The following is a 72,089-nucleotide window of genomic DNA, read 5'->3' as shown; positions in this document are numbered from 1 at the left end:
ATTATGATTTCAAAGTTAAATTCGTTTTTATATCACAGTATATTATTACTCTTGTCCCCAGAGGAGTCTTTAAAATGTACGAGAATATACATATTCTCGTATATTCTGAACGATGTTATGTTATTTTATTATATTTAGAGAGTACGCATAAATCTATATTTATTTACAATATGTTCTACGCAGGCCCGCAACTAGGGTTTCTGTCACCCGGGGCAAACACACAATTCGGCGCCCCCCTCCCCCAGGTATAGTCGAAAAGTATCACTTACTTATGGATTGCAACTGTAAATAACATTCTTAATGAAACCAGTTATATCAATTTTTAAGTACTTTAATCAAACTTATTTTAACCACAAAAATATATTACATTCCTTATGTGCTCACAAGTTTTAAGAATAATTTTGTACATACATTTTGTTTTAATGTTGTATGAAGAAATCAAAACAAAATGAACTAGAAAATATCTGCCACATTATACAGTTATTAATTGAAATAACACATTTAGTTTTAATAATCCGAAGAATAATTATGAACATACGCTTTCATATTAAAATAAGAAACTAATACAAAATAAACTAGAAAATATCTGCCACATTATACAGTACATCATAAAGTTATAGTTGAAATAACATTTAGTTCTAATAAACCCAAAAATAATTTTGTACATAAGCTTTCATTTAAAGATATAAAAACAATACAAAATAAACTTGAAAATATCTGGTATATTATAAATAGAGCAACCCAAATGCATAAAAAACATTATAGCAATTTAGAAATATGGTTGGTACCTTGAACATGGGTGTGGTTGTCTAAGGGTACAGAAGAAACTAATTTTAAAGAATAATAAAGCATAATTTTAAAAAATAAAGCATAATTTAAAATATATAGCATAATTCTTGGAAATTCTATTTAACTGCAAGTTTAACATATACTATATTAATATTTTTTTTTAAAAAATATTTACAATGCAAAATCATTGAGAACATAACAATGCAACAATGAGTAGCTTATTTTTATTTCTGTAAATGTTTCGGTGTAATCCTTTGATGTGGAGAAAAGAAGAAAAGAAAACTTTCCATCAACAATGAAGCACACAAGAACTCCACACTATATTATGTGCACCTCTCGAACTTGAGCACTTTCTGTACTTTTTGTGCACCTTTCTGTATACTTTCTCTTTCTGTATATATGCACCTCTAAGGTACACACAAGTGATAGAAAAAACTGATTCGAACAAAGCATATCTCTTTACAGAGCATTAACTAGAAGGTTCATTAAATATGATAGAAATTGCTTCATAAAATATTAATAAATAGATCAAGATATTTAGATTATTTAATGTATAGTAAATATCATACATTATACACGATTAATGTAAAACAATGATTGAAATTAACAATAAAGCATAAGTTGGACTGATAGATAACAATTCGAAATGCCTCGAAAAGCTCTCAAGCAAAACTAATAGATAAAACTTCATACAGCCTTCACTCGCAAAATCCCTTGGTAGGCGTACAAGAAACAATTAAATACACCGAGGCGTGTAACTTATCTTTTCCGCCACAAAACTGCCCTCTAGTTTAAAAACATTACAGCAATTGCGTAACATTACAGGGGGCGCGTCTGAGCTAAACTCTTTAACCACCAGCAAGCAACAAAAATCGGTAACTTTTCGCCCCCGTCCCTATTGATAACAGCGTTTTAAACTTCAGAGCTGTTCTCAACGGAATTATAGAGCTTCTTCGTGGCTAAGCGGTTAGCGTACGCGCCTTTGGCGTGGGAGACCCGGGTTCGATTCCTGGCGGAAGCTCATTTGGTTCGGATTCCACGTTAATCAGTAGGTCCACGTCTCATATAGCCTTGCTGCTGAAAGGGACGTTAAACTCAAAATCAACTCAACTCAATGGAATTATACAGACAAACAACTCCTTGTGGTAGGAAAAGGAAAGGGGGGCGAATTCTCTGTGGTCGCCCAAGGGAACAAATGCATGCAATATTAGGTTTTTAATGTATGACATTACACCTATTTAGATGAGACTCTCTCTCTCTCTCTCTCTCTCTAAAAGAGGTCCCATGGAAAAGGCCAAGTAAACTTTTGATTTCTTTTAACCTCTAGAATAAGTTCCTCAAGGGAAAGGGTGTGATTTTTAAAACAATTAATATACTATCTTCTTTCTGGCGCCCCCTCCAACCACGCGCCCGGGGCACGTGCCCCCTCTGCCCCCCCTAGTTGCGGCCCAGGTTCTACGAAAGTAAATATGTTTCAAAAATGGTATAGTAAGTCCACATACTTTTAAACCGCTAAAAAGTTTAAATTTACATGTAAGTGGATTATCTGAACTTGACTCTACTACTGATATAAACATATTAAATTTTTAAGTGTTATAAACAAATTAGGTTGGGTAACTGCAAGAAGACACATGTCCCACTATTTTGTCAACATTTGCGCTTGCAAGATACTTTCTTATCTTTATAATTTTGCATATAATATTGCCATACACGACCTTCTTTCCTGCCCATTTCTCGAAATGTCATGCTTTAATTCACATGTAAAAGTCCGAGTACCTCTTCAAGAAATTCGAGTCAGAGACAGGAGACAGACCGACGTCTATTACTAACGGTGGTTCAGGGTTTATTAATAGTACTTCATATCTATTTCTACATAATTCTACATTACTTTACAAAATGGATTCTTTTCATCATTTGTAAATTAGTACTTTGCTACTTTTGGCTATTGTTTAGTTTGGTGGGTCCAGATCTTGCACCTACTTTTTTGCGATATTCTATTCCGATATGGTTGTTTTATGGTTTCATACGTTAAATTGCGTTACCAACATTAAATTCAGACATCATTGCCGAGCGAGAGTTAGCGAGTGAAGGCGGAGTAGAGCCCCGCAGGGCACGTTGTTTTCTATCTTCGTTACCAACAATTCACTTCCTTTTCTCATATAAATCACTTCCAGTTACCTTTACGGTTTCTACAAATCCCCTACTGCCCTAAACAAAATTGTGTTCAATACTTTCTTGACTACTTGAACACGAATATCAACTCATTTGTTCCGTAAATCGTCCTACTTTTTGCTAGTTTTGGGCCCCCAATAATAAACAATTACCCTACCTTTTAGTGCAAATGGAAATGGTACTTAAAATCTCATATTATTATTTATGTCAAGTACAGTCAAAAAAATTAAATTTTTTAACCTCCAAATTCTTTAAAAATCTAGAAGTAAATCATAATACATTAAAATAATATAATTAGTCAAACGGTTCTTATAATTTGGAAGATAAAGTAAAGAAATGGAAATAAATTCCTTCCCGGGAATTTATAGGCCAGGGAAAAACCCGGGAATATTCCCATTTTTAAATCCCTTCCCACCGGGAATATTCCCACTGCCCATCACTAGTAATGTCCAAGAGGTCGGGCGCCCCAAAATATAACCTCAGTGCAGAAAGTGGCCAATCACTTCAGCAAATAACAAAAACATTCATTTTTAACTGTTATAAGTTCATCAAAATTAACACATAATTACAAGCAAATTATTTCTCATTGCCTTAGAGCATGTACGATTTATTGAATTTTTACATCATATGTCTCTCCGGTCTTCACAAAATAACCAACTTTTTAAACATATAGGGGAGACCGGGGCTGGTTGGCGAACTTTTCATTCTTTATTTTTCTATGAGCAGATTGTGCACTATATTGCAATGTAATGGATGTGTACGGACAGACCAATGTTTCCTCTAATAAATTCCATTTTTGTTTTGTTGCTTACAGTTTTCGAGAAATAATTTTTCTTTCTTTTAAAACGGAGTATGCCAACCGACCTCTACTAAGGGTCTGGTTGGCTGATATTGTAGGGCTAGTTGGCATTCTTTTTAAATATAGCAAAACACAAACAAAAATTGGATTTATTAGAAATAAACGTTATTTTTCTAAATTCTATTATATATATTGCAATGAAGTAGGCTATTTGAAGTTTGAAATTACTTTTATTCACAACATTTAAAAGAATCAGCATTATAAAATATGAAAACTTCTTTCTTTCTTTCTTTCTTTCTTTCATTCATTCTTCATTCTTTCATTCTTCTGTCATGACATTGAAAGCTACAAGATTATCAAACCACACCAGTTTCAATAAGATTTGGTGTAGGTTAATTCTTCATATTATTTCAAAATATAATTAAAATAACTCAACTATCAAGAAAAGTAGTTTATTTCCCGCTGTTCACAAAGTAGCTAAGAGAAACTAAGATATATATTTTAGCTGAATTATCGAGAAATACAGTTTATGTCCTATTTTCCACAAAGAAAGAAAAAGCAATAGCTAGGCCTCTTTTTTTTTGTAACAAAAGAGCATATGCAAAATATTCTTGATCCTGAGAATTAGGCCTATTCAGAAAATTCAGAGTCCGGCATACAGTCTTATCTCGATTTCTAAATTTTGACAGCAATCCAATACGTGCATGCTATTCTGTAACATTGAAATAAAAGATTGGTAGAATTGTAAATACATAACAATAAAACAAACAATGTAACAATAGAAATAAAATGAAATAAAATTTCACACGAGGTTGTTTGGCGCACTTGCCAACCAACTCCAAATGCTATACGCCAATTAACCCCAAGCCCATTTTGTGCAACAAAGTCGTAATTACTCAGCAATTGTTTGGCATTTACGTTTCATTGTTTGAATATCCATAAAAACAAAGTTTAGATCTAACTAATGCTATATTACTTACCTCTGTACTCCAAGTAGTGACGATTCTGTGATGTAACAGAGAACTGAAAAAAAATACTTCAGACTGGCAAAAACACTCTTTATCTAATAGACATCATAATCCGCAAGTTACAAATTCCATATAAAGGTGGCAGCTGCATCCATAGGTCGCTCTTTTATGACAGCAGCAACAGCACATTATGTTAATTAATGAAGGAGTTATATGCAGTTCGTCAACCAGCCCCGGTCTCCCCCAATAAGTAAATGTTAATGCTATTGTAAATGGTTACCTCGTTCAAATCCTCAAATATTTGGGCGATGATTTGATTACTTTCTATTAATTACTCTTAGTTTCTTGCTTGTTATTCATAAATACTTTCTTTCTGTATGGTTTTTACTAGATTATCCAGTTATTTGATGATAATAAAAACAGAGTTGGGCGTTTTCCGTTTGGCAGAATTGTCAATTGGAAGATTTGTCCATTTTCACGATTGGCGCATTTGGTCATTTTTGCGTTTGGCGCATTTGGTAACTGGCAGATTTGGTAATTGGCAGGTTTGGTAATTGGCGGATTTGTCAATTGGCAGATTTGTCCATTGGCAGATTTGGTAATTGGCTCATTTGTCCATTCTCACGATTGGCGCATTTGGTCATTTTCGCGTTTGGCAGATTTGGTAGTAGTAGAAAATGGATCGATCTGGGCCAACATCGGACAACATTGGCCAACCTAGGCCAACTCAGGAGCCCCTGGAAAATTGAGCATCGTACACCATGAGCCCACGGTCTTTTACGACCTCCATTTTAGGGGTGAATTTATTCCCTTTTATCACCACTTTTTAGGGGGTGTATTCGTTCTCTTTTATGAGCACTTTTTAAGGGGTGATCTCGTTCCCTTTTATGAGCATATTTTCCAACCCCTACGAACACATAGCAGAACATCGGACTACGTAACATAACGAACATACAGCAGAGCAGATTGAACTCGTTCCCTTTTATGAACACTTTTTCAGGGGTGAACTCGTTCTCTTTTATGAGCACATTTTAAGGGTGAACTCGTTTCCTTTTATGAGCACTTTTTCAACCCCTATTTTAACATAGGAGATAACACATAACACTACGTAACACACAGCAGAACAGATAACACATAAGAGTACATAACATAGCCAGGGTGAACCCGTTTCCTTTTATCAGCATATTTTCCAACCCCTATTCTGAACATAGCAGATAACACATAGAAGAGCAGATAACACATAGCACTATTTTAACATAAAAGAGCAGAAGACTACATAACATAGCAGGGTGAACTCGTTCTCTTTTATGAGCACTTTTTAAAGGGTGTACTAGTTCTCTTTTACGACCTCCATTTTAAGGGGTGAACTCGTTCCCTTTTATGAGCATATTTTTCAACCCCTATTTTAACATAGCAGATAACACATAAGATTACGAACACATATAAGAGCAGAAGACTACATAGCATAGCAGGGGTTAACTCGTTCTCTTTTACGAGCATATTTTTCAACCCCTATTTTAACATAACAGAAATGACATAAGAATACGTAACATAGCAGATAACTCATTCCAACACTTATTTTAACATAACGAGCAAAGATTACAATCGAACACCCACGGTCTACAGATAATCATTTTAGAGGGTGTATTCATTCATTCTCTTTGATGACAATTTTTTTCCACCTCTAATTGAAATTACATAGCAGAGCAGATAATACATAAGATTCGTTCCCTTTTATGAACACTTTTTAGGGGGTGTACTCGTTCCCTTTTATGATTACTTTTTCAACCCCTATTTGAACATTTTGACATAGCAGAAATTTATGAACACATTCTCCACCCTTATTTTAACGTAGCACTGATTTCATTCTCAACCCATAATTTAACATAGCAGAAATGACACAAGCATGTCCCAAAACTACTGACCATCGTGAACAAAGGTCAAACTCAAAAAAACAAAACAATATATCGAGGTGGTGTTTCCACATTTAGCAATTGGTCATCAACTAGTACATGTTAAGAAAGTACTGACCATCAAGGTCAAAGATCAAAACACGAAAACGGAGCCACATTTAGTAATTGGTCATCAGGTACTACATGTCCCAAAATTAGTGGCCATCGAGGTCAAAGGTCAACATACTTAAAACCTAATAACACGAAAACTGAGACATATTGAAGTGCTGTTTCCAAATCTAGTAACTGGTCATCAACTACTATAAGTTCCAAAATAATGATCATCGAGGTCAAAAGTCAACATACTTAAAACCCAATAACTCGAAAACGGAGCCACACATTGAGGTAGTGTTTCAACATTTAGTAATTGGTCATCAACTACTACAAGTTCCAAAAATAATGACCATCGAGGTCAAAGGTCAACATACTTAAAACCTAATAACACGAAAACCGAGCCACATATTGAGGTGCTGTTTCCACATTTAGTAATCGGCCACCAACTGCTACAAGTTCCAAAATACTGATCATCGAGGTCAAAGGTCAACATACTTAAAACCTAATAACTCGAAAACGGAGCCACACATTGAAGTGCTGTTTCCACATTTAGTAATCGGCCACCAACTACTATAAGTTCCAAAATAATGATCATCGAGGTCAAAGGTCAACATACTTAAAACCTAATAACTCGAAAACGGAGCCACATATTGAGATGGTGTTTCCACATTTAGTAATTGGTCATCAACTACTATATGTTCCAAAATTAGTGGTCATCGAGGTCAACGGTCAAAATACTTAAAACCTAATAACACGAAAACTGAGCCACATATTGAGGTGATGTTTCCACATTTAGTAATAGTTCATCAATCACTGCAAGTTCCAAAATAATGACCATTGAGAGCTTGTAAACTGAGCAACGGATAAATTTTGTACAAAGCAGAAAAAGTGAAGGAGGAATAAATTTGAGTGGCCTATTCAATTTTGTACCAACGAGAAATGCCATTTTAACTAGCTGAGAATTATGTCTTCTTGTACTAATTAAATAAACGAAGGAATATTGTACCAATGAGAAATGTCATTTTTTCTAGACCATGTTCTAATATTTAAACAAACGAAGGGGTGAATTTGAGTGACCTATTCAATTTTGCACCAACGAGAAATAATTGCGTATTTTAAATAAACAATCGGATAAATTTAACCGGCTCAGTAGTTCAACACTATTTTGTACTCTTGAGTGAGCTTTCTAATTTTGTAGCAAGAAGGACCATTTTTTTAAAACTAACTCAGAATTTCATTTCATTTTTGTAATACTCAAATTTGAATGAAGTGTTTAGTTTTGTACGAACCAGAAAAATTTGATTGGATTATTTCCTTAGGTGCCAACTGGAAAAGTGAAGGGCTATTATTTAAATAAACGAAGGAATAGAGTATTTAGTTTTTGTACCAACTAGAAAAAAAGAAGTGAAGTATGAATAAAATTTAGGTGGATTATTTTCTTTTGTACCAACTGGAAAAGAGAAGAAGAGCTACTTTAACTAGCTCATTATGTACTTTTTAAACAAACGAAAATTGCCCTTTTTGTAACTTTTGAAATACTGAAATGTTCTATTTTTGTATCAATCTGAAAAATTCGAAGAAGGACCATTTTAAGAAGTTCATAATTTCGATGTTCTACTTTTCTATACCAACGAGAAAAAATGAACTAGCTGAATATACGAAAGAATACATTCAAGTGACCTATTCAATTTTGTACTACTCAAATAAACAATGGAATATTTAGTTTTGCACCATTTTGGAGTATTCAAATAAACAAAGGAATTATAACTTGTGTCAACTCTAAAATTAATTAAACGAAGTAATGCATTTGAAAAACCGAAGTTGAGTATTTTATACCATTTTGTATTATTTCAACAAACAAAGGAATAAGCAAAAACAAAGGATCATTTTATATCATTTTAAACTAGTCTAATAAACGAAGGCATAAATATGAGTGAGCTATTTAATTTTGTAGCTGAGTATTTTAACGAAAGAACAAAATTGTACTAACCAGAAAAAACCGAAGAAGGCCCATTTTAACTAACTGAGAATTTCTGTACCTTTTTGTAAATTTGAGTGGCCTGTTTTTTGTACTAACCAGAAAAATCGAAGGAGGTCCAATTTAGCTAACTCAGAATTTTATACCATTTTGTACTACTCAAATAAACGAAAGAAAAAACGAAAAAAGACCAATTTAACTAGCAGCTCAGAATTTATATACGTTTTGTTTAGGTGTCCTACTTTTTGTACCAGCGTGAAATGCCTTTTTAACCAGCTAAGTAGTATTCAAATAAACAAAAAAACCGAAGAAGGATCATTTTAACTAGCTCAGAATTTCTGTACTTTTGTGCCATTCAAACAAATGAAAAAACTAAATTTGAATGGAGTATTATTTTTTGTGCCAAGCAGAAAAAGGAAAGAATTTGTACTGACCAGAAAAGGCGAAGAAGGATCATTTTATACCTTTATGTGCTATTTAAATAAACGAAGGAATAAATTTGAGTGATCTATTCAATTTGGTATCAATAAGAAATACCATTTTAAATAACTCAGCATCTTATACCATTTTGTACTAATCAAATAAACGAAGGAATAAATTTTTATGACCTATTCAGTTTTGAAAACAAGCAGGAAAAGAAAAGAATTAACATTTTGTACTAATCAAATAACCATGTTAACTAACTCAAAGAAACGAAAGAATAAATTTTGAGTGGCTTAAGCAAAGGTCAATTTGTACCTTTTGTGCTATTAAAACTGAGTGATCTATTCAATTTTATACCAAGTAGAAAAAATTTTGTTTGCAATTAAAAAAACGGAGAAGGTCTATTTTATGTACATTTTGTACTACTTTCTGTACCAACCAGAGAAAAGCAAAGAAATACCATATTCTGCTACTCAAACAAACGACGGAATAAGCTCAGAATTTCTATACCTTTTTGTGTTATTCAAATAAACGAAGGAATAAATTTGTGTGACCTATTCACTTTTATACCAACCATGAAGGTCCATTACAACAAGCTCGGTGTTTATATCATTTTGTATTACTCTATTTCATTTTTGTAACAATCAGAAGAAAACAGCTCAGAATTTTATACCTTTGTGGTGTTACATTTTGTATATTTTTGTGTCATCCAGAGAACAATTTAAATTGACTCTCCCGTCAATAAGAAAGGCTCATAAAATATTGAACGTGAGATTTAACAAACCAGAGTTGAGTCATAATTGTGTAGAACAGACTACATAGCAATTTGCGTACTAAAGAAAAAAAGAAGAAACAGCATACTTGAAAATTTTGAATCACAGCAGAAGAAGAGATTATATCAAAGTAAGAGAAGTTTTCAAAGTTCCATGTTTCATACCATCTATAAAGAGTGCTGCAGATATTTAAACAACGTTACGAATGCGTTACCTAACGTTTGTATTGCCTATTGCTCAACGATTCAATTATTTCTTAAAACTTTTTCCTCGTCTAAGGTAAATTATATGAAACTTCAAATATATATTTTTGCATTTATGTATTTTATTATAATGGAATATAAGTTTATAGAGTATATTTGGAAAATAATAGAACATACATCATGATGTTTTATATTGCTTGAAACATATTATTAAACACGGAGAATGCATAGAATGCTTTTATTGTATGTATATAAAATTATTTACTTGATTTGTTTTTGCTGAAGAGCAGAAAAATGACTAGCACGGAGATTGTTTATGTTTCACCTAGAGAAAAAGAAATTCAGCTTGAAAACGAAAAACCTATACTGTTAATTCACCCGTCTGACCCCGATTTGCCAGATGAATTATGTGATAAAGTGAGAATCATATATCCAACACAAGAAATAGAAGAAGTGTATTATTTTAGACGCTATAATAGATATAATGATGAGATACTCCCGGAAAGTGATGATGACAGTGTTTCAAATATTACCTGTTTTGAACTGGAAGCTAATGAGTGCGAGTGTACTAGTGAAAGTATTAGTCATACATGTGTTATACAATTATTTAATGAGTATACACCAAATTCAGTATTATTATGTGAAGCATGTTTTAAACATAATGAGAATGAAAAAGATCACAACTGTTTGCTGCAGTATGATTACGAATTATTGCAAAAGGTGTGGACGATCTTAATTAAATGTGAAATGAGAGAGAAAGTCTATAAACTTTATATAAAGAAGCATTTTAAAGGTTGTAATATTAAGAACACTTATACTTTGGAGAAAAAATTTAATCTGGTATATGAATACATTATAGAGTGTGATTATTATATTAACAAAATAGTAGAATTGTTTTTAGAGAAAGGTAAACAATTATTTAATTCTGTAAATGAACACTGAGCCCACTGTATCATATGCATTTGATTGTGTAAGAATAGAAGAACTTGAACTGTTAACTGGATCAATTTGTAGTACTGTAATATTAAGAATTTAATAGATAAGTAACATTGGACTCTGGCAACTGAATTGTCAGGGAGAGTCAATTTAAATTGTTCTCTGGATGACACAAAAATATACAAAATGTAACACCACAAAGGTATAAAATTCTGAGCTGTTTTCTTCTGATTGTTACAAAAATGAAATAGAGTAATACAAAATGATATAAACATATCGAGCTTGTTATAATGGACCTTCATGGTTGGTATAAAAGTGAATAGGTCACACAAATTTATTCCTTCGTTTATTTGAATAACACAAAAAGGTATAGAAATTCTGAGCTTATTCCGTCGTTTGTTTGAGTAGCAGAATATGGTATTTCTTTGCTTTTCTCTGGTTGGTACAGAAAGTAGTACAAAATGTACATAAAATAGACCTTCTCCGTTTTTTTAATTGCAAACAAAATTTTTTCTACTTGGTATAAAATTGAATAGATCACTCAGTTTTAATAGCACAAAAGGTACAAATTGACCTTCTTTGCTTAAGCCACTCAAAATTTATTCTTTCGTTTCTTTGAGTTAGTTAACATGGTTATTTGATTAGTACAAAATGTTAATTCTTTTCTTTTCCTGCTTGTTTTCAAAACTGAATAGGTCATAAAAATTTATTCCTTCGTTTATTTGATTAGTACAAAATGGTATAAGATGCTGAGTTATTTAAAATGGTATTTCTTATTGATACCAAATTGAATAGGTCACTCAAATTTATTCATTTGTTGATTTGTGTATCACAAAAATACTCAGCTAGTTAAAATGGCTCTTCTTTGCTTTTCTTCTGATTGGTATAAAATTGAATAGATCACTCAAATTTATTCCTTCGTTTATTTAAATAGCACATAAAGGTATAAAATGATCCTTCTTCGCCTTTTCTGGTCAGTACAAATTCTTTCCTTTTTCTGCTTGGCACAAAAAATAATACTCCATTCAAATTTAGTTTTTTCATTTGTTTGAATGGCACAAAAGTACAGAAATTCTGAGCTAGTTAAAATGATCCTTCTTCGGTTTTTTTGTTTATTTGAATACTACTGAGCTGGTTAAAAAGGCATTTCACGCTGGTACAAAAAGTAGGACACCTAAACAAAACGTATATAAATTCTGAGCTGCTAGTTAAATTGGTCTTTTTTCGTTTTTTCTTTCGTTTATTTGAGTAGTACAAAATGGTATAAAATTCTGAGTTAGCTAAATTGGACCTCCTTCGATTTTTTTGGTTAGTACAAAAAACAGGCCACTCAAATTAACAAAAAGGTACAGAAATTCTCAGTTAGTTAAAATGGGCCTTCTTCGGTTTTTTCTGGTTAGTACAATTTTGTTCTTTCGTTAAAATACTCAGCTACAAAATTAAATAGCTCACTCATATTTATGCCTTCGTTTATTAGACTAGTTTAAAATGATATAAAATGATCCTTTGTTTTTGCTTATTCCTTTGTTTGTTGAAATAATACAAAATGGTATAAAATACTCAACTTCGGTTTTTCAAATGCATTACTTCGTTTAATTAATTTTAGAGTTGACACAAGTTATAATTCCTTTGTTTATTTGAATACTCCAAAATGGTGCAAAACTAAATACTCCATTGTTTATTTGAGTAGTACAAAATTGAATAGGTCACTTAAATTTATTATTTCGTATATTCAGCTAGTTCATTTTTTCTCGTTGGTATAAAAAGTAGAACATCAAAATTATTCTTTCGTCACAGAAATTATGAACTTGTTAAAATGGCTCTTCTTCGTTTTTTTCTGATTGATACAAAAATAGAACATTTCAGGATTTCAAAAGTTACATAATGGTCAATTTTCGTTTGTTTAAAAAGTACATAATGGGCTAGTTAAAGTAGCTCTTCTTCTCTTTTCCAGTTGGTACAAAAGAAAATAATCCACCTGATCTTCACTTTTTTTTCTGATTGGTATTCCTTCGTTTATTGGAGTAGTACAAAATGGTATAAAAGTCTGAGAATGGCATATCTTTGCTTTTCTTCTGATTGGTACAAAAATAAAATAGACCACTGAAATTTGTTGCCTCTATTATTTGAATAGCACAAAAAGGTATAAAATGCTGATCTAGTTAAAATGACCCTTCTTTGATTTTCTTGTGATTATTTGGGTAGTACAAAATTGTACAGAAATATTGAACCTTCTTCATTTTTTTCTGGTTCATACAAATATAAATACTCCATCCAAATTTGAGTAAAATGGTCCATGTTCGCTTTCTTCGTTTTGCTTAAATAATTCTCAATATGGCATATCTTTGCCAGTTAATATGGCATATCTTTGCTTTCTTTTGAATAGCCCAAAAAGGTACAGAAATTCTGCGCTAGTTAAAATTATGTTCTCAAATTTATTCCTTCTTCACTTTTTTTCTGCTTTGTACAAAATTGAATAGATCACACAAATTTACTAAATGAGGGAACGTTATCTCAATATGTGGTTTCATTTACGAGATTGACCTTTGACCTCGATGGTCATTATTTTGGAACTTGTAGTAGTTGATGACCAATTACTAAATGTGGAAACAGCACCTCAATATGTGGATCCATTTTCGAGTTATTAGGTTTTAAGTACTTTGACCTCGATGATCATTATTTTGGAACTTGTAGTAGTTGATGACCAATTACTAAATGTGGAAACAGCACCTCAATATGTGGATCCATTTACGAGATTGACCTTTGACCTCGATGATCATTATTTTGGAACTTGTAGTAGTTGATGACCAATTACTAAATGTGGAAACAACACCTCAATATGTGGATCCATTTTCGAGTTTTGACCTTTTACCTCGATGGTCATTATTTTGGAACTTGTAGTAGTTGATGACCTCTTGCTAAATGTGGAAACAGCACCTCAGTATGTCGATCCATTTTAGAGTTATTTGGTTTTAAGTATTTTGACCTTTGACCTCGATGGTCATTATTTTGGAACTTGTAGTAGTTGATGACCAATTACTAAATGTGGAAACACCATCTCAATATGTGGCTCCGTTTCTGAGTTATTAGGTTTTAAGTATTTTGACCTTTGACCTCGATGATCATTATTTTGGGACTTGTAGTAGTTGACCAATTACTAAATGTGGAAACAGCACCTCAATATGTGGATCCATTTTCGAGTTTTTGACCTTTGACCTCGATGATCATTATTTTGGAACTTGTAGTAGTTGATGACCAATTACTAAATGTGGAAACAGCACCTCAATATGTGGCTCTGGTTTTGAGTTATTAGGTTTTAAGTATGTTGACCTTTGACCTCGATGACCACTATTTTGGAACTTGTGGTATTTGATGACCAATTACTAAATGTGGAAACAGCACCTGAGTATGTGGCTCCGTTTTTGAGTTATTAGGTTTTAAGTATGTTGACCTTTGACCTCGATGGTCATTATTTTTGGAACATGTAGTTGCTGGTGACCAATTACTAAATGTGGAAACACCATCTCAATATGTGGCTCCGTTTTCGAGTTTTGATCTTTGACCTCGATGGTCAGTACTTGATGACCAATTGCTAAATGTGTAAACACCACCTCGATATATTGTTTCGTTTTTTGAGTTTGACCTTTGACCTCGATGGTCAGTAGTTTGGGGACATGCTTGTGTCATTTCTGCTATATTAAAATAAGGGTTGGGAACGAAATCAGTGCTACGTTAAAATAGGGGTGGAGAATGTGTTCATAAATTTCTGCTATGTCAAAATGTTCAAATTGGGGTTGAAAAAGTAATCATAAAAGAGAATGAATACACCCCCTAAAAAGTGTTCATAAAAGGAAACGAATCTTATGTATTATCTGCTCTGCTATGTAATTTCAATTAGGGGTGGAAAAAATGGTCATCAAAGAGAATGAATGAATACACCCTCTAAAGTGACTATCTTTGCTCATTGTCTGCTATTTCTGTTATGTTAAAATAAGGGTTGGAATGAGAACACCCCTGCTATGTTACATAGTCTTATGTCATTTCTGTTATGTTAAAATAGGGGTTGAAAAATATGCTCATAAAAGAGAACGAGTTCACCCTTAAAATGGAGGCCTCCTATGTTATGTAGTCTTCTGCTCTTATATGTGTTCGTAATCTTATGTTACCTACTATGTTAAAATAGTGCTATGTGTTATCTGTCTTTTATGTGTTATCTGTTATGTTCAAATAGGGGTTGGAAAATATGCTCATAAAAGGGAATGAATACACCTTTGTTATGTTATGTACTCTTATGTGTTATCTAATCTTCACTATGTTTCGTAGTCTCTGTCTGATGTTCTATGTTCAAATAGGGGTTGGAAAAGGGAACGAGTTCACCCCTGTTATGTTTCATGTTCGTTATGTTCACCCCTGTTATGTTTCGTAGTCTCTGTCTGATGCGCTATGTTGAAGTAGGGGTTGAAAAAGTGTTCGTAAAACAGAATGAATACACCCTTGTTATGTTATGTACTCTTATGCTCTGTTGTGTGTTCATAGTCTCAGTGTAATTTCTGCTATGTTCAAATAGGGGTTGAAAAATATGCTCATAAAAGGGAACGAGATCACCCCTTAAAATGTGGTCATAAAAGAGAACGAGTACACCCTTGTTATGTTACGTATTCTTATGTATTATCTGTTCTGCTGTATGTTCATAGTCTCAGTGTAATTTCTACTATGTTCAAATAGGGGTTGAAAAATATGCTCATAAAAGGGAACGAGTTCACCCCTTAAAAAGTGGTCATAAAAGAGAACGAATACACCCCCTAAAAAGTGGTCATAAAAGGGAATAAATTCACCCCTAAAATGGAGGTCGTAAAAGACCGTGGGCTCACGGTGTACGGTAGTCAATTTCCCAGGGACTCCTGAGTTGGCCTAGGTTGGCCAATGTTGTCCGATGTTGGCCCAGATCGATCCATTTTCTACTACTTTTGTTAATTGGCAGATTTGGTAATTGGCAGGTTTGGTAATTGGCGGATTTGTCAATTGGCAGATTTGTCCATTCTCGCGATTGGCGCATTTGGTCATTTTCGCGTTTGGCGCATTTGGTAATTGGCAGATTTGGTAATTGGCAGGTTTGGTAATTGGCGGATTTGTCAATTGGCAGATTTGTCAATTGGCAGATTTGTCCATTGGCGGATTTGTCAATTGGCAGATTTGTCAATTGGCAGATTTGTCCATTGGCTGATTTGTCCATTTTCACAATTGGCACATTTGGTCATTTTCGCGTTTTGCGCATTTGGTAATTGGCAGATTTGTCCGGTCCCTTATCTGCTACTGGTACTGGTTCTCCTTCTCGTCTACCTTCTGGTCTTGTCTCTAGTACGTCTAATTTTCTAACTCTCTTGGCCGTGGCAACTAAGTAGAAACTTTCTGCTGCGATGTTAATAAGCGATACTAGCGATCTCCAAGGAGAACGGAGTTAGCGCTTGGTGGACCTATTCTACTAACTAAAGCCTGGGGAAATGAGGCTACCAACTGCAGTGATTCTTTATAAATAAATCTTTCAGGAGTATTTTCTTTTAAACTATTTTAACTGTAGCTTAATCCCAAAACTGCTACTACTAGAGAAATTCCGAAATTTATCACAGAGCCAGTGCTACAATCTCCTGATTACTAACCATCAGGTAAGATACTGAGATGATACAACTTGGTCGCGGCAGTAATGGTGTTTTGTGTAAAAGTGTAGTTACTCCCATGACCAGATTGTATCATCCTGTTATCTGATGTTTGTGGGACTGGTCTACAGATATTCCATTCAGTAAGTTCAGTCAGTGAATACCAATTTTTATCACAGATTTACATTAATTCTGCGTCAAAATATGCATTTCTGAGAAAATTAAGCATTAAACATTTCTGAGAAAATTACATTGTAGGAATTATGCAGAACAGTAAATCATTGGTAACATGGATTTTCAACAGGATATACTAATTAATGCCCCTCCTTCAAATCTAATCTCAAAACTTACAATATTAATTTAGCATCGACTACAGGATAGTAGCGTTATTTCAACTACATTTGAATTTATTTTAAGGCTTTGAAACATCCAAGACTCAGAGGATAGAAATAAGGGAAATTAGTCAATAGGGCCACCAAGGAAGAATCTTGGTAATTTCCTCAGTTGAAATATTTATCCACGAGGGATCAATCACATAATCTTCCGAATTTTAGGCTGATGTTCTACCGCTGAGCTTTGGCCATTCGGTGTGGGTGTGAAGTGTTTGTGTATTTGAATTCACGTCAAATTCTAAAAAGTAGTGAAGGTAAACAAACGAAAGAAAGAAAAGGACCACGTATACTTCTTTTGCTGTAAGGAGTCCCGATTTAAATGTCTGTTCTAACACTGTTTGGTATTAGGGAAAGAAAAACATATTTTTCCTCTTTTTGCTTCAAAGAGTGCTCACTTCATCATTTTAATAACGTAAAGGCACATTTATTACTCAGTTTTAGAGCTCAAGGGTAAAAGTAACAAGAAGTAATTGAACTACGGCCAGATCAAAACAAGATACTGGAACCGGGGCAGTTGCCCGGGCGCCAGCAAACTATTAAGTGTGTTTATTGGTGTTTATGTAGATAAAATGGGTACTAATCGAAAAATTTGCCCTGGGTACCAAATGTCTAGTTTCGTCACTGATTAGACTACCATTTTTTAGGGCGTGAAATTTTGACATTTTTCTTAAATATTAAGACTACATGATAATTATTGTCAGTTTACTTAAGTGAAACTTAAGCTTCAAGAGCAAGGCTTATAATTTAAAGTGGGGTGGAACGGCAAATCACTGTCCTGTTAGAGTTCAGTTCCTGTTTCTGTGTGACGTTTGTCTCGTGAGCACTTTTGTCCTCGCACATCACATTTTACTTTATTATTATTAATAGTACAGTTTATCTACCAAACAACTATTTATATTATTATGCGGTATTAAACCAAATCTGGAACTTGTGATATTTATTTACTTCCATCATTCCACCCGGGAAATAAATGTCATCCATACATTTGTTGGAATGTTTTCGGGTAAAATTTAGTATTACTGCGGCCATGCTGTAACTTTGAGCTTCGCCTTATGTTTCTGTCTTTTGATGAATAAATGTTCACAAAACAACTTAATTGTGATAAATGAATAAATGTTTATTTGCACTAACTACACAACAACTGAAACACTTACAACTTACTGTTATATTGTCTTTTTTTACGAATTCCGGAGGACCGTCTTGTATGGATCTCTTGGTGCTCAACTTGCTGACACTCACACACACACACACAAACTGTCTTTTAAAAACAAAAGAGAAACGTTATGCAAATATAATGACAATGATACAAACTCACAATAAAAGTCTCTACATTCTCCCCTCTCTTGATTGAACCAAGTCAATCAACTTACACACAATCCACATGATCATTTTTCGGTAAAGGTACAATTTTAGTAATCGGTCTTTTAACAGTCCCTGTCTTACACTTTACACTCACTACTCTCACTAGTCCATCTTTTCCCGGAAACACTTGTTGAATAACACCTAATTTCCATGACAATGGAGGAGAATTGTCTTCTTTGATTAGAACCACATCTCCAATAGAAATATTAGTTTGTTTTGTTGTCCATTTTCTTCTCTGCTGTAGTTCATGTAGATAATCCTGAGACCATCTTTTCCAAAAATGCTGCTTCATCTTCTGAAGGTGATTCCATCTTGATAATCGGTTGGTCGGAATGTCCACTAGATCTGGTTCAGGAATGCTCATCAAAGGCTCACCAATAAGGAAATGTCCTGGCGACAAAAATGAAGGATCATCGGGATCATTGGATAGAACGGTGATTGGTCTTGAATTCAAACAGGCTTCTATTTGTGTTATAACTGTGTTGAGTTCTTCAAAAGTCAAAATCGTGCAACCTACTATCCTTCTTAAATGAAACTTAAATGACTTCACTGCACTTTCCCAAATGCCTGCAAAATGACTTGCTCTGGGTGGAATGAAATGCCATGTAAATCCTTCTTGCACTGCAACATCTTGAATTGAGTTTCGAAATTGTTGTGAACTGAGTAGTTGTTGAAGCTCCTTAAGTTCTCGCTGAGCTCCAATGAAATTGGTTCCGTTGTCACTATAGATGTTCGAAAATTTGCCTCTTCTGGATACAAATCTTCGAAGAGCTGCTAAAAATGCTTGGCTACTCAAATCACTCACTAACTCCATATGAATCGCTTTGGTTGCTAAGCACACGAATATTGCAACATACGCCTTTGTCACTTTACGAGATCTAGTTCCTTGCTTAATCATTAGGGGACCGGCGAAATCCACCCCTACGTGAATAAAAGCTCGAGCTGGCTGTACTCGTGCTGATGGTAATTGACCCATGAGTTGTTCTGAGGCTGACGCTTTCAATTTAAAACAAACTAGACACTGATGAATGATAGATCGAACGACTTGTTTAGCTCGTGGGATCCAATATTTTTGCCTCAATGATGAAATTAATAACTGCGGTCCAGCATGTAACAATCTTCTATGTTCCGCTTCAATTATCAATTTGGTGAGATGCTCTTTAGGTGGTAAGATGATCTGATGTCGGCTATCATACGGTAAGTCGGAGTTTTTTAGTCGTCCTCCCACTCGTAGCAACTGTTCATTATCTATAAATGGATACAATGATTTAAGTTCACTTTGGGATGAAACTTGGCCTGATGAAGCTAAGTCCTTGAATTCTTGCGAATAACTAACCTCTTGGGTTAACTTAATGCATTGTTGTAAAGTATCACCAATTTCAGTAGTGGAAATAGTTCCTACTTTCTTCTCGTTGTGATTTTTACAATTGTAAATAAAACGACGACACACACAAATAACTCGCAATAGTTTCCACAATGATGAAAATTTTTCCAGAAAGCTTATGTTACCTTCATAACTGGCTAAAGATATGGTCGTTACTTTCCTTTCTTCTGGAACACCTTCGTCTACCACTTCTGATTGTTCGGGCCATGCAGATGATTCAAGCCATGCGGGTCCATGCCACCAAATATCTGCTTCCTTCAATTGTTTCGGATCCATTCCCCGTGTAATAATGTCGGCTGGATTGTCCATTGACGACACATGATGCCACTGGTTGACTGATGTGATCTCCTGTATCTCTGCAACCCTGTTTGCCACGAACTCCTTCCATCTGGCAGCTGGAGATGATATCCATGCAAGCACTATTTTTGAATCGGTCCAGAAGTAAGTACTATTCACTGAAATGTTTAATATTGAAATAATTTTGTGATACAACCTGCTCAAAAGTACTGCCGCACAAAGTTCAAGTCTTGGTAACGTTACCTTTTTAATAGGAGCTATTCTCGATTTAGAACCCAAAAGTTTAACAGTAGTTTTGCCTGAAATGTCCACAGTTCTAACATAAATGCAACAGCCGTACGCAAGTTGACTGCTGTCAGCAAACCCATGTATCTCGACATGAACATAATTCTTCAATACTACACATCTATCAATTTGTATTTCGTTAACACTTGGAAGATGATGACACAGGTCTAACCATTGCTGATAGAGCTCTGATGGTATTTGATCATCCCAATTGATCTTATGGATCCACATTTGTTGCAAGAAAATCTTGAACGGAGTAACTACAGGGCTGATAAGTCCTAAAGGATCAAATATTTTTGCTATTGTCGAAGTCACTTGACGTTTGGTTGGTATGTTGGTCGTGAGACATTCTTTAACTGACTTGTTGGTGATGAGAAGCTTATCTGATGCAGGATTCCACGATAAACCCAATGTTGAAACACCTGACTCGGACTCAAATTCAAACGGTAAGTTAATTTCCCTATGTTCTTCTGGCACTGCTTCCAACAATGCTGGCTCGTTCGAACACCATTTTCTTAAAGTAAACCCACCGCTTTGCAATAATTGAATAAGTTCTTTCTGAAGCTTTAACGCCTGTTCGACATTATGGCATCCTGAGCTTACATCATCCATATAAAAATCACGTTCCAATACTATTGCTGCTTGAGGATATTTACTTCTTTCTTCTTCCGCTAACCTTCGAAGACACGCTGTCGCCAAATATGGTGATGATGCTTCACCATATGTGACCCGCTGCAACTCATAAATCTTGACTGGTTCCACTGATGAATATCTCCACAGAATTCTTTGAACTCCAATGTCATCTTCATGAACTTTAATCATTCGATACATTGACTGAATATCCGCCGTAAAAGCAATAGGAAAGGTTCGAAATCTCGTGACGATTGAATGTAAATCTTGCTGGATTGTTGGTCCTGTCATAAGTATGTCGTTTAATGAAACCCCCGTTGAAGTCTTTGCAGAAGCGTCGAAAACCACTCTTAGCTTTGTTGTGGTACTGGATGGTTTCAATACTGCATGATGTGGCAGATAACATTTCATACCACTATCTTCATGTTCTTCTTTCACTGGTTTCATATGATCTAATTCTTCATATTCCCTCATAAAGTTACAGTACTGCTCGTTAATTTCTGGACACTGCTGCAACCGTCTTTCTAGCTGGTAAAATCTACGAAGAGCTAAATTATATGATTCTCCTAATGGTTTATGATTTGGCTTAATTGGCAGACGTACAACGAATCGACCACTGCTATCTCTGATAGTGTTTTCCTCAAAGTGTCGTTCACATTGCCTTTCTTCTTGAGTCATGACTGTTGAATGTATAGTTTCGAGCTCCCAAAATGTCTGTAACTGTCTATCAAGGTTACTTTCTTGCACAAAAAATGACACTTGCGGTATACTAGAATCTCTTGTTGTAGGAATTTTACCCGCCAAAATGTACCCAAATTCAGTCTCTTGTACTACTGGATAATTCCCTGGTCTAGTTAGTTTATGCGATCGCAAAATGTCCAAAAACACTTCCGCGCCTAACAAAATGTCAATAGTATCTGGTTGGTGAAAATTAGGATCTGCATACACTATGTCTGTCGGCAAGTTCCAATCAGTATGATCTATTGGCCTACTTGGAATGTTATCTGTTATTTTGAGCAAAACTAAACAGTTTACATCAATTGCAAATTCACGAATTCTTGATTCTATATGTACATCTACACAATCCTTTGTTTCACTAATCACACTATTAATACCTTGAATTGGAACTCGGTGTTTATTTTTAGGTAGACGCAACCTTTGAACTAAATCTTCAGTTACAAAATTACTTTGACTGGCAGAATCTAATAATACTCTACATGGATGTAATTTACCATTTGCATCTCGTACATTTACTATAGCAGTAGATAACATAACAGTAACATTTGGTTTTCCCTTGAAAATGCAATAAGAACCTTGTGTTATATTTTCCCTATTCGTATTAGAATGACTCGAAAAATTTCTTGATTGTGAATTAGCAACACTGGTTTTCTCATCTGATTTTGACATTACGTCATAATGCAGCAAGGTATTATGCTTTTTGCAACAGCGTTTACAGCCACCTGATCTACAAGTCTTAACTTTACATTCTTTTTTGAGACAGTTGAAACACAATAAATTATCTCGAACATAGTCTTGTCTTTCTTTTGCTTCAGCGTTTAAAAATGCAGGACATTTAAACAACTGATGTATTAGGTTTTGTTTACAAAAGTTACAGAAAGACTGAGTTGTTGTCACGTATGATTTGGTTGTTTTTTCTTTTTGTTTTGGTTCAGCACTTTGTCTATTTTTATCGCCCCTTGACCTTGACACTACTTCCTGCGATGGTGTATTTTTTATAGTTTCAAATGCTTGACACCTACGTTCCAAGAAAGCAAAGAACTCTGATAAGGGAGGGAAAGAATGATCTGTGATTTGTAACTCCCACGCACGCCTAGTGTTACTGTCTAATTGTGAAACGAAATGTTGAACTAACAAAACCTCTTCTAGTGGTGTCTGCAAATCTAAAGCTCGTAATGCATTCAAGTTACTAGTAGCTGTATTAATAAATTCTCTTAATTCTGATGTAGTTTCCTTTGTGATACATTTAATATGTAACAAATTACGGACATGAGTAGCTGCAATCAAACGCTTATTTTCATACCTGTCTTTCAATAATTGCCATGCAATTTTATAATTAGCTTCTGTAACTTGCAGATTCGCTATTAAATCATACGCCTCCCCTCTCAATGCACTCCTAAGGTAATGGAACTTTTGCAACACTGACACGTTATCGTTATTATGAATCATAACTTTAAAATTGTCTGAAAATGAAAGCCAATTTTCGTATCGTCCTTCAAATGATGGCAATTCAACACGAGGCAATTTTAATTGATCATTTGACACCTGATTCTCATTTTTTGAGGAATTGTTTGAATGAGATTCCTGGCTACGCTGAATAATACAATCCTCTAGTTGCGCTAATACATCACAGTAACTGGTTTCAAAGTCCTCTCTATATGCATCGTCCTCTACTTGTTCGTAATTTATTTCTAACTGTGATTGTACTTCATCGAACTTTTTATACAACTCAATCATTGCAGTCTTACGTACTTTCACCTGACTAATTGTAGTTGTTGAATTAATATTACTTACGTAGTTTTGAATTCTTGTCAGTTGACTTTTGCACACACCACGTTGTTTCACTAACTTGCTTCTTTCTGAGTCCTCCATCTTGAAAAATGTTGTAAGTCCACACTAACTAATAAACACAAGTCCACACTGATGAACGTGTTCCGTTCTCACTTATGTCTATTCACATAGTTTCCAGAAGAATTAATAAATGTCACTGCACACATGAACAGCACTAAACAAAGAGCAATGTAACAATTGTTCACATACACATTCACAGTTTATATCAAACGCTGGTTCACTGTGATCCGGTCGGAGCTGACCAATGTTTCTGTCTTTTGATGAATAAATGTTCACAAAACAACTTAATTGTGATAAATGAATAAATGTTTATTTGCACTAACTACACAACAACTGAAACACTTACAACTTACTGTTATATTGTCTTTTTTTACGAATTCCGGAGGACCGTCTTGTATGGATCTCTTGGTGCTCAACTTGCTGACACTCACACACACACACACAAACTGTCTTTTAAAAACAAAAGAGAAACGTTATGCAAATATAATGACAATGATACAAACTCACAATAAAAGTCTCTACATTCTCCCCTCTCTTGATTGAACCAAGTCAATCAACTTACACACAATCCACATGATCATTTTTCGGTAAAGGTACAATTTTAGTAATCGGTCTTTTAACAGTCCCTGTCTTACACTTTACACTCACTACTCTCACTAGTCCATCTTTTCCCGGAAACACTTGTTGAATAACACCTAATTTCCATGACAATGGAGGAGAATTGTCTTCTTTGATTAGAACCACATCTCCAATAGAAATATTAGTTTGTTTTGTTGTCCATTTTCTTCTCTGCTGTAGTTCATGTAGATAATCCTGAGACCATCTTTTCCAAAAATGCTGCTTCATCTTCTGAAGGTGATTCCATCTTGATAATCGGTTGGTCGGAATGTCCACTAGATCTGGTTCAGGAATGCTCATCAAAGGCTCACCAATAAGGAAATGTCCTGGCGACAAAAATGAAGGATCATCGGGATCATTGGATAGAACGGTGATTGGTCTTGAATTCAAACAGGCTTCTATTTGTGTTATAACTGTGTTGAGTTCTTCAAAAGTCAAAATCGTGCAACCTACTATCCTTCTTAAATGAAACTTAAATGACTTCACTGCACTTTCCCAAATGCCTGCAAAATGACTTGCTCTGGGTGGAATGAAATGCCATGTAAATCCTTCTTGCACTGCAACATCTTGAATTGAGTTTCGAAATTGTTGTGAACTGAGTAGTTGTTGAAGCTCCTTAAGTTCTCGCTGAGCTCCAATGAAATTGGTTCCGTTGTCACTATAGATGTTCGAAAATTTGCCTCTTCTGGATACAAATCTTCGAAGAGCTGCTAAAAATGCTTGGCTACTCAAATCACTCACTAACTCCATATGAATCGCTTTGGTTGCTAAGCACACGAATATTGCAACATACGCCTTTGTCACTTTACGAGATCTAGTTCCTTGCTTAATCATTAGGGGACCGGCGAAATCCACCCCTACGTGAATAAAAGCTCGAGCTGGCTGTACTCGTGCTGATGGTAATTGACCCATGAGTTGTTCTGAGGCTGACGCTTTCAATTTAAAACAAACTAGACACTGATGAATGATAGATCGAACGACTTGTTTAGCTCGTGGGATCCAATATTTTTGCCTCAATGATGAAATTAATAACTGCGGTCCAGCATGTAACAATCTTCTATGTTCCGCTTCAATTATCAATTTGGTGAGATGCTCTTTAGGTGGTAAGATGATCTGATGTCGGCTATCATACGGTAAGTCGGAGTTTTTTAGTCGTCCTCCCACTCGTAGCAACTGTTCATTATCTATAAATGGATACAATGATTTAAGTTCACTTTGGGATGAAACTTGGCCTGATGAAGCTAAGTCCTTGAATTCTTGCGAATAACTAACCTCTTGGGTTAACTTAATGCATTGTTGTAAAGTATCACCAATTTCAGTAGTGGAAATAGTTCCTACTTTCTTCTCGTTGTGATTTTTACAATTGTAAATAAAACGACGACACACACAAATAACTCGCAATAGTTTCCACAATGATGAAAATTTTTCCAGAAAGCTTATGTTACCTTCATAACTGGCTAAAGATATGGTCGTTACTTTCCTTTCTTCTGGAACACCTTCGTCTACCACTTCTGATTGTTCGGGCCATGCAGATGATTCAAGCCATGCGGGTCCATGCCACCAAATATCTGCTTCCTTCAATTGTTTCGGATCCATTCCCCGTGTAATAATGTCGGCTGGATTGTCCATTGACGACACATGATGCCACTGGTTGACTGATGTGATCTCCTGTATCTCTGCAACCCTGTTTGCCACGAACTCCTTCCATCTGGCAGCTGGAGATGATATCCATGCAAGCACTATTTTTGAATCGGTCCAGAAGTAAGTACTATTCACTGAAATGTTTAATATTGAAATAATTTTGTGATACAACCTGCTCAAAAGTACTGCCGCACAAAGTTCAAGTCTTGGTAACGTTACCTTTTTAATAGGAGCTATTCTCGATTTAGAACCCAAAAGTTTAACAGTAGTTTTGCCTGAAATGTCCACAGTTCTAACATAAATGCAACAGCCGTACGCAAGTTGACTGCTGTCAGCAAACCCATGTATCTCGACATGAACATAATTCTTCAATACTACACATCTATCAATTTGTATTTCGTTAACACTTGGAAGATGATGACACAGGTCTAACCATTGCTGATAGAGCTCTGATGGTATTTGATCATCCCAATTGATCTTATGGATCCACATTTGTTGTAAGAAAATCTTGAACGGAGTAACTACAGGGCTGATAAGTCCTAAAGGATCAAATATTTTTGCTATTGTCGAAGTCACTTGACGTTTGGTTGGTATGTTGGTCGTGAGACATTCTTTAACTGACTTGTTGGTGATGAGAAGCTTATCTGATGCAGGATTCCACGATAAACCCAATGTTGAAACACCTGACTCGGACTCAAATTCAAACGGTAAGTTAATTTCCCTATGTTCTTCTGGCACTGCTTCCAACAATGCTGGCTCGTTCGAACACCATTTTCTTAAAGTAAACCCACCGCTTTGCAATAATTGAATAAGTTCTTTCTGAAGCTTTAACGCCTGTTCGACATTATGGCATCCTGAGCTTACATCATCCATATAAAAATCACGTTCCAATACTATTGCTGCTTGAGGATATTTACTTCTTTCTTCTTCCGCTAACCTTCGAAGACACGCTGTCGCCAAATATGGTGATGATGCTTCACCATATGTGACCCGCTGCAACTCATAAATCTTGACTGGTTCCACTGATGAATATCTCCACAGAATTCTTTGAACTCCAATGTCATCTTCATGAACTTTAATCATTCGATACATTGACTGAATATCCGCCGTAAAAGCAATAGGAAAGGTTCGAAATCTCGTGACGATTGAATGTAAATCTTGCTGGATTGTTGGTCCTGTCATAAGTATGTCGTTTAATGAAACCCCCGTTGAAGTCTTTGCAGAAGCGTCGAAAACCACTCTTAGCTTTGTTGTGGTACTGGATGGTTTCAATACTGCATGATGTGGCAGATAACATTTCATACCACTATCTTCATGTTCTTCTTTCACTGGTTTCATATGATCTAATTCTTCATATTCCCTCATAAAGTTACAGTACTGCTCGTTAATTTCTGGACACTGCTGCAACCGTCTTTCTAGCTGGTAAAATCTACGAAGAGCTAAATTATATGATTCTCCTAATGGTTTATGATTTGGCTTAATTGGCAGACGTACAACGAATCGACCACTGCTATCTCTGATAGTGTTTTCCTCAAAGTGTCGTTCACATTGCCTTTCTTCTTGAGTCATGACTGTTGAATGTATAGTTTCGAGCTCCCAAAATGTCTGTAACTGTCTATCAAGGTTACTTTCTTGCACAAAAAATGACACTTGCGGTATACTAGAATCTCTTGTTGTAGGAATTTTACCCGCCAAAATGTACCCAAATTCAGTCTCTTGTACTACTGGATAATTCCCTGGTCTAGTTAGTTTATGCGATCGCAAAATGTCCAAAAACACTTCCGCGCCTAACAAAATGTCAATAGTATCTGGTTGGTGAAAATTAGGATCTGCATACACTATGTCTGTCGGCAAGTTCCAATCAGTATGATCTATTGGCCTACTTGGAATGTTATCTGTTATTTTGAGCAAAACTAAACAGTTTACATCAATTGCAAATTCACGAATTCTTGATTCTATATGTACATCTACACAATCCTTTGTTTCACTAATCACACTATTAATACCTTGAATTGGAACTCGGTGTTTATTTTTAGGTAGACGCAACCTTTGAACTAAATCTTCAGTTACAAAATTACTTTGACTGGCAGAATCTAATAATACTCTACATGGATGTAATTTACCATTTGCATCTCGTACATTTACTATAGCAGTAGATAACATAACAGTAACATTTGGTTTTCCCTTGAAAATGCAATAAGAACCTTGTGTTATATTTTCCCTATTCGTATTAGAATGACTCGAAAAATTTCTTGATTGTGAATTAGCAACACTGGTTTTCTCATCTGATTTTGACATTACGTCATAATGCAGCAAGGTATTATGCTTTTTGCAACAGCGTTTACAGCCACCTGATCTACAAGTCTTAACTTTACATTCTTTTTTGAGACAGTTGAAACACAATAAATTATCTCGAACATAGTCTTGTCTTTCTTTTGCTTCAGCGTTTAAAAATGCAGGACATTTAAACAACTGATGTATTAGGTTTTGTTTACAAAAGTTACAGAAAGACTGAGTTGTTGTCACGTATGATTTGGTTGTTTTTTCTTTTTGTTTTGGTTCAGCACTTTGTCTATTTTTATCGCCCCTTGACCTTGACACTACTTCCTGCGATGGTGTATTTTTTATAGTTTCAAATGCTTGACACCTACGTTCCAAGAAAGCAAAGAACTCTGATAAGGGAGGGAAAGAATGATCTGTGATTTGTAACTCCCACGCACGCCTAGTGTTACTGTCTAATTGTGAAACGAAATGTTGAACTAACAAAACCTCTTCTAGTGGTGTCTGCAAATCTAAAGCTCGTAATGCATTCAAGTTACTAGTAGCTGTATTAATAAATTCTCTTAATTCTGATGTAGTTTCCTTTGTGATACATTTAATATGTAACAAATTACGGACATGAGTAGCTGCAATCAAACGCTTATTTTCATACCTGTCTTTCAATAATTGCCATGCAATTTTATAATTAGCTTCTGTAACTTGCAGATTCGCTATTAAATCATACGCCTCCCCTCTCAATGCACTCCTAAGGTAATGGAACTTTTGCAACACTGACACGTTATCGTTATTATGAATCATAACTTTAAAATTGTCTGAAAATGAAAGCCAATTTTCGTATCGTCCTTCAAATGATGGCAATTCAACACGAGGCAATTTTAATTGATCATTTGACACCTGATTCTCATTTTTTGAGGAATTGTTTGAATGAGATTCCTGGCTACGCTGAATAATACAATCCTCTAGTTGCGCTAATACATCACAGTAACTGGTTTCAAAGTCCTCTCTATATGCATCGTCCTCTACTTGTTCGTAATTTATTTCTAACTGTGATTGTACTTCATCGAACTTTTTATACAACTCAATCATTGCAGTCTTACGTACTTTCACCTGACTAATTGTAGTTGTTGAATTAATATTACTTACGTAGTTTTGAATTCTTGTCAGTTGACTTTTGCACACACCACGTTGTTTCACTAACTTGCTTCTTTCTGAGTCCTCCATCTTGAAAAATGTTGTAAGTCCACACTAACTAATAAACACAAGTCCACACTGATGAACGTGTTCCGTTCTCACTTATGTCTATTCACATAGTTTCCAGAAGAATTAATAAATGTCACTGCACACATGAACAGCACTAAACAAAGAGCAATGTAACAATTGTTCACATACACATTCACAGTTTATATCAAACGCTGGTTCACTGTGATCCGGTCGGAGCTGACCAATGTTTCTGTCTTTTGATGAATAAATGTTCACAAAACAACTTAATTGTGATAAATGAATAAATGTTTATTTGCACTAACTACACAACAACTGAAACACTTACAACTTACTGTTATATTGTCTTTTTTTACGAATTCCGGAGGACCGTCTTGTATGGATCTCTTGGTGCTCAACTTGCTGACACTCACACACACACACACAAACTGTCTTTTAAAAACAAAAGAGAAACGTTATGCAAATATAATGACAATGATACAAACTCACAATAAAAGTCTCTACACCTTATTTCAAGTAGATGCAGACATGTCGGAAGGTTTGATTCTTGTAGATTCACTAGTTCAAACGCTGTCGAAAATGTGGTCTGGAGAATATGACTCTCAACGAACAACATTCGAACAAATTTATCAAGAATATTTGTCGATATGCATAGAAAATGGTCCTGAAATTCCAGAACCGGAAACAGATAGGCTATAGGGGTTCCTTGTGGAAACGAATTAGGCATTCCCCATCGAAATATCACAAATTCATTTTGGATTAATCTCGTCCTTCATTGGAGGCAGAAAACGAATTTTCTTAAAGATAAGAGACATTTTTCTGCCTACTATTGATAAAGCAATCACTGAGACGGAAAAACGCTTTGGATCATGTAGCAAAATCATTAGATCAATCACCTTGTTACATCGAAAAGGTGAAAACGTTCTAAATTACAACATTGTGGAGCATATGGTCCAGTATTATGGAAGTGATCTGGAAATATTTTAATGTAAACATAAAATCCTCCCAAACACAATTAAGTGGTATGAAGACGAGAGAAAACCAAAGTTGACTCCCTGGTGAATTTCGTTCATCTTTGCGTCTACAAAAACGCATTCCTAGAAACCAACAAGTTACATATAATCTCTATATAAGTTTCTAGTGCTACATGTGAAAGGCCATTCTCATGTTTGAAAAGATTAAAGATATATAGGTAATTCAATGACTGATGATAGGTTGAAAAACTTAGGATTACTTTATATTTAAGAAAATTGCTAAATCGTTAGATCTTGAAGAAGTTTAAGTTTGCTGCTGCCCACAAGAATAGAAAGATCCTCTTTTAAGTCGAGGCATGAACCTCTAAGTTATTTTCTTGATCTGTAAAAGTGTATTTCTCTGCTTCCACTTAAACCTACTAGCCACACATATTTTAAATGCAGCGATTAAATTACTACTTACTTATATTGGAAATCAATTGTATTAATGTATCCTAGTTGTTTGAAGTAGTAAATTCTTACACTTTCGCCGTAAAAGAGTAAAATCATGAACAACAAAGATGAAGACATTCACCTTGAAAACACACACACACACACATATATATATATATATATATATATATATATATATATATATATATATATATATATATATATATATATATATCATTCATTGGAGATGGCCCCCTCAAAATTTTCTTGGGCCCTTCATTGGCCCTCACTGAGAAAAATTCTAGTTACGCTACTGGTATCAGAGCACTTTGTATCTACGTCTTCAAGGATGCTTAAAAATAGATAACTAACAAAATTAGTGTAATAATATTAATTGAGAAACACAAGCATTTGCATTTTATAGATGCATTTATTCATTCTTATAAAAATAAAAATAAAAACCATATTCTTATTGGTGTATTCATAAATTTCTGACAAATAGACTGACTATACACGTTGAGATCAGTACAGTAACCAAACTGTATTGTTGTTACCCATGAAGGGTTCTGGCAGCACAATATCGTGCACCCCCTATTGCATCGGTTCCAAACGGCGATATTATTATTATTATTATTATTATTATTATTATTATTATTTTGTTTTGTTTTTGTCACTCGTTAATAAATAAAATAAATAAAGGATCAAAAGAATCGCATGCAGCCAGTACCCATTTGCATATATTGTATTCTGAATCCTTTCTCCACTTCAGGATTTGTGACGTCATCGCTGTGGAATCTCAAAACGATCGGACCAGAGGCATAACCTGTAATTGGAAATAATAAATAAAAAAAATATCATGCAACAATGAAGAATAATTTAGTTTCTTTGTTATTTGTTGCAGTTAGCGTGTGCTTTCAGCACACCGAGGCTATATGGGACGTGGACCTTCAGATTCAGGCGGAATCCGAACCAATATGTGTTCATTGCGCTCTTCCATCGAGAATCGAACTCGGGATCAACATTACGAAGGGCGCACGCGTTTTGAACTAGACAGTTGAGAGGTAGGAACTTGTTCGAGATTTTTGTACGAACGTGGTGTTACGTTATGTTATTGCACTTAAAAAGTAACGAAAAACGCATTATTGAACTAAGTTCCTATCACATAAGAATAACATACATCAGTACTGCTACTCATGTAAATGTCAGGCAACTCATAGGCTGGGGCCGCGATGGCTCACAAGAGAACATCTTATATTGATAGTAGCATTGCACAATCAAACAATGCGCAATCGATAGAGAAAAGAAAAGTGAGAAATCGAAAGTTTTACGGGCCGTCACCCAGAAACACAGGAGATACAGAGGAAAGAAGGATCTAGAATCATGTAAGATAGCAATGCAAGATACACTGACACAGAAAGAATTTCAAAATGATTAAAGTAATCAAAATGTTATTTACACAACAGTATAGTAAGCAAACATTGTGCCCTTGATGTACAGTGTTGACAACGTTTGAGGATAGGCCTATATGAATCTTAGATATACACATAGAACACGATTCGAACTAGTTAAAACCAAAATATAAGACCACAAACAAGAAGATAATCACTGAAGTACGAAAATAAGTGACGAAACAGAATGTCGAAGCAGTTTTGCCCAAGTGGAAAATCAGAATAGTATTAAACACAACACACAAAATTGAAATGATGCATGCTCTTGGATTGACAATTGATTAGCAGGCCCACTTTTCTAATGCACGTAATATTGTATCACTTCACACATTAATGGTTTTGTTACAATTTGTATTCCATGCCGTTTAACAAAACTTTATTTTTGCTCCGTTGGCAACACTGCATTTTGAGCATGTCTGTGGGCACAATGTTTGCTTACTATACTGTTGTGTAAATATCATTTTGATTACTTTGATCATTTTGAAGTTCTTTCTGTGTCAGTGTATCTTTTGCATTGCTATCTTCACATGATTCTAGATCCTTCTTTCCTCTGTATCTCCTGTGTTTCTCGGTGTCGGCCCATAAAATTTTGGATTTTTCACTTTTCTTCACTCCTATATCGATTGCGCTTTGTTTGATTGGGCAATGCTACTATCAATATAAGATGTTCCCTGGTCAGTGGTAGAGCGTTCGCTTCTGGTGCATGGGGTCCCTGTTCGATCCAAGCTCGCCCTAAGTGAACTTTATGAACAAACATCGTGTGCGTGGATTTCCTCGGGGTTCTCCCGTTTCCTCTTATTTTCTTCATTCCACTATTTCATTCATTTCTCATCATCACCGTCTCCTTTAGCCTAGTCGGCTTAACCGTGGGACGTAAAACTGAAAGAAGTAATAGACTTACATTTTTTTGTAACCGATTACAGAAACATAGTACGTTATTCGTTACTAGGTGCAAATGCCAAATATACACCTGTACTGTGTAACTTTACTCATAGCAAGCAATAAAAAACAATCTAAGTTCTCATTGCGAGTTACTAGTTATTTATGATAAGCTGGGGAGTGAGACAACGTCCTTCCTGTTGAAATAACACAAGTAACACGCTATAGTGGTAGTGATTTTGTGTTGCATTAACACTTCTTCATTTTCTGTGTATCTCCTTTGATGCGGGAGACCCGTGGTGAATTCCTGGTGGAAGCTGATATAGATAGAATGCCACGTTAAGCTGGAGGTCAACGTCTCATATAGCCTTGCTACTGAAAGGCATACTAAATTGAATTCCAACTAACGGTAGGTTAGCCACCTACCAACGTTTTCCTTACCGTTCACCGCTCTCCCGACAATTTGCCAACACAGCCCCCGATGAAGGGAATTAAATTGCAATTAGGAGTGGAGGATCGGAACGGTTGGATAAATGACAGCAAATGGATGTTTGGTGAACATACGCCTTAAACGACGTTGGAACAATTTTCTTTTCTTAATTTTATTTTTGTTCTAACCAATACGCAATCGTGCCCACCATTAGCCTACAGATGATCTATCCAGTGTGCTGCTAGTGTAACTGTATAAAACACTAAACTATTTTAACGATAATCAAGTACAACGAAAAATGTAATTTGATGTATCGTCTTGAAAGTACCTAAGCCAATTTTGTCTGTTAAAAGTTCGAAAGGACTACCAAAATAGCATTTGCTACTATTAGAGAGCAATAGGATTCATCTTACACTGTAGGTCCACACGTTATATAACCTCGGTACTGAAAAGGAACGCTGAATTCCAGGCAATCAACCAACCAAAATAGAAATAATTGTATGAGACAGAATATTGACTTTCTAATACCATATATATGCTTCCTATTATATAGTACTCGTTAAAAGTTTCAGCACAGTACTGATTTTTCAGAATTAAAAGACTTATATCCGTAAGGAAACCTAGTTTGTTGGACTTGTTCTGTAAAACAAACATAATTACTCATATAAGGAAATTAAAACATGCGGCTCTGTTTTCTGAGACAAATTTATTATGTTTACGTTCAATGAAATACCGACCCTTAGCCTCGATGAAAGCATTACAAATTCCAGGAATTTGTTTGAATAATTTATCCAACATTTTTGCGAAGCTATGCGAGTACAGTAGCTCTGAAGAGCCTTCCAAAGACCTTGAGTATTCGTTGCCACCTATTTACGGACTGTCCTGGCAAATTAATCTTACAAGAGCTCGTGGGTAACAAATCTGGTGACTGCGATTGTTGGTCATACAAGCGTCGCCTTTACTGCATAGCTTGGAGAATTGGTAATATTCTACTATGAAGTTACTGTTCTATATCCGCATCCCTGATGAAATTCCACGCCTCACTTAAACATTGTGAAACACAGTTTTGTTCATTATTCTATTACTTTGAACTAAATTATCAACCTGGTAGTCTGTAAAGCATCCCTAACCAATGACTCTAGATCCCCTTCTCCGTGCCTTGCTGTAGGTATTACGCGATCGAGATAAAAGCGCTCTCGGGACAAACAGCATTAGAATGCGAAAAGTTGGAATTTAAATTCGTTGGTCCAGAGCGCTCTCTTCCATTGTTCATTATTCTAGTCCAGTAGCGTAGCCAGAATGTGTGTTTGGGGTGCGGGGCAAGTGCTGTTATAAGTACATATAGAAAAATTACAAACAAAAAATATATAAACACAAAAATATATAAAAAAATTACAAACATCACAGTACCAAAGTACATTGTCGGACCTCTTTGGTGGGGCCCGGCCCCTCTGGACCCCCCTTCCCTACGCCACTGTTCCAGTCGTTGTTTTATTTTACTTTTTGGCCCAGGAGTATCTTCTGGAATGTTTTCTGCTCGAAATGACTGTTCATTAGTTATCTGTTTATTGCCAAGCAACTTTCCTCATTGTAAATTTGTCTCGATGTCGACAAGACCATGAATTTTCGTAACCTTATATGAACAACGTTGTTTAGTTAAAAAAACGTTGCTTAATTTAAAAAACGAGACCAATAAACGTGGTTTTCTATGGACAGTGTCTTTTATTTGGAAAATTCGAAAAAGTCAACCATGTGCTCAGACTTTTGACAATGGCTGTAAATATATCCATGGTTTTAGCCACATTTTCAAATACTTCGTCTGTGACATTAGGATTGGGTACATATATTTAAATAAATAAGACACTGGTACATCTTTACTTCAGTAGACAAACTATTTGAAGACGTGGCTAAAACCGGGAAGACATTTATATAATACGAAGGTTATTCTGATAGTTTCTTAATCTACAGTATGCTAATAGCTAAGACCAGTCACTACTACAGAGTATTCAGCATCTAGAACTTACTTCTTACAGGTGAGGAAGTCGCGTTGTATCCTCTGTCTTCTCGATGTTCAACTGCTGGCCCTCCAAGCATTTTGGCAGCTGCTACAACTGCTTCTCCTGAGAGGCTTTTACCGCAGAATTTCTCTGCAGTGGGAGTTCCGTGAAAACCAATTCCTCCTCCAGGGATATAAAGATAGTCGTGGCTGCTGAGATCACAGAAAGCAGTCCCCGCTCGACCAAATCCATCGGCATCATCTGCACTGGAAGCTACTGAGAATATTGATCCTGGAGACTGCTGGAATTCCATCATACATGTGTTCAGTGAGCGTCGAATACAAATCGCGTAATCCAAATTGGATTGATACTGTCCATCTCCGTTGTTATAATTAAAACTCTCGATAGTTCCACTAAGATCCTTATAATACTGCAAGCAACCAACTGGAGCTAAAATATAGAAAATTTAAAGTAACTGAATATGATTTGAAGGGAACGAAAACAAAATAAATTAAATCTTTGAATTTGAAAATTTTAAAAATTATAATAACAAAAACATAGTGACGAGAAGATTAAAATTACTTAATATATATATATATATATATATATATATATATATATATATATATATATATATATATATATATATATATATATATATATATGTATGAATAGGAATAGGTAACAGGAGCATGAATAATTTTCATTTTGGACGTATAGTTTCCAGTTGGTATTTAACTTTGGAGTTTAACAACAAGACTATATCAGACGTGGACGTACTGATTAACGTAAAAACCGAACCACGTAAACTCCCGCCGGTTGGTGATGGTGATGATTTCGAGTTTAACGTTCCGGTCAGCAGCGAGGCTATATGAGACGAGGACCTACAGATTAACATGGAAACCGAACCATATGAGCTCCCACCGGAAATCGAACCCAGTTCTCCCACGCCAAAGGCGCGTACGATAACTCCCACAGGGAATTGAAATCTGTTCTCATTGTAAGAATGTTTATGTTCCTTATTTTACCGTCTTCGTATAATTTGATGGAGACGGCGAATAAATATAATTGAGCTTTGAATCGTGAAGTTTTTTCAAGCACTTCAAAATAGAACTTTATATTTTAAAAAAACCATCCATATATTGAAAAAAGAAATTTACTGTACTCAGGCTCGAACCACCGCCCTCCGTTTCTAGAACTCCAACAGCATTATTTAACAGGCTTGACCACAGAAGCAACTCATGAAATTGCGTTGTGATATAGCTAATAGAATCGCTCCAAGCGCAGGTTTACACTGGAGTTTAAATAGGTATTTTCTGTCTTTTTCAGTAATTTCAACTACAGGCATTGATTGATTTCCCATATTGGAACTTTGCGTGAAGTGTGAATTGAAAGTTCATCTCAAAAATACATTATTTTCTGTTCTTTCAATTTTACATATTTGTGAGTGTTCCTAATACCTGTGCATTATATGGAGTCATTTTCCCGCAAATTTCCCTCGCAATATTCTTCGCGTAATTATCTGACAGACTAAAGTTTCATAACAATCCAAGTTTTTTGCTTATGATTTTCTTATTTTGCTTTATTTTTTCTCAAAAATCATAAATAATTATTCATTACTACACTGCTTTCTTAAGGAAACCACAAAGAAGCGATAATGTAGTAAGAAAACTGAATTATTAATGAAAATGTGGAAGTTAGAGTATATGCTAACTTTTTATTGCGGATAATAATACAAGTGTGTCTGAACACACAGTGCACCAAACACTCCTAACGATGGGCCTGCGTAGTCGACGACCCATCCATATGCAAATGTTAACAGTACGACATCGGCAACTGAGACTAAAATGAACACGTGACCATCGGCACTGGACCTTGGCGCAGTGGCAGAGCGTTGAATTGTCTAATGAATCCCGATACCTTCTTCATCATAACGATGGGAGGTGCGAATCCGTCGTGTTCAAAGGGAACAGCTCCTTGACACCTGCACTGCAGGACGGAGACAAGCTGGCGGTGGCTTAATTATGCTCTGGGGAACATTCACGAGAACATCCATGTGTATAGTGGAGCTTTAGCACCCTGACGACCGAGGCGTATCGCACACTGCTTGCAGACTACGTACATCCCTGCATGACAATCACGTTTCCCAACGGTAGTGGCATTTTTCAACAAGATAATGCACCATGTCACAAGGGCGGTAGTATGATGAAGTGGTTCGAGCAACACAAGGGCGAGTTCCAAGTGATGTGCTAACCCAGCAACTCCCCGGATCTGAACCCAATCGAACACATCTGAGATGTGGTTGAACGTGACGTCGGAGCGCAACGCCCCCTTCCAGGAATGTACGTGAATTAGGTCACTTGTGTGTGCACATGTGGTGCCAACTCTCTCCTGCGACCTACCAAGGATTATTGCGTCCATGCCAAAACGCATTGCCGTTGTTATCCGTGCCAAAGGTGGACATACTGCCAATTAGGTAGGTAGTCATAATGTTGTGGCTGATGTATGCTTATATTTTCACTCATATTGTGCCTCGACTCGAATTTCGAGACATCTAGTCTCGAATTCGAGTCGAGTCGAGACAAAAATTGTAAAATCGAGACAAACATATTTTCGAGTCCAGACAAAATTTGCTCGAGACAAGTCGAGACAGGCTTAAATCTCGGCTCAACTCGACTAATGCGCATCCCTACCAGAATTAGCACGGGATAGCTGTATATTTAAAAAATAACAATCTCAACAAAATGCAGACGTCTTTTAGTGTGAGAGAAAAAAGGAATTAAATCTCTCATTTCTAGTTCTATTATTCTTGTAGTTTTGAGTCTGTCAAAATTACTGACAGAAATAAGGGCAATGAATTATGATTATTTTGTAAAAATATTCCACTTTATTATCACAAGAATTTTATCTTTCGATTTGCTAAGTTGTGAAAAATTACAGACGTATTCTTATACTATGTAAAGTATGTGTACTGTTGATGAATTTTGATGACAATCAGAAACAGAAGTAAAAGATAAATTACAGTAACACTTTTCTATTATGCTGGAAGTATAACTACTTTTAACATTTTTTTTTTTTGGCTTAAAATGCTTTTTTCGGGCTCACCCCTTCCCCCTCAACCTTAGGTATGGAAATGGAAGAATACATATAGATTTTGATAGTTGATTCATGTACATTCCATTTTTCGATATCCATCTTCCGTGGGGGGAAGCGAGGTATTAGAGGACCCTAAGACTTGCGATAGATGAAGTAATAAAACTTAATTTTTACAATAGTGTTTTCTAGTGACATTTCTTTATTACCATAAATAGCAATGTAAATAACTCCACTTGCAAATTTGCAATATTATATACTGTAATTTCTTAGGTGCCAAAACTCTACTCTTCCCAAAAAAAGAAAAAAAAGAAAAGAAAAGAAAAGAAACAAGAAAGCACATGTCAAAATGAAGTGCTTCGAACTTTGACTTAAATTTATCATAAGAAAGCATTTTGTTCCTCTTTCTTGGAGATTTCCATCCCCTTTGGCCTTTGGGACCGCTCATTGAAAAAATGCGCACACATGACCGCTATATGCAGACATGCTCTTAAGCAGAGTCAGAGATTTGGAAAAGGAAACGAGTTTTCAATAATAATAATAATAATAATAATAATAATAATAATAATAATAATAATAATAATAATAATAACAATTGGGTTTACAAGTAGGGTCCATGTCTTTATCTTGCAAAGGAGGCCCGGAAGTCTGCTACGCCAATGGTGTCTCTCAGTCTGTGCTTGTCTCTCTCTCTCTTTCTTGTGGATGTTTGGTGTTGTGCTATTAGGAGTTTATATTAAACCTTTAGATTATGTAATCTTTTTTTACGAGTTCTTTTGAAGAAGGAAAGAAATGGCTTTTCCCTGATATCTATTCCTTAATATTCATCTTGTTTGAACTGCTTAAATAAGATCATTTTGTAACTTTTTATATCATCCATTTCGCTCACAATAATAAAGCAGTCATTCTTAACAATTTATTTTATTATCTTATTTGCAGTGTCCCAACTGATATATTTGTAACAAAATTGAGGTTTGGTCCAACGTCTTTCTAATTCGCAACCAACTCAACGACTCAGCTATTTCGGTTGCCTACTATTGCAAGGAAAGGAGAACTGCAGGTGGTAATGCACTTTTGGAGTTGTTCATACAAAGAGTATTTTGTTTTATTACGAACCATGGATGTTAAGGACTACTGATAGATGGTTGCGAACCCAATTCGAATTTAAAAATTTTATTCAGGTCTGTCAGACAAAAACTTTATATAATGAATTAATTGGATTTGGAGAAATAGATACTATCACATATAAATTAAACGCTCAATTGAAAGACACAGGAAAACGCATTGCGCTGGGTCTCTCAGAACCAGCAGCCATATATAACTTTCCTCTTATGGAATGCCTAATAGATAGAAATTTTTCTTTAGTAGACACCAAAATTCCTGTGGTTTCACAGATAGTTTCTTATCAAAAAATATTTTTCCCCCATTATTGTTTCTGCGGGAAAATAATGATTGCTATATTTTGAATCGGCCACAATTAATTATCAAACAAACAAACGTAACACGATTATTTACCAGTAACTGAGACATATTAAAGAACTATTTTTATCTAATACAAAGAATTCAACTGGAGGATGTAAATTAGTTACATTGTATCCGTGCACAACTTTCAGAGAACAGTACTGATATTATAACGTCGCATCAGAACCAGAGAAAAGTAACTCCATTTTCATAAGCTTACAGGAGAGAGGAAAATAAGCGATTTCAAAAGAAAAATTTTAAAAAAATAATATAGAAAAATATTATTGAGTAGTAATCAAGGCATTACAAAATGGGTTTCAATACTAGACAAATGACAGGATAGCTAACCAAAATAGTAATTCATTTTCAAGCTACACACTATTGAAATGAGATACGTTCCTCTGACTCTGAGAAGATTGTTTTAAAGGAATTGTTCTTGTGGACATACGCTTAGCAAGTTATAATAGCCTTCAGTTTTCTTATTACGAGCTCTAACTAAGAACACTAAACATTGACATCTAAATATTAAAATAGCACCACTAAATACTAAAATAGCATTTAACCACTACTACCACAGCGATGCACGCGCTGCAGAGATGGCGTGGGTCAAGGAAAACTTGACCCACGACCTACTGACCCACCACTCATCGTCACTCTCGACCCACTTGACCCACTTTGACCCATCACTACCCACTCTGACTTACCACCCACCATGATTCGTACTGACCCACCACCCACCGAATTCCAACGTCATCAACTCTGACCCATGATCCACGCCCTCCTCTCCACTGACTAAAGAGTTTATACCTGTAATATATGAAGGCTGTAAAATTATTACTAATCGCGGTTTGAATTTCTACAGTCAATCGCTCAAGCATCGTTCTGTTACAATACCGGTGGATCTGATCTTTACGATATAAAATGGTAATGTGTTTGTCATGGGCAAATTACGATGAATTTCAATTTAATTATCATATACAATTATTTCCTTGTTGAATTACAGGCACTTTTCAGTGGAAAATAGGATGAAATTTGAAGGTAAAGTAGGCCAACGTAAAGACAAAAAAAAAAAAAAAAAAAAAAAAAAAGTAAAAGTTTCCGTAAAATTAAGCATACCGTACAAACTTAAAATTTCCATGTAAGCTTACAATAAATTGTATGTCTATATTTCTCGCAAATCTATGGCTTGATTACCTTGTGCTCTGAACGCTCCATATAATAAACACAAGCTTCAGCAATTATTATAACAGAAAGTAGTTAAAATGGAAAACACTGTAGTTTTTGTTTCTCAATTCTATTTCAAATCTGGCTGACCCGGACCACTAAACTTAGTTATCCATTTAAAATGAAATGAAATCTTTGAGTTTTACGTCCCACGTTTATGCCGTTTAATAGGTAGATGATATTTCAGATCAGCATACGAAATTGAAGTATTCGTCAATAAATTCTTAGAATTCTGACCAATGTTTTAAAAGTGATACAAATATTTCCTGCGTTCAATTCAAGATGTTTATTGCTAAACATTAAGGATAACTAAGAATTGTGCTAAAACCTTAAAAATAGGTTTGCAATCTACCTTAAACGTGACCGGTTTTGTGACGTAAAAGGCAGTTAGAAACTTCCGGAGGCATGTCGAATGGAGACCTCTTGTCTGGGTCGCGAACCCCAAACAATTCTCATACATGAAAACTACTGAATGGCCTTAACATCCACCCAGTTCCTCCAAGAAGTAATTTAAACTAATGCAAGTCTTGGGGGCGTAGATAGCGTAGCTCAAAATTAATTAAAAACATGGGAGTAGAATTTCAAAGATAAAATTCGATAACACAGAAATAATTTAGAATAAGAATTTAATGAACTGATCTTGAATGACTGAATAACTACAGAGCATGATGTGGACTGGTATGACTTAAAAACTAGAGAAGACAATGCATAATCACTTACTTTTGGTAACGACGATGAGCAGAACCTCTTATGGACAGAATGACGGAGTGACAAAAAACTAATTGTGAATAATTTGACTCGCAGAGTTTCGACGTCAAAAAAGAACTTCTCCTACCTGGAAGAGAATCCGGTAGTATTTATATGATTTTTCCGTCATGTCAACATTCTTGCACATTCTTTCTGAGTCTTCCTAGTTCTAGAAGTCATAGCCGGTCATTTGCATTGTAGAAGTCAAGGCACTCTAAATTTTCCATTGGATTATGAATCCTAAAGAATATTCAAACTGCCTCCACTTCATACATTGCCTGTTTTATACACATTTTAAAATTCAATTAAATATTTTGTTTCTTTACATTGTGGTACACAATAATTGATTTTAAAAAAAAGTTATTAGTTATTAGATAAAAATACTACCTCCGTACTATATAATACTAGATCATTTCGAAAAATATTTCTACATTTCTATAAAATTAAGTTTGGAAAACATTTCAAAGTCATATGTTTCCCCCAAAGGAAATGCATTTCATTTAGAGAAATCTTGTTTTGTGTGAGTTGCGTCTTAAAACTTTGTGAAAATTCAATCACCTGGTAGCACGATGAATCTATTTACTTTATACAGTCTTAATCTAACTACTTGCAATGGGTATTAGGACATGATCCAATCACCCTTCGGTTCTTCAAATATACTTAAGTACCACCACAACTTCCAGACTAGTGGATAAATAATTAAAAGTTTCAAGAAAATAGGCAAATGGATTCATAAGACTCAGAAGATAGGATTATCAGTAGTTTCCATATACCTCACCCTTAATAGAAAACAACTTAGGTATTCAACTGATTACAATTTTTAATCTATTCCATTCCTTATTCATAGTATGAAGAAAGCGTGCGTGAGAGGTGATTCTACGTATAAGAAAAAAACAGAAAACGGTTTCAATTTAGAGATTTTCGCTTTTGCGGACACCCAAATTCAGAATGAGTGTAAATTTTACACGTGGAGACAATTTTGCGTAAAATTGTAGTACCGGTAAGCCTATATTTAAAAAAAATACCGGAATTTCAAAGAAGGGGGGCTTGAGAGCAGTATCAAGGAAATGAACTTATGGTCAACCTAGTTTCGTAATCTCTCTTACCTGTTCCTCGTAGCATTGTCTCCTTTGGATTAGTTGCCCTTCTTTCTCTCTTGGGTCTAGGGTTGTCATCATATTATGTTGATGATAAAGATTCTGGGTCAGCATTAGGTACATAACCATCACTTGAACATGAACTCAAAATATCTTCGTTTACTATACCACTAGATTCAATGTTTTCTTCGCCCATTTTCTTGGCGTTATTCAATTCTGTTGTTGATGGTAACGATCCTCGATCAACAATAGGCACATAATTATTACTCGAACACGAACTCAAAAGATCTTGTTTGTTTTCTGTACCGACTCAAAGTTTTCTTCTCCCGTTTTCTCGGTGTTATTCAATTTGATTAACTCGAGAACTCTTCTTGAACTCGAAGTTATTTTACAATGCATAAACGAACTATGCGGACGAACTAGTCAGCAGCCAAACTTCATTCGCTACCTTCTTGCTTCTGTCATTCTTGCTGAAGAGCTAAAGAAACTACTAAAAAATCAAAAGTCGGCAATAAAAGGCTGTCTAAAAATAACTTGTATTGTCGCGGACTACTACTTGACAAAAAATTTTAATTTGCACATTTTGCAAGGGAATAAAAAGTGAATTTTACATTTCATTTTGCTTATGTAATAATTATTTAATATTTTATTTATTTAGTCTTAAAATAACGAAAGAACAGTGTGCTTTTAGTATAAAAATTACTTACACCAGCTAAAAGAAATGTTACTCTCTTAATCGATTTTTTTTTAAATTCATCTGAGTTTTCGAGTCAGACAAACGTATGAGCCAATACGTCTCTTTCGCCCTGAAAACTGAATGACTTCTTTTGAGACAAAAGAACGTATTGGATGTTACGCTCCTCTGGCTCTAAGATCAGATAGTAAATGAGAAATACGTTACTGCCTTTTAACGGCAAGAAGAAGATATAGAGTTACGTCGATTTGTCACAAATTGAGCCTCCCAAAATTATATAGATATATTAAAAAAAGAACGAAAATCCGATTTTTGGAGCTACGTCCCTCTGGTTCTCATATGACGATACGATACTGTAAGTGAAACTTGTTTGCCCTTAGAAAAAATATTGCCTTACCAATGCGTAAATTTTACTGCAGTAACCCTATTAACTAACAATAGCGATTACCGGTATTTGCGAGTGACATGCCCACTAGTCAATCTCCCCCTTCTTTCCGCCCCTTCAGTGAGACTCTTATACGTCGATATGTCTTGCGCTTGCGAAGTTACGTTCCGCAGTGTAAGTTTGAAACCAAAATTCCCGTGTCTCAGCATCACAACCAAACATGCAAGTGTCTATCATATGATACCAGTCAGCTGGCTAGATAACTACCCTTTTTCGGTCCCAGGGGAAATCTCAAAATATCAATTACAAATAGCAAGGCAAGATTCTCCAATAATACAGGATAGTATATTAGCTGTAATAAGCCTGTTTTTTTGGTATTCTTAATTTTATTATCATCTTGTCAATAACAAGCGCACTGTGTATAAATAAGAGAAAAAGAAGGTTTCATTCTCCTAGCAGGAGCGGATCCAGGACCGATTGCTACTTAAGAGCTACTTTTAAGAGCTTCAAACTCTGGGATGGGTTTTATTTATATATATAAAATAAGAAATTTCTTCTTCTTCCCCCCCCCCCTGGATCGCTCCTGTCTCCTAGGGAACCTGATCCTATTTACTGTGACGTGATATAAAACAATCTATATTGTTTCGACAATCTTCACCTCTTTCTGTCACAATACGCTCAGTTTTCCTTAAAGGAGCCATAGACGATCCACGGTTTGTGCAAACACCATGTTTGTGCAAACACTGTGTTTGCGCAAACACTCGGCCATACACGTTCAACTGTTTGCACAAACTTCAGTTCCATTTTTAGTTTGATCGTGTAAACATGTCCACTGAAGAAGCTTGCTTAGCGATAGTAATTGCTTGTGCTTTGGAAGGGGAAAGACCCGTGAAACTAAAAAGGACAGAGGGTGTGGATGAAAGAGTGGTTCAAGAAACGGTCTAGTTTAGTCACCAAAATTTAGCAGCCGAGCTTGAGATAAGTTCGACTGTGGACTTGTGACCCCGCGTAGCTTAATCGCTAACGCTCTCGCCTTCGGTGCGAGCGGTCCCGGGTTCGATTCCCGGTGGGGCACACGTTTGAAAAAGTGTCAAACGCTTTCTCAGGTCAGCCACCCTGAATGAGGTTTTCTTGGGTTTTCCTCATTCACACCAGGCAAATGCCGGGGTGGTACCTAACTTATAGGTCCCAGGCCGCTTCTTTCCTTCCTCAATCCTTTCTTCCTTTCCTTTCACCGGATTGTGTGCTCGCCGAGGAACATCATTCCTCAAAATGTGAAGGACTAAATGGCCTTAGATGCCTAAAGCCCAGAAATCTAAATCTTAAATCCTAAATCGACTGTTGACTTATTTACGAATGGATGCAACTATATTTGATGAAATATTGGAAACGTTACACCTCTTATTGGAAAACAGTATACAAATATGAGAGATGCGATATCTCCCGAGCAGAGGTTGTTTGCCACTTTGCGTTATCTTTGTGCGGAAACACGTGCGAGGACTTAAATTTGAAACAGCCGTTGCACCCCAGACGCTTGGACAAATTATTATAGAAACATGTGAGGCCCCATTTTTCAGATTCCTGTTTTTATAATCTTCACTCTTTGCCTTCCATAGTTCAGGTAATTCTCGATTAAGTTCAGTAAATTTTCGCCAGAATTATGGAATCCTATTCATTGACGCCACAGCGCAAGAAATAAGCGTTTGTACACTAGGTCTCCTACTCGGAAATAAAGCTCGTGTTTGCACAAACATGCCCATACACAATCCACGTGATTGCACAAACATGTTCGTGTAAACAATTTTCGAACGAGTTCGATGTGGAAAATGTTTGCACAAACGTTTGCGCAAACAGTTCATACAGCACCATACACGATCAAACTGTTTGCACAAACAGCCTTGTTTCCACAAACCGTGGACCGTGTATGGTCCCTATTAGATATAGATAATACATATAGATAATATATCTGTCTTTAAATATAGATAATACATTATAAGTAGCTTGAATAAAATAAATTAACACAAAAACAATCATTAAAAAAGTAAATAACAGCATTAAAAAGGATACAGAAACACTAACACTGCACGTTTTCGTCGTATGTGGGAGTGATTGAAACTGCATTCATAAACCAATGCTGCATGCCACAGGCTACTATACTCGCAAGAGGCCAAATGTGAGATTTCAAATATACTCACACAAGGACCCCTTGTGAAAAGAGGGCCAGGGCCAGAAGTCCACTAATCACCAAAAGCGCTGATACTGAAAAGGGTTCCTTAGCTCAGACCTTACATCAATCAAGCTATTCTTGTACCATGCATATCCATTATGTATATTCAGTTCTCTGCATATTAATTTTTATCAGTCCAATATGCAGTCCAGTATTCTAACTAATATCCCTATCAATATAATACTACCCACTTATCGAAAATGCTCTCTTTGTACAGTAAGTTAACCTCAGTGATTTATCTACACCCCCAGCACCCCCCTAAAATTTTCGGACACACCCCCGGAAATAAATTCCTTACACCCTCAACTAGGGTGTGTAATATTAAAAAGATTTATTCTCGTTCTGCCTAAAGCCCTCCAGGACTTTGTACAAAATATTTTACATGATCTTATATCTAGGGAGAACGGGAATTCCCGGTCTACCTAATCTTTGGAAACAGGGAATTCTATGCGAGGATGAAATTTTTAGGGAAATGCAGCACCTAAAAACCTGACTATTAGCGTGTTTGTATACAGATCGGAACTCATGTATAAAATGGCTATAGTAACGAGCGCGGGAACTAAATTCAAGCGGTGAAATTGCCAGGAAAATTCTGACGAGGACAAAATCACAGAAGTATATATGAATGTACCAGTGCACATCTTATTTGATTATTTTTTTCCTTCAATTGTCATATATTCTAAAATGTTATCTGAATTTTTTCAACTGAAATAACTTTCTCTTTCATTTAAAATGCTGAAAACTCGTAATATGCGTAAAAATGTTATAACAAAAGGGCAGATTAGCTTTAACTACTTTCACACATACCCATATAAAAAGTTCTGGGTACTCCTATTTATTATACCTTTAATATATTTGAAATACGTTTAGCATATTACAGTAAGACCATTAATTTTAATTACGAAAAGTAACTGTGATGCTATTTGATTTTTAAAAAGTCGTTCTGGTGTGGAAGCATATAGCAGTCTTTTATTTTGAGTAATGTATAAATATTTATTGTAATTCTGAAATATTGATCAAGACTTTTTTAAGCAAAGATCAAAATGCAAAATATATACTTACCATAACAGTCTTATGTCTTTTATTGGGTTTCACATCCTCAGTTCACATCCTCAAGACATGTTTGGCCATATATTAAGCAAACAATACAAGAGGATGCATGAGGCGATTTTAAGAAAGAATGTTAGTGTTCTACATCACAACTCCTTTTTCGGCATCATCTTATCAGCTGATTTGTCTTATGTACATAATTCTATGCTATATGGAATAGTATCATATATAGTTCTATTTTCATATTTATATTGTCAATGTAAATAACAGCAATACAAAATATCAATATTGAAATACTTGTATGTTTTTGTAGCTTCAATCAAATCAAAAGGCTAGATAATAGGGGATAAGGGCCGTCTTCAGCATCCTTTTGCATTGTTTGTTTAATATATTGCCGAACATGTCTTGATGATTTGAACCGTGGCACCTTTTAATTACTGCGACTCTTAGCATGTTGAAGGTGAACTACTGGAAAACTGAATTAAATTTTGTTGTGATTTTTGACTTGATACTAGACCAACCAAAGTAAGTTTGTTTTGTCTTCGTTTCAGCTACAATGTCAAACGACTTTCTTACAACTGAGTCAATCAATTTTTCATTCCTCTTCAGGTAGCTTATTTTAAATCACATTCATTTTTAATGAAATAGATGTGAATAACACTGTTAATAATAGAACTGTATCTAGTCATTTTTTCGAGAAGAACATGAATAACATCTAAAATTTACGATAAAACTTAAAGAAATAGTTATTCTTCTTACAGAATCTGTTACACTTACAAAAGAAAAATTCTCTTGAAGAAATCCCTCCCTTGACAGAATTACTATTCTCGAAAGATTAGGCAGAAGGGGAATTCCAGTTCTGTCTAAAGATAAGATCATTTAAAATATTTTCTACAAAGTGCTGAAGGGCCTTTAGGCAGAACAAGAAGACACCATTAAAAATCTTGCTATTTTGATTTTTAAAAGATTTTGAGTTCTTGTTTTTAGGAGCCAATAGAATAAAACAACTTACTTTCTACAAGATAAATTTTCAAGCAAAGCATGCAACGCAAGGTTGAATGAAATTCAATTTTTAGAATTCTGATCAATCGATTGCCAACAATTTTATCTCGACGTCATACCAAGCATGAGAAAGTTGACGCTAATTGACTCTGGCTGAGGAAAGAAATCCAATGCAATCAACGAAGTTTAAAATTTCTATTAAAAAAAGACCTTAATGAAAGATTACACCCCCCCCAGATTTTTTGAACACCTCTCTAAGTTCAAAATTCTGGATAAATCACTGGTTAACATTAAGCGAGTATTCTCATATTAATTCAATATAAAACCAACTGTCATGCGAGAACACCTTTCGTGGCTACATAGTTAGCCTACGTGCCTTTTTCATGGGAGAACCGAGTTCGATTATTCGACGAGAGTTCGTGCTTCAGATTCCACGTTAATCAGTAGGTTCTGTCTCATATAGCCTCGCTGCTGAAAGGGATGTTAAACTCCAAATCAATTCAACCTCCATGCAATCACAAGAGACATGTATCTGTATTAATAATAGGATGCACCAAACAATCCTTCAGGTAGTGTAAGGCTATCATGCAGTCATAGTAAAGGCTACTAAAAATTACGGGGTACACCCGGGTTCGAATCCCGGCCGAAGCTCACGTACATTCTACATCATCACTTATCAGAAACTCAAATGAATGTATATACATAAAAAAAAATAAAACAGCAACTAAAGGAGAACTATGAATTACAGAAAAAAACTGAGCATATAAGTAAGCAATGTTGATTTAACACTAGTAAGATAGGAAATATACTAAACTCCTTCCTTATCCACCAAATGAGTGATTGGGTTCGCTGAGTTAAGCTATGCCGATCGATAGGATTTCTGATATGATGCCATTTCTATATTATGGTTATGTATTCTAATCAATAACTGTTTTCCAGAACCAAGGAAACAATTAAGATGAGAACAATATAGGTGAGATATGAAGGGACTTCTCCTTCTTTATCGAGGTCTAATGCGTGGAAAAGCAGAGTAAGAAATACACACATGCGATTACAATAATAAGGCATAGTATTGAAAGGAGCATTCTTGCTCAAGTATTCCTAAGACGCTCCATTTATTCACTTCGGAGTTGCACATGTTGTTATGTCTCCGTTTCGAAGAAGGGAGTATCGAGGCATAGTCATTTAGAAACCCACTGTACTAATGATGAACGAACCTACTTCCGTCTCATACTGAGACGACAAATTCCGGTTGTCTCTGATATGAGCCGTCTCCCCCAGGAAGGAGACGAAAAAAACAGGAAGTAACTGGTGGGTGTTTAGCTTCCAAAGAGATAACCAGTTTGGAAAAACCAAAGGGGGAAAAGTTACCATGCTATCATAAAGCAATGAATCAAAACAGCATTGAATTGATTATGATTGTGTATTAATCTTTTTTCCTCTCTGCTCCACAGGCCACGAGATGCTAAATATCCAACTCTTCAACGTTTTAAGCACGAATCCGCCTATTCACGAGTTACTGGAGTTATTGAAAAAAAAATCCCGGCTCAATGATCTGAATTGAAATAAAAATTTATTGATCTGTAATTACCTACTAAGTGTTTTGATAGGATTAAATATTTATCATGATATCTATACATATAAAATCGAGTAATCTGTGCGAAGTAATCTGCAATTCATATGTATTTATGCAAATTTATATATATATATATATATATATATATATATATATATATATATATATATATATATATATATATATATATATTGTATTCTTATCGAAGCATAACCAATGGTTAACGTAAATATTAATGGTCTTTAGCAAATAACTAATTATAGACTAGTAAATAACCAATTGGTATATTTAGCAAATAACAAATTAATATATATAAGACCTCTAAAGAGAGAGAGATTGCCGGTCATGTGTGCACACATATTCTTTTTTAATCTTATATTATATCACTAGATTGTTATGACCTGAGATATATTTACTTATAACATTTACATATGTTTAATATATATACTAAACACACATTTAAACTATTGTCCGAGTGCTACTATTGTGATATACTGCAACATAAATTTATTCCACTATCAGGTGTCCGTATACTTACAGCTCTTATTGCCTTTGTCGGTAATACGGTAGAGAAGGTCATATGAACAACTAAAGATGATATGCCTTATCCTAATATTGAATCATTTTCCTTATGTTAAGATTTTATGGTCGATAATTATGTTTTGCCAGACAGTACACGATAATGCTATCAGATCGCACATCAGATTTATACGCACTTGTTATTTAATGTTTTCTTGAGATAAAAAACAGTAAAAAATGAACCAAACAATATGATATGTTTTAACCATTTATATCGTTTCTGGGGTCGATGAAAGCGGTTGAATAATACATTGGACTCCTATTTAGTGAAGAGTTTTATACGTTACCCACTGTCAAATCATTTATATGATACCTTTGTTAGTGTTACCGAAAAGTTACATATATGTTGATGTTAGTAGCTCTGCAGTCTTACAAGTAAAGGGTCCAAATGGATGAATCGAGTTGCGGGATGAGACATAGTGCGCCTGATAGAGGATTTAAAAATATGTATATGTGCAAAGTTATAGCGGCTGAGCGCCGTAAGAAACGAAGGGCGTGTCGCCACGTTTTGCCTAATCCTCGTTTCGCCTAACCAATTATCTGACACTTTTATGACAGATAAATGATAAGATTTCAGTCCGCCATTTTAGGCGAAAAAAGGATCCTCGTTTAGCCTAATCCTCGTTACGCCTAAAATGGCGGACAATAAAAAAATCACGGAAATTCAAGAAGAGGGAAATACAGAAGAAAATTCCCTACAAAGAAATGCATTTTTTCTTTATTAATATTGATATTATATTAACCCGCGGTCAATATTTTCAAGCAGTTAGGATTAGCAAAACTCCTTTATGTATTTACCATGTCCGTACATATAATGTGTGTGTGTGTGTATCTGTATGAGAGAGAGAGTGAGTCCGCCCGGGAGACAAAAAGATCACTACTATTCAATAAGGATGTTAGATTCACTATTATCCACACCAGTTAAATTTGATTGTATCATATGTATCTTCAACTCCGGATTATCCTTAACTAATATCATTAAAATTTGTTCAATTTTTACATCATCTCCGAGACGTAGCAATCTTAATCAGAGACTTATGCTAGGGACGTTCCGGTAGTATGTCAAACGAGTGAAATTTGAATACAAAAGTTATTATTTCACCAATGCAAATAATAATAATAAAAAAAAACTAGTTGATTAAGTGCTTTGAGAAGATTCAAGTTGTAATGTATTGGGATGACAAAACTATAAATGAAGCATAGACGTATAAAAAACTGCTAGAATATAAAGAATACTTGTTTATCTTGAGCTTCTTTCAGATGTGTTCTTGCACATTTGACCTTAATGTAGTTCAGAACATTTTGCAATAAAAAATACAAATGTTGAAAGTACTGGAAGAGCTTTGTAGTCATTTCCTGCATTCGAATTTCTAAGATTTGAGCAAATACTATACTGAGAAACATTCCAGTATCATGTGAAATTCACTTGCTACAAAGGAAAATCTATAACGGAACATCATATGACTGAACAATTACACAAATAGCAGATATGTTTGAATCGAATGAAATACAATGTTCAAGTGCACGTTACAAATTTTGTGGTGTAAGGGTTATCTTGGGCTTCATGCGTTTCCTTCCACTTTCTTCACCCTACCAGTTTCGTTCATTGTCATCATTACCGCCTCTCTTAGCCTTGGAGCATAAAAATTAGATTTGAACCAAAAGAAAAAATAAAATATTACGCTAATTTTCAATAGTGAATTCTCAGCAATGTTGAAAGGAAAACGAGAAACCTATTATTTTTTCAGAATATATTTCCCAAAATTTTATGTAAAATGAGTAACTAAAAAATAAAGTTTGCATTAAAAGTAAACAAGTAAAACACAACTTAGCATTTCAGACATCTAAAATTCTAAATGAATGCAATGCGACATAGCAACCAAATAAGAAACTAACTAACTCTATGGCTTATGGAACCCGGAGGTTCAATGCCGCGTTCACAAAAGCTCTCCACCGACTTCTATCCTTAACCAACCAGTTTCTACTTTGTATTCCTATCTCTGCGAGATCCATCTTAATATTGTCCTTCCATCTGCACCTAGGTCTTCCTAATGGTCATTTTCCGATTGGTCGTTCAGTCAAGACTTTGAAAATGTTTCTAGTTTCTTCCATCCTAGCTACATGACCTGCCCACCTAAGCCTCTTAGACTTGATGACCCTAACAATGTTCGGTAAACCATATATATTATGTAGTTCCTCGTTATGAAGTTTCCGCCATTCCCCATTTCCGTTCCTCTTGGGTCCGAATATTCGCCTCAGGATCTTGTTCTCAAATACTTTCTGTCTATGTTCTGCTCTCAGAGTAAGCGACCATGTTTTGCAACCATATAAAACAGCAGGTATGATTGTCGTTTTATATATTTTAAACTTCAAATTCCTCGACAGAATTCACGACGACAAGAAATTTTGAACTGAATAATAACACGAATTCCCTACTTTTAATCGTCATTTAATTTCTCCGTGAATATGATTTTCCTCTGTTAATATTGATCCTATATATTTGAAATTATCCACTTTATCAAAAGTATTATTTAATATTTTAAGGCATCCATAATTTGCCGTATTACGGTCCCGACACATTTCCATGTATTTAGTTTTCTCTGCATTTACTTCTAAATCCATGTTCCGGTAAGCTTTTAATAAGATCTCTGCATTTCTTTCTATTGTTCTCCTGTCATCCCCTATTAAATTTAAATCATCAGCATATGCCATAACCTGGTGAATATCGTTCAACTCTAGGCCCTGGCTGCTATCTTTGATTTTCCCTATAGCGTATTCCAGAACAAAGTTGAATGATAATGGCGAAAAAGCATCTCCTTGTTTCAGGTCATTTTCGACGTGAAAGCTCGTGGACAAAAATTTTCCTGCCCGGACTTCACCTTGGGATTCATTTAAACATGCATCCAAATAAGAAAATAAATAATAGTGTCATCAGTAATTGATATTTATTTATTTGCAGTGTTGTCAACTGCACATGTTATTTGCATCACGGAGCATTGGTTAAGCTGTACTGATATTAAATCTGTAAAATTAAAAGGTTTTGATTTGGCAAGTCATTATTCAAGAGTTAACTTGATTCATGGAGGAGTTTGTATATTCGTTCATAATAAATTAAATGCTGATGAAGTTGATGTATCGATGTTCAATCTGGAACTTCACTTTGAAGTAGTTGCAATAAGTCTCGCTCATCAAGTGTGTATATGTAGTATTTATAGATCTAATTCGGGTAACTTACGGGTATTTTTTTAGAAATCTTGAACTTCTTCTTGACCATCTGTGCAAAAGATACAATATTATCATTTTGTGTGGTGACATAAATATAAATTGGATGGTTAACACTAAAGTTAAAACTGATTTACAAAACCTATTAACTTCATTTAATCTCAAAGCTATTGTTAAAACGCCTACCAGATTTGGAAAATCAGCACTTGATCAAGTAATAGTAAGCAGAGAGTGTCATAATCACAAACTTGAAATATTCAACCCAGGTTATTCAGATCATGATGCGCAATTAGTTAGCTTATCGCTTCCATCAACTAACTTACCAGTGTTGCAAAATGCTACCAGAATTGAAAAAAGGTTATTTTCACCGAGTAACATTAGTTACTTTTGTTATTTGTTGGCTCTTGAGCCATGGAATGGAATCTATTCAGCTTCCACTATGGACGAAAAATTTAACTCCTTCTTAGATGTATACTTGCACTGTTTTAATGTAGCTTTTCCTCTCATGCCAATTAGTAAATGTAATAAAATTAAGAAGAGTTGGATTACAACTGGTATTCGTAATTCCAAACGAAATTTAATTAAGTATGCTAAACTGCTTAATGATACAAATGTTTCTGATGTATTCAGAAATTACGTTAAAAAATATAAGATAACATATAAGAAAGTTATTAAGACAGCAAAGCAAATGCATAATTCGAAAATGATTAATAACTCCAGAAATAAAATTAAAACTATGTGGAATATTATTCACCAGTCGGTAGGACTACATACAAAGAAGGGTAATATTGCAAATTTGAATCACGTCATTTTTGACAATAAAAGAATTACAAACCCTGCTGAAATTGCAAATAAATTTAATAATTATTTTATAACTTCTCCTCAGGTAGCTCTTGGTGCTCTATCCCACCAAGCAGGTACAAGTGGTTCTTCAAATATGCCTTCTTATCCAAAATGTATTTTTGTTACCCCGGTAACTATTGATGAAATATTAGCAATTATAGGAAAGATGAGAAATAGCAGTTCTGCAGGTCTTGATGAAGTACCGTCCACTATTATAAAACAATCTGCTTCGATAATTGCTCCTCACCTGACTCATGTAATAAATTTTTCCCTTCAATCAGGCATTTTCCCACAACGGTTAAAAGTGGCTAAAGTGATTCCCTTGTTCAAAAAAGGCAGTCGTTACGATATTAAGAATTATCGCCCTATCTCAGTTTTATCTGTATTTTCAAAAATTTTTGAGACGGTAATGTCAAATAGGATAAGGAATTACTTACGTTCCAATAATCTAATATCATTATCTCAACATGGGTTTTTAAGTGGCAAATCTACTGATTCTGCAATTTTCGATTTTCTTAGTACTGTTATGCATGCAATAAATAATAAAAAATGGGCAATTGGACTCTTTGTTGATCTTACTAAAGCATTTGACACTGTAAATCATGATCTCTTACTCAAAAAATTAAGCTTTTATGGTATAAGAGGAACTGCCAATAAATGGATCGAGTCTTACTTGAAGGATAGGTATCAGATAGTTCAAATTACGAACGAAAAAAATGGCGAAATGCATAAGTTTAGTAGTTATAAAGGTACAATACTAACTGGTGTACCTCAAGGATCAGTGCTTGGTCCATTGCTCTTTCTTATTTACATCAATGATTTGACACATGAAATGTTGCCTAATAAATGTGTTTTATTTGCTGATGACACCAATGTTATTATTACAGGTAACTCACGACATGATATTGAATATAATCTAAACACTGCGTTTTCACGATTAAGTAACTGGTTAAGTAACAATAAGTTAGTTCTAAACAATGATAAAACTTCCTTGCTAAATTTTTATTATCCTCTTCAAAATAAATTTATTCCTTACGTAATGGTAAATAACAAAAAAGTCGACTTTTCTATTTCAACTAAATTTCTTGGTGTCACCATAAGTTCGAAACTAACTTGGAATGAGCATATTTCTCAACTCAACAAAAAATTAAGTAGTATTTGTTTCGGCCTCCGTAGACTAAGAGGTAATGTCACAACAGAGGCCTTAGTTTCGGTGTACTATGCAAAATTCCATTCTTTAATAACTTACGGTATTATTTTTTGGGGTCATTCTACTGAATGTATTAGCACGTTTCGCTTACAAAAGAAAGCACTAAGGGTTGTGTTTGGATTGTCACCAAAATCTTCTTGCAAGCCCATCTTTCGAGGACAAAAAATATTACCATTACCTTGTGCGTATCTATATAAAGTTATCTTGTTTACCGTAAGTAACAAACACTTATTTATAGAAAACAGTAACGTCCATAAATACAATACTCGATTCGTTAATAATTTGCATGTTATTCCCCAAAATTTCTCGTTTTTTCAAAAAAGCGTATATATTAACTGTACAAAAATTTTCAATAAGTTACCTGACTTTCTAAAACAAAACAAATCATATTCTATGTTTAAATCGGATCTTCATGAGTTCTTAGTAGATAAATGTTACTACTCGGTAAATGAGTTTTTTGAAGATAATGTATAAATGTTTTTTTTTCTTTGTTAATTATATTATGATTGTATAAGCTTAAAAAGTCATAGTTATGTATGTATTATTTTATCTAAGTTTTTTTCTATACCATATATGTAATTATTTTGTAATTTTGACAACTGTATGCGTGCTCGAGAATACTCTCATTTGTATGCAAAACAGGCAAATAAATAAATAAATAAATAAATAAATAAATATTATTGATTTTAAAACAATATTATTTTAAATAATTTATACAATAACAATATATAACAAATCTTTTTCATAGATCCTAAGAACAGTAATTAAGATTTAAACGTAAATATAAGGATTATTTACAGAAAAGTAAAAGGACAGTTACTTGAATACCTGATAGACACGCCTGGAAGATGTAAACATATACTTGCTTCTGATTGGCCAAAACTGGAAACTGTAAACAAATCCTTATCTGTGATTGTGCAAATGCCTGTCCACGATATTTGAAGGGAATATATTTTTTTGTTTATACAATTTTATTTCCTTAGATTTTCAATAGCTATTTGCTAATGGTTACTTAGAATTCAAATGTATTTTTGTTTTTTCTTTGTTAGTAACACATTGAAATCTTTAAGATTTACGTTCCTCGATTATGCCGGTTAGGCTAAAGGAGACGGTGATGATGAGAGATGAGTGAAATGGTGGAATGAAGAAAGTAGGAGGAAACGGGAGAACCCCGAGAAAACCAACGAGCACGGTGTTTGTCCACCACAAAATCCACGGGATCGAACCAGGGACCGCAAGAACCGGAGGTGAACGCTTTACTACTGAGCCACCGCACCCCCTAGTAATACATTGAGATATTTGGATTGTGGAATTATGCAAAGATCAACTTGCCAGTAGAGCGATTTGTTCAAATCAGTCATTTCAATCACAGTTGTCCATTTTTATGAGCTAATTTAGATATCTCTTGTCAAATCTAGCTCGAAACGTTTTCAAATTTCATATTAATTAAAATAATATAGGATCAGAATAGGATCTCTTATAATGGATTAACAGTTTTAAAAAAGCATTGACATTGGAATGAAATCCTCTGAAACACCAGCAAAACCTACAATAATATAACTTCTGCATCCTCATTAGTACGAAACAGAAATATAAAATCCATATTTTCGTAATACTCATGCAAACTATATTTCCTTCAAGACGCTTATTAGCAGTACCATTTGACAATATCAGATATTTGGAAACAAACTGCAAACTAAAACACTCACCTTTAAACGAAATTAATAATAGGGATTAAAGTATGCGTAATTTTTTTTCTCATCTGAAATATACTCACTATAGATGCTGTGAGGGCGTTAAGTTTAAATGAATAGTATATCGAATGTTAATGTTCTCAAAATGGAAAGGAAAAATAACCATAATACAAATGTCGAAGCATTTTTCCTAAAGCAAATGTTCGTACTACAAATTAGTTTTGGGGAAATAAAATATTTCTCAGTTCTTCATATAGTAGGGAATAATCTTTCAAAATTTACCTCCAGTCTTACTGCCGCGAATTTTTTTATAGTCCGCCATTTTAGGCAAAACGAGGATTAGGCCAAACGAGGATACTTATTTCGCCTAAAATGGCGGACACAAATCTTATCATTCATCTGCCATTAAAATGTCAGATAATTGGTTAGGCGAAACGAGGATTAGGCCAAACGATGCAAGATCAACGAAGGGGGACGGGGTCAAAGTTGGTGGGAGAAGGGCTATGCTATGTTATAGAAATACATCAAATAAAATGTTGAATCGTAAAAATAGTGAAAGATAGACAATGCAAATGGTAGTAGTTTCGCATTGGGTCGAGCAGATCACGAACCTCCGCCGCCATCTTGAAATCTGCCATTTTGAAATCTGTGATATTTTTTTGAAATGGAAAGGTAGTCATGTAATAGGTCAATTAGTGTCAACATGTTCTAAAAAGTCAATTATGAACTTTAGTGATCGTTATCTGTACTTTATTTGGAAAATTTAGGATCATCTTTATAATTATTTACGAAAATCTAGGAGACTGATACTCGTCGTATATTGAAAGTTTAGATTATCAGAAAAACAAATGTGAGTCAAACATATCTACAAGCCAAGGAAACAAACAGTGAAATTGACACCCAAGATGTATATTATTACATTATCATTTATGACATTACTTCCAATTTGCTTCATACGCGTATAGTGCCGAAGAAAACTGTTCGGGTTTGGAAGAACAGCTTCCGCATTTTTTTTTTTTTTCGCTTTTGGTCGAAAACAATGTGAAATGTATATAGCTACCTTTTGTTAAATGGACCATAACACAATAAAAACTGATAGATTGGAATGCAATTATTACGTACTGTACGTAGACCACTATTTTTTTCACCACTTGCTATATTTTACCTCAACTTTCTTTGTCCACCTTTGTAAGCAATAGCAACTTGGGACGAGCGTAGCATGTGATATCTGGATGAAAAGTGGACTACTGCAGTCGAATGTGTTTTCATGATAATCCAAACTTCCAACATACGAGTATCAGTCTCCTAAATAACTATAAAGATGATCCTAAATTTTCCAAATAAAGTACAGATAAGTTCATAATTGACTTCTTAAGAACATGTTGATCCTAATTGATATATAATATGACTACCTTTCCATTTCAAAAACTATCACATATTTCAAAATGGCGGATTTCAAGATGGCGGCGGAGGTTCGTGATCTACTCTGCCCATTCCTTTTTTTACCAACATGTGAAAATACCACCACCGTTTGCGCTGTCTATCTTTCACCGGTTTCACGATTCAACACTTTATTTGATGTATTTCTATAACATAGCATAGCTCTTCTCCCACCAACTTTGACGCTCTCCCCCTCCGTTTCTTATGGTGCTCAGCCGCTATAACTTTGCACATACACATATTTTCACATCCTCTATCAGGCGCACTATGTCTCATCCCGCAACTCGATTCATCCATTTGGACCCTTTACTTGTAAGCTTATCCTTGCTTATCTGCAAAATAATGTTTATTAAGTTGACCATGAGTGGTACAAAGGCTGAGCATTGGAAGTAGGTGCAGCCAATTGCAGCTGAAGGACTCAGCTGCATCTAATAACTGGAAATGCGTGATGAGTAATATAGTAGTCACGATCAAGATCCGCTATCTGAGCGTTACAAAGGGATAAAGCATATTGTAATGTACCTTATTTGGATTTCCCTTCATCTCTGAATCAAAGTTGTAGTGAAAGCCTCATATATATTGCAGTGATAAACTATCAGTTATGTGGAGCTGCTGTATATTACACGTCAGTGCAGTAGTATATTAGAAGATTATATACTGAATCTTTTAATCTTACCAAAACAACGTAATCCTGAACTAAATTACATTCCAGTACGTATTAGTGTTTCTTCGAAGATGGTGCGAGTGCAAAACCGCGAACTTTAATTTTGTATCATAAGGCCAAACACACATTTGTTTTATACCGTCTTTTTATTGGCTGCATGTACAATTAGAGTGAGCTGCACATTGAACCTGTCACCACTTCTTGGATGGATATTAACATCTGTCATAATTTCGTACTGGCTAGCGATGTCCAATTCATATAGGGCGCCAACATGCTATGTTTTCAATTTTATAAACTATATGTATGATTCACGATAGTGCATTTCAAGATAGCGGCTTTCATTTTCCTGTGTTCTCCCCAATTTCTCCTCACCTTTATTACTCCCTACATTGTTCCTTTGGTTATATTTTGTAGTATTTGACATTTATGGGAGGGATTACCACACTTTTTGGACCACCCTGTATATATAACTGCACGTATTGCAGCAGGGGTTATTCGAATCACTTTTCAGTAGTTGCAATGGATTTAGGAAGGATAATTACGTACAGGACGACAGAGAGACGTCCGTCAGCTTCCATTGTTTCGGAATAAACTATTTTTGTCCGCTTTTTCCAAGTTTCCGACCACTGTGCAACACCTTGTTTTCTGGACATAAAAGCATTTACGAGGGGCGGCTAGGCATCCTTTTGAAGTCCGAAGTCCTACGTTGCAGGAGGTAACTATGCTTTTCATTTGAATCACTATCGTTGCTATGAGACTTAAAATTCGATATCCCTAGACATTAAATGTTAAAAGTTTTGAGTAAAGAATTCCTTCCTACTACTTTTTGAAAAATGTACTATAAAATTTATCGATACAAATTAGAACAGACTTGCTTGGACAATGCGTTGCACATTTAAATTTCATGTTGTGAAAACAACTGCTTTTGTTCAAATACTATTTCCAAATCTTTTGGTTTCTAAATTGTAGTTACAGACACAATGACATACAATTTTAGGAAAGAGCATTCTGCTTACATATATTTGGATATATTTTTATATTGTATATATTGTTTCCTTTCTTTGTTTCATTTGTTTATCATATTATTGCTATTACCCATATTGTTGTTATTTTTTTTGATCACTAAATTCATATAATAAAACTTATCATACCTAAAACTGTCTCATAGTATGAACCTAACAGTCAGAGCTTATTTTCCCCGAGGTAACTGTAGCTTAGAAGAAACTATTCCGACTCAGGTCCTTATGAGAGAGGGCCTGGGTTCGTGACGCTTCAGTGTTTTGGGTGACTCCGTAATTTCACATCTCTGCGGAAGATTTCGTTTCAATATTATATATATATATATATATATATATATATATATATATATATATATATATATATATATATATATATATAATAAACTCCATGGTTCTAGATAATCACAATAACATTTTAAAACACATTTTTCTGACCAGAACCAAATGAATTATTTAATAACTATACGATTTTTGTTACAGTTTCAATGACCTAACGTCCTCTTCATCAGACATTGAGAAAAGACAGATGACAGCAAATCTTATATCTTCCTCAGCCGTTAGTTAGCATATTCCTTGAATAAAACATAAAACATAAAACCTGCGTATAATTTCTTATGAAAAGTCGCCCATTACTACCTCTAAAGGCATACTTGAAAATGTATGAGTGAATGAAAAAATGAAATTGATCTTCATTGTTTGTCACACTCAATGATATAGGATAATCTCTTACCTTATGTTTTATTGGCATTTCCTACTGCTCTTTATGCTATTCTGTCAATAATCAATGTCTTCATATTTGAGATACATTGTTTATCTATAATGATCACTAAAACTTACCTCAGTTATATTTCAATGATATAATAATCCTAAGTCCCAATCAACTGTTTCATACCACGAAAATGCACACGAGTAATTCTGTGAAACATAGTGTTGTAAATAGAAAAAAAAAAGTTCGTATTTTTTTCAGAATTGTACGTTTTTTTAGAAAAAAAACATTGCCTCTCTTTTTTTTCTAAATTTCTTTTTTTTTTTCAAATAGTCAATTGTAATGCATCTTAAGTCTATTTAAGTATGAAATATTTTTATGTAGGTGTAATCACCGTAAAATGCAACATAAATTAAACGCTAGACACTGATACGCTACAAATATTTTACAATTTACATGAATACCGTACCTATTAACAATTCGGATTTCAGCAGTTTTCATCAATATCAACTAAGAAATAAAAGTAGAAATGAAATTTTGTTTTTCCGTGAAAGCAGGCCTTTAATGTGTACGAAAATAATGTCAAAAACAGTAAAAAATTCAAACAACTTGTCTAAAAGTAAAAGCTAATACTAATTTGCCTAATAGTATTTTTCTAAATATCATATATAAATAATTTGTCGACTAAATATATATGATATGCAAAGCCGGCTCTACCATATCTGTAACACGTGCATTTGCATGGAGCAGCAAGTTTGGAGGGTCCGGCAAAATCTGTTATAAGTAGAGACCGGTTGTTTAGGGATTAAAAACTTGGAAAATAAGCAGGCAAATAGGCACTTAAAATTTAAAAATAAGCAGTAAAATAGGCCCTAAAATGTAACTCGAAATAATGAAGATACTCAATACAATTTAAAAAATAGATTCGTCATAAATAGTGTTCAAAGAATATAGCAACATACCTGTTTGTTAATATCTTCTTTCATTCTATATGTAAAAAACGAAGCTTGATATGTATTTCATTATATATATATATATGAGAGAGAGAGAGAGAGAGAAAGAGAGAGAGAGAGAAATTGTAATGTACCATGTGCTTGTGTTATTTACAGTATATAAATTATATATATTTCCTAATTAAGTCTTATTTCAAAGAAAATGCATAGTATACGCAACATTAGGCAATAAAGCTATTATTTAGGCAGTGAGGGCCGAAATAGGCAAAATAAGCAAAATGAAGTTGGCTTAAATCGAAACTATAATCCCCGATATAAACTATAAAACATTATTTTTGATCATATCTTTAGCATTAAAGAACATTAAAGAACATTTTGCCTGACATCCGGTCTCTGGTTATAAGTATATTATTTAAAAAAATATATATATATTTCTTGTTGGAAACAGACTTCATGATGATGGTAGTTACATTTATTAAGCTGACCTATTTGAATACTACATTCATAAATTATGTTTAGGTTGCATTAGTTTAAGGTCACATGGACAATGTTAAAGCAAATGGTCGAATCAATCCGAGCACAAATAGCTTGATTGTTTTCAAATGCAAAAATCCAATTCTCGAATAGTAGCGAATATCTGTTCCACTTAGTAAGTTATCACAGCTTTGATATGACAACTAGTCTTGTTTTTGACAGAAACAAGTTCCTTACCATTGAAGATAGAAACATGCTTTTTAAAAAATGTTAACGATGTAAAAGAAAAATCAAGAAAAAAAGATAGAGCTAGCTGCACTGGAATTGCAAACTGATACATTGAGATTGAAGCTCGATATTGAATTCTATAAAAAGGATTACCATCTTTTCTCTGCAGGTGTGTTTGCTTTATCTTTCACAAACATAATAGATTAATATTTAAAGAAAAAAACAACAGACACAACGGGATTGCATTTTGAGTAAGTATTTAAGCTTTTCTGAGTGTGACTGCACTTAACCTCCCCTTCGTTGTTCATGCTGGAGTAGCATACTCAAAATGATGACTTTTAAGATTTCTTCTTTCTGGAGAAAGGAGGAGGCGGCAAATTATGCCATTGCACGGCCGTATGTATTATGATGAAAGTTGGTAGTTGATAATAATTGCACTTCTTGTATATGTATATACAAGACATAAATATAGGATGACTCAATTTGAAGTAATGCAGGGTGTTTCAAAATTAATATTAGAGTTTTGAAACTTTGTAGTACCTATTACAATTAACTTACAATTATAAATATTATATCAAATGAAAGAGCAACTCAAACAGTTTTGTACACACGCATGTACATGCATTGTTTCTTCTGTCTGCCGTTAGAAAGAGCAAGTAGCAAAGATGGAGACTAGAGACCAGAAAGCTTTTTGTGTTTTAATAAAGACTGAATCTGTACAGTGCAACCGTCTGTGTGAAGAATATTAAGCAGACGCTTGCAACTACGTCCTTTATCGTTTGCGGTTGCTACAGGTTTAAAGCCTACAGACTACGGTTTACGTGCCAATTTCGCAAGTGAAATATTGCTGCATAACAATGAAGATTTTCTGGATCGTGTCGTCTTCAGTGATAAATCGACATTTCAACTAAGAGCTAATGTGAACACTCATAATGTTTGCATCTGGCCGTCAGCAAATTCTCAGGAGATGGTACAGTTGAAACGAGACTCCCCTAAATTGAATGTGTTTTGTGCCATATGGCGGAAAGTTTATGGGTCTTTCTCGCCTATCGACTAGATGTGTACGTGTGACGAATGAATCTCACATCGAACACTTGTAGCAAAGACTGTTTGAGATGCTCTTTTACTTGATGCATTGCTTATAATTGTACGTAAAATGTAATAAGTACAACGAAGACTTAAAACTCCGATATTCCTTTTGAAACACCCTGCATTTCTCACTAACAGTGTTAGAACTAAGATGTAAAAAGGAGAGAAAATTTTCCTTATAAACTTATTATTACAACAATGATATTATTATTAGTCGAGACTATAACTACAACAGCAACACGGGTTAGTACTCAAAAAAAAAAAAAAAATGTATTCAAATGTACACCAGCTGGCCCAAGTGGCACACTCAGGTGTGTCACTTTTTGAATCCTCTCCTGTGTGCACACTAATTAAGATATCGGGATATTATTCTTGTCAAATATGGTTGGGCCATAGTTTATCATATTAATTTCTGTTTTTTCTGGTGTCGAATTTCCTTCTCAAATTTCACCCCAGTCAAAAATTCGAGAATTTTCTAATTTCGAATTTCCTTTACTTCTTTTTTCCCTGTAGCTTCCTACGTTGTAGAAAGACCTCCTTAAGACTTGCCAGATAGATACCTCGGATGGATACCTAACTGTTGACATCAATTGAACGGGCCTGCGCGTAGTGTTGCCAATTAAGGAAATTAAAACTTTCCTAAATTTGGGCAAAAAAAATCGAGATTTTTGTTTATAAATCCGTACCTATACGTCCAAGTGCAAGTCAACTTACGCCAATCGAACATTTGTCCTTACTTAACAAACGCAAGTACAGATCGTTACAAGGGGGTAATTAGGGGGCGCACGAAAAATTCCTATTTAGGTTCTAACCGTTGATTTTTCTAGTTTTTCCCTTTTATGTTTACCGTAATATATTTTTGGTAATTAGAAGCTTTGTTCCTTAAATATCGCCATAATACTTGTAGGATATATTAGTGGTGTACCAATGTTGAATTTACGATAGTTTGCGTCTGTCTGGTAGCAGTGTTGCCAGATACAGAAAATTTTAATTTCAGATTTTAAGGGGAAATTTTGGGAAAATTATATGTTTTGTCTCTATTATTTCCCTCTTGTTGGCTACATCGAAACAAACGTATCAGTATCTGGAAGTCTCGTCTTTGCCCTACACAACGCACTATAGAAATTTTAGTAGGATAATTAGGGGAAGTACAGTTGAGGTTTACACTAGACCTTGTTCTCTAATTGGAAAGATAACTGTTTTTTTTTTTTAAAGTAGAATGAGATATTTTTTATTGACATGCTTACTTTATTATATATCGTCACAATACTTGTAGGATATATTAGAGGGATACCAAAACTTATTTTAAGATAGTTTGTGTGTGTGTGTGTCTGATAGCAGTGTTGCCAGCTACAGAAAATGTTAATTCCAGACTTTGGGGGCAAATTTTAAAAAAATCCCTTTTTTGTTTCTATTATTTCCCTCTTGTTGGCTATACTTGAACAAACGTACCAGTGTCTAAAAGCTTCGTCCTTAGCCTACACAGTGCACCACAAAAAGTTTCACTAGAATAATTAGGAGAAGTACAGTTGAGGTTTATAATAAACCATTTTCTGGAAATGGTAAGAAAATGGTGAATTTCTGAGGTAGAGTGAGATATTTTTTAAAAGTTTATGCTTACTTTGTTAGATATCGCCATGATAATTGTAGGATATATTCTTGGAGTACTAAGGTTTATTTTCAGATAGTTTTCGTCTGTCTGATAGCAGTGTTTGCAGTCAAGACAATTAATTCCCGATTTTAGATGAGAAATTCGGAAAAATTCCCCTTTCCCCTTTATTATTACCCTCTTGCTGACTACATTGAAACAAATGGACCACTACCTGAAAGCTTCCTCTTTGCCCTACACAACCCACCATAAAAAGTTTCAATAGGATAATTAGAGAAGCTGTAGCCCCGGCATATCTGTTGATTTTTGCTTCTGAGGCGTAAAAAGTGTCAAAATTTCATGTGTATGATGACAGATAATTTTTTCTTGCCCTTTTTGAATTGAAGTTAGCGACTTCAGGATTTCACTGAACCTTCAGGATGTCACCTGAACACCAAAGAATTTTTTAGGTGACTTGAATCCCTATAGCAGCAGTGGTGCTAGATACAAAAAGTTTGAAATTCGGTTAGGGATTTTTTTTGTAAATTTTCACCCCTACATTTCCTTAAATAATTTCCCACCCGTTGGCAACACTGCAATGCAACTTGCACCAAAAATAGCCACATCTATTTTCTAAAAAACAAGGCCTTAACCATATCAATCGAATGAATGGTTTTTGAGCAATAAATCACTAACTGAAAATGTAGGAAAACGCCAAAAATGACCTAGGTCCGAAAGGAATAATCACAATTTTTCTCATATAGGTACAAAGAAACAAACGATTTGTAAGTTACGAGGGCTCGGACTCAAGTTCTGTTGATTATTTCAATAATCTGCAACATAAATCAATAAATAATAGTTGCCAGAAAAAAAAACAGACATTGGAAAAAAATATGAAAAAGAACGATGTGTTTTATTGAAAAATAAACTCCACAGAAAAAGAAGTTTTTTTACAAGACTAGTGAAACAAACAAATGTAAATCTATCGACGCAACAGGTGCACTTCAGTATTCTCCCACACATAAGTTACACTAGCGTCCTCTTTCAATTACTTTTGTTGGTTAGTAAGGTTAGTGAATAACCAAGAAATAAAGGGTGAAATCTATTGCACCGTAATTTAAAAGTTTCGAGAACATAAGTAATAGCAGCCACGAATTAAATTTATTTATTTATTTATTTTTACATAAGCTATAGTTTTAGTAATAAACTTTGCAGTACTGATAACACGTATCTACAAATTTCAATTTTCAAAAATGTGCAGAGATAAAACAATGCAATCATTTCTAAATCAAACGTCCTGTAAACAAAAATGCTATGATAATGATTAACTGCTGACAGGAATAATGTAATTTAAGATATAAAATGAAAGGTGTTTATGAAGGTAAATTCTGTTTTAATTAAAGAAATACATGTATGTGATACTAAACTTTGCAAACTCATCATTTACAAACTTATGTGTATATCGTTATTACTAGGGATGGCCAATTCCGGAATTTTTACCTTCCGGAATCCGGAAAGTAAAATCGAAAAATTCCGGAATTCGGAAAAATTCCGGATTTCGGAAAAAATCCGGAATTCAGAAAAAATCCGGAATTCAGAAAAATTCCGGAATTCAGAAAAATTCCGGAATTCGGAAAAATTCCGGATTTCGGAAAAATTCCGGATTTCGGAAAAAATCCGGAATTCAGAAAAATTCCGGAATTCGGAAAAATTCCGGATTTCGGTAAAAAATCCGGAATTCGGAAAAAATCCGGAATTCAGAAAAATTCCGGATTTCGGAAAAAATCCGGATTTCGGAAAAATTCCGGATTTCGGAAAAAATCCGGATTTCGGAAAAATTCCGGAATTCGGAAAAATTCCGGATTTCGGAAAAAAATCCGGATTTCGGAAAAAAATCCGGAATTCGGAAAAAATCCGGATTTCGGAAAAATTCCGGAATTCGGAAAAAATATTTTTTCTTTTTGTAATCCTAAGACTTTTGTTCAAATGGAAACGAACAAATTTCCTTTTTGTAATCCTAAGAATGTATGATGCAAGTTAAGCTGAAACTTACATCCTAAAGTATACACTATTCAATCTTCCCATGGTTAATGAGATGTAGTCTAAAAGTACGATGTACTCCTAATATTTAATTTTTGTTTTACTGTGATATTGTCCAGAGGTAAGACATATATCACACTGAGATAAACAACTTGACATAATGAAGATGTTATCATACGTAGTTTTCCAGAAAATCGTGAGAAACGATTTTTTATTAAGTTAAAATATGCGTCGCTTGCTGCCAGTGTGATGGAATTGATAACTTTTATGCTGGAATAGTCTTATTATTATTATTATTATTATTATTAATCGTTTATGTACTGTAAAAGAAAAATATGAACCGTTAAGTAGTAGATTTTATCTGTTGTTTTTTGATATCTTCTAACAGTAATAAGAAATTGCTTGTAAATACGCAATGATTATCAAGGACAATGGCATATTAATGTAAGGACTACTCTGCAGACTAGCAATAAACAATAAACAATAACAGATAAACAATAGTCCCCCCCCCCCAAAAAAAAGTAACTAACTTGGGCACGTCAGAATGTTCGCGAGAATATAGGGACGCATTGAGACTAGCAAAAAACGTGGTGTTATTATTACTCAAAGGGCCGTACGATGGAGGCATTAACGTTAATGTTAATGGCACCAATGAGCACTTACTTGCTCTAACGGTTAACCTCATTTTTGAGATGATTCTTAGAAGTGGGCGTGTTGGCATGCAGTTGGAGTACTAACAATTTGCGTCAGTATCGAACACTAACGTAGCACTAGCGACGTTTAAAGTCGAAATTGGAGTCTGACATAAGTGGCTTGTCAACTTCACGGACATTATATTTTCCTTGAATGCGAGAATTTTGCGCCCGGGAAATTTGCGCCCTACCACAAAAATAGGAAAAAATGCGCTCGCAATATAGTTGCACTGGGATGTTTGCGCCCTACCCCAAAAAGAGGGGAAAATGCGCCGGCTATATATTTGCACTGGGATGTTGGCGCCCTACAATTCAACTTATTATTGTATTGTGTAAAGTAACTTCCACTCGCACTTGAACTAGGCTTGCCTCTCATTGTCTCAGTGAGTTACTCCATCCGTTATAATATTCCGAACAAATGAAAAAAATACAATTTTAGTTCACTAAAGGGCAATCCATACAAATAAAATTTTTCATTATACTACAAAATTTACAATAAACGTATAAATGACTGATATATAAATCTTTATTAATATTATCAAAGAGTATAATTTAATCTACAAAAAAGCTGTTTGGCTCTACCCAGATATCTCCGTTCACAATCCTTGCGAGTTGTTTGGCTTTTCAGGACACAAAATATAGAAAAGAAAATGTAAAGTGAATGTAAAATCAGTTCAGTAATATTATCAAGAAAACTATGTACAGTGTGTTTACTTGCTGGAATTACACTTCAAACACACAATTACGTTCAGTCGTTCTTTCAGAAAAAATGTTCCGGGGGGCACATTTAGTATTCCGGAGGGGGGTCACTGCTGGTACTATTCTATTTATTATTATATTATAGACGTATTATTTTGGTCTCCTCCGAGGGGGCACTCTGAGAGCTCTGGGGAGGCCAGTGTTCCCCCAAAATCATCTCTGGAAGAAGCAGTGATGGCGTTGATCCGTTGTGTTCTTTTGGCTTATATTGAAGTTTATTCTCCCCTTATATAGCCACAATGAAAATAAATCACAAATGGCATGGTTGTGGGGGGAGGATTCTTTATGCTGTGATGTCAGCCCCTCCGAGCAAATGCGTAAGCTCCAATAGGTTCTTTTATTTCGCAGGGCTCAAACTTCCCGGTGGAGGTACATCGCAGGCGCAATTTTCCCTGTTCTTGAGGTAGGGCGCAAATTTCCCAAACGCAATATTCTCGACACCGTTCGAATGACCTCGGAAGACTATATCTTTTTCAATACTTTTTTTATATTCTTTTACTCGAGATTTCTTTATAGCTTCTTATTAAAATACTTACTAATATATCTTCATTTTATTGTCCTAACCAATCAATATGGGTATGTTGTCAGTAAAATATTTAGATTGATCGAGCCTCTGGTGTGTAACCACAGTATTTCATATCATGCCCCCATTAGAAATCTTGGCTAAACAAACCAATATATGTTGCCAATAAAATAGTTTACAATGATTGAGCCCCTGGTAAATAACCACAGTATTTCGTGACAGACCCCCCCCCCCCTTCCTATTACCATATTCTAGCTACGTGCCTGACTCAGCTAATTCTCTACATTCTTTACCAAGCACACATTTTCTAAAGCGGAAAATGCTCTCTAAATACCTAAGCTCATTATTTTCAGCAGATGCACAAACTGGGTAACATTCTATCTACATGAATGTTATATATGTCGATTACTGGAAACCGCTTCTCGCTATCTATTACCATATTTACTATATAACGTTAACGTTAAAACCGGAAATGGTTGATTTGTACCGCTTCCGGTTTGAATATTACATTCATCAGGGAACTCGATTCTTAACTATTGACTCTGTACATCATGGCCAAAATTGATTGGTAATCCATCAGATAGTTCTTGAGACTGTTTGTTTCACTGACGGACAGAATGAATATATGGCTATAGAGTTTTGATAAACTAAATTCGTTAATGAGTGATGATGGAACAAATATAAGAAAGGGAACCAAGAGTACCACCGGGAAAATTTTCGAACACAAAATTAGCCATCGAAGACCCACATGTCCTGGGTTAGAATACCATAGATGAAAACTCTACCACTGAGTCATCAATCACCCGCTTATTAGTTTTGTTAATTATTATATTAATATAAATTAATGAATGCCTGCTTATGTTAATTATTGAACAATTACATTGTATACTTCGTAAAGTCAAAAATTATAAATTTGTATTTACTGTACATATAGTGAGCGCAGAAAGTGTTCGTACACCTATGCTATTGAAACGAGAATGCCTGCGAAAAAGAAACAGAAAATTTAAGAAGTGTAATAACACACACAATATGAATAATGAAAACTAAGCTTTATGAATATATCAATAAAGAACCACAAAGACAAGTTTAATGGTCAGAAAGTAAATAAATTCCGTAGAAAATGTATAGAGTAGACGCAAAAAGTGATCGTACACCTGACGTACGAATACGAAACAAAGATACCACAACTGGGGTTCATTAGTATTCACCTGAGTATACACCTCTGTATAGCATGACGAGTAACAGAATGAGTTTAGTTGTGAATAGGAGTGAAAAAACTGCACGGTGGGCTGTCGAAATGGGAAGCAACCGAACAGAAACAAATGAGGAGACAAGAAAAGTAATTATTAAAGTGCATAAGAAGGGTAAGTCTTTGAGAAAGATAGCAAACCTCAGGGGCAGATCCAGAGGGGGGCGATCGGAGCCATCGCCCCCCCACAAGAGGAAACTTTCTTATTTTATATATAAATAAACCCATCCATAACAAGTTTGGAGCTCTTAAAAGTAGCAGTATTACTGCCGACCGCCCCTTCCCCAGAAGTCCGTCCTGGATCCGCCCCTGTATAGAGTAGCCACAATCGAGTATTTTCCGCTGTATGTTTGGAGTCGTTGTCTTGCTGAACAATAAATTGTTTTCAAGAACCATCTTCTGCGCACTAGTATGGAGATATTCCTTTAATATGTTAATATACACTTTGTGGATCATCACTCCATCGATAAGGTGGAGACGACCCACTCCTGAGGCACTCATACAACCCCAGACGAGCACGGACCCTCCTCCGTGTCTTACTTTAGGGACGAGATTTTGAGGATTCATCTCTGTATTCACCTTGCGTCATACCATACGCCTCCCATTGGACTCGATAAAATTAAATTTACTATCGTCCGAAAATATGACCCTATTCCAGAAAGAAGCCTGATCCCTTATCTTTATACTCTTTTTCAAACTTTAGTCTCTTTATACGATTTGTCTTGTTCACCCAGAACATTTTCCTGGCTATCCGACCATGATACCCTGCAAATATTCCTCACTGTACTGGCTGATACTTTAACACCGCGTGTTTCCAGATCCGTTGCCAATTGCACAACACTACTTTTTGGAACCTTTTTTCTTTCCCTAATAATGTAACGTTTAACTTGTTCACTCAACACTCTTGGTCTTCCAGTTCTTTATTATTATTATTATTATTTATTATTTTTTTTTATGGTTTCGCACAGTGATAGAAACATTATACATCGCAATTATTGTTTGTA

At 34.9% G+C, this 72,089-nt stretch overlaps 3 protein-coding genes across 3 annotated transcripts; all 3 read right to left on the bottom strand.

Annotated features, from left to right (window-relative positions):
* Nucleotides 1-18,459: 18,459 nt before the first annotated feature.
* LOC145685276 (uncharacterized) lies at nt 18,460-23,661 on the bottom strand. The gene is made up of 2 exons (XM_081757644.1): nt 19,965-23,661; nt 18,460-19,703 (listed from the first exon to the last, which is right to left on the bottom strand). The coding sequence occupies exons 1-2, from the start codon at nt 23,659-23,661 to the stop codon at nt 18,460-18,462; spliced, it is 4,941 nt and encodes a 1,646-aa protein (XP_081613770.1).
* A 537-nt stretch (nt 23,662-24,198) lies between these two features.
* LOC145685275 (uncharacterized) lies at nt 24,199-29,400 on the bottom strand. Its single transcript, XM_081757643.1, has 2 exons — nt 25,704-29,400; nt 24,199-25,442 (listed from the first exon to the last, which is right to left on the bottom strand). The coding sequence occupies exons 1-2, from the start codon at nt 29,398-29,400 to the stop codon at nt 24,199-24,201; spliced, it is 4,941 nt and encodes a 1,646-aa protein (XP_081613769.1).
* Nucleotides 29,401-31,072: 1,672 nt separating this feature from the next.
* LOC145686176 (uncharacterized) lies at nt 31,073-43,219 on the bottom strand. The gene is made up of 3 exons (XM_081759196.1): nt 43,189-43,219; nt 35,585-36,007; nt 31,073-31,626 (listed from the first exon to the last, which is right to left on the bottom strand). Exons 1-3 carry the CDS (start codon nt 43,202-43,204, stop codon nt 31,505-31,507), a joined length of 561 nt encoding a protein of 186 aa, XP_081615322.1. The 5' UTR covers nt 43,205-43,219; the 3' UTR covers nt 31,073-31,504.
* Between the last annotated feature and the right edge of the window lie 28,870 nt (nt 43,220-72,089).

This window comes from Thermobia domestica, chromosome 5 (genome assembly GCF_964235325.1).
Source record: "Thermobia domestica chromosome 5, izTheDome1.hap1.1, whole genome shotgun sequence".
NCBI classification, from domain to species: domain Eukaryota; kingdom Metazoa; phylum Arthropoda; class Insecta; order Zygentoma; family Lepismatidae; genus Thermobia; species Thermobia domestica.
This window is presented reverse-complemented; position numbering and strand designations above follow the sequence as displayed.

Coding starts and splice junctions, on each gene's coding strand:
- LOC145685276 (XM_081757644.1), bottom strand. CDS start 23,661: ATGGAGGACTCAGAAAGAAGCAAGTTAGTGAAACAACGTGGTGTGTGC. Junction 19,704..19,964: donor ATCTTTAGCCAGTTATGAAG/GTAACATAAGCT, acceptor ATCCATTTATAG/ATAATGAACAGTTGCTACGA.
- LOC145685275 (XM_081757643.1), bottom strand. CDS start 29,400: ATGGAGGACTCAGAAAGAAGCAAGTTAGTGAAACAACGTGGTGTGTGC. Junction 25,443..25,703: donor ATCTTTAGCCAGTTATGAAG/GTAACATAAGCT, acceptor ATCCATTTATAG/ATAATGAACAGTTGCTACGA.
- LOC145686176 (XM_081759196.1), bottom strand. Junction 31,627..35,584: donor GACTTCCTCACCTGTAAGAA/GTAAGTTCTAGA, acceptor TTCCAATTACAG/GTTATGCCTCTGGTCCGATC.